Source organism: Lactuca serriola, chromosome 4, assembly GCF_051521515.1.
Source record: "Lactuca serriola cultivar US96UC23 chromosome 4, Lser_US96UC23_V15, whole genome shotgun sequence".
Taxonomy (NCBI): domain Eukaryota; kingdom Viridiplantae; phylum Streptophyta; class Magnoliopsida; order Asterales; family Asteraceae; genus Lactuca; species Lactuca serriola.
In genome coordinates, this window is record NC_136411.1 from 33,749,411 (window position 1) to 33,821,499 (window position 72,089).

Below are 72,089 nucleotides of genomic sequence, written 5' to 3' on the forward strand. Positions count from 1 at the left end.
ATAAAGTTTCCAAATTTATCCATAACAAGGTCACAAACTTTCAAGATCTAAAGTTTTTGAACTAAAGTGACAAAAAACTCATAACACCCAAAACTAGCTAGATCTAACAAATGCGTCATCAAGATTCAAGCTTTATACGTCTGGAAGAAAGATCAAAGGGAACAAGGTCAACATCTACAAGCTCCAATGCAACCAACACTTCACCAATGAGCTCCTTCTTCTCCAAGGTGCACCAAGAACACTTCAAAGCACTTAAAAACACCTTATTTTGCTCACAATGCACAAACTCTGGTTAGGGTTTCAAGGGAGGACGTTGGAGAGGTATAGGCTGAGAATGGAAAGGGTTTGGGGAATTTAAGGAGCTGAAAGAGGGCTCAAAACTCCGGAATTAGAGTTTGGGTATTCCTAACCTACTCTTGTTATGCCCAACGTACCAGGTTGAATCTCCACTACCATCCTTGCCTAGTACGCCCAACGTACTAAGCTAAATCCAACCATCATTGCCTCCTTCTTAAAGGTCTAAACATTACCTCCTTCAAGCCCAAATCCTTTACACAATCGACTTTCAGCCCACGGCCCTGAAGTAAGAAATGACAGGAACCAGGATGTTACATGTTCATTGCCCTGAATTGAGAAACGACTCAAAATAGGGCATTACTTTGATCTAGGTTTTTCTCGTGGCCTTTGGTTCGGTCTGGGCATCTTGAAGCAAAGTGACTATACTTGTCACACCGGTAACATTGATTATTTGAAAAATCTCTTTGTTGACGTTGTTTTCCCTTTTGCTTTTGATATTCATGTTTTTAGAGGATTCTGAGTAACCATGAGCTTGTATGTTACCCTGACCGCGTCCACCACTACGTCATCTACATCGATGAATTGAACCACAACCTCTCCCTCTCAATGATTCATCATTTCGATTTGAAGATTCTGTTTTGGCATAAAGTAATTCGTTTTTCATCCCGGTTACTTTAACTTCACCCTTGATTCTTACTTTGTCGAAACCTATTGTTTTATGATCCAAAAACTTGTTCAAGGGCTACAACTATATACAGAAATCCCCTAGTGAGGCTTGTAAGAAACTTCTTTGTAAGCTTCTATTCATACATGACCTCTCCTAGTGAAGCGGATTTCAAAACTATTCCGGTTAATTTTCTGAAAATTCGTATATGGTGCTTGTGTCACTCATCTTCAGATTTTCAAAATATGTCATTAGAGTTTGAAGTCTTGCTTCCTTCACTCTATTGGCTCCTAGATTTCATGTTTTTCTTGCATCCCACATCTCTTTAAAATTTTCAGATTAACAATTTGAATAATTAAGTCTTCCGGAATCGACTAAAACAACAATCCTTTCACGATGTTGTTCTTCTTGACGCCATCTAGTCTGAGATCGATCATATGTCAAACACCATGAATCCTGAGTGGCACCTCCATGTGCATCCTCCAAATCATGTAGTTCGCCAATGTCAAAGTCGGGCATTGGAATGTTAGAGACGTGTGTTCCTTAGCCGGTGGTTGTGATGATTCTCCCCCTTGCATCATAATTTGATTTTTGATCCTTCCTTAGCTGCAGTAGATTGATTCAAATTTTTGTAACCTACCACACCAAACCGGAATGAAACTGATTTGGTTATTTGCTTCAAACACAAGCAAAAATTTCTCACGTGAAATCAATAACTTCACAATTCCGAGTTTTAGTGATCAGGTTCATTTCTGATCAAATTTGGTTTTGCTTATTTCATGAATTCTTACAAAAAATAGAAAACTACTCACGATCACCGGCAAATGAAAATTAGACTAATCAAATCTGTCTTTTGCATACGATATCAGAATAAGAAAAAAGATATGGCAGGTCATCAGCCTTCACAAGGACAGAAAACCCAAGCAACAAAAAAAGTTGATAGTTCTTCAAACACAGCAAAAAAAAAGCAAAAAATCTGTTGTTGTGTAAAAAAAACCATAAATTCAGAAAAACAGGTTCGGCTTCTTAAGATAGCTTCTGATACATTGAAGAAGAACAGAAGAAAAAACATCTTCAGCTTAGATACCAATTAAAAAACAGAAAAAAAACAAGAAGAATGTGCAGTCATAACTCGATGGAACTTTTATTGGAGAAAAAATAACTCAAAACTTCAATCTAGAATGAATTACATTAGATGATCCTAACACATCTATATATATATATATATATATATATATATATATATATATATATATATATATATATATATATATATATATATATATATATTGATAAAATCAGAGTACAACTAGGAAACTTAACAACTAAAACATTCCTAATATAACATTCCTTATTGCTCATGATAAGATTAGGAATCCTTGGTCGATATTCCAAGTCTTGACGAACACTCCAAGCAATAATTTCTGGATGGAATTACACCTTGTAGACTCCTCCAAAGGGATTCAGCAACACTTATGCCTAAGACATTAACTAGTTTTTATATTATCCCACTAATTGTTTGTGATATATCCAAATATATGGTGAAATATAGATCAAAAAAGTGAACTAGACGATCAATCAGATATCCTTATCTTGATCATTACTACCGCCTTAGTTTACTCGTATGTTATGACATATCGTATGTCACTAGAAAATATCTTTTCAAAAAAGTTCAATAAAAATTCAATACATCTTATACAGTTGCTAACTGATTAGTCATGTGTTCAAAGCCTGATAACGGCATTCATCATTCTCCATACGTTGATTTGATGAAAATCCACAAAAAGTACTTATCACGGATTGAACTTGGTTAGGAGTAACAAGCATTCTTCATAATCATTTTCCTCATTGATGTGAGGAGATTCTATTTTCGTTCTAATGAAATCTTGATAATGCTCCATGTACCCATATGTGATTTGAAGAGGTTGTTGAATTGGCATGTAAGGATTCTGATTGCAGTGTTGAGCCATAGTCGAACTTTGATAAGGATACGATCAATATCATTCATTGGAAAACTGATCAGCAAAGTGGTTTGGGATTCGATTATGACGTGCAATCAAGTTTTGATTTGCCATGGTTGCTAAATTTCCCATGACATGTCCATGATTATCAAAGGGACTTCCTTGGGCTTTCTTGTTGACTTTAGGCTCATGTTGTTCAAGTTCAGCGTATAGATAAAACAAAGACATAATATCCAAGTTGATTGCAGTTTGTAGGATGATCATGTGCACTGTGTCCCATTTAGGAGATAGATTTTTCAAGAATTTTATATTGAAATCTTCTTGAGATCTTTCACCTTTGAGCTTTTTCACCCTATTGAAAACAATGTTGTACCAAGAATATGCATCAATGAGAGTTTCATTAGGTAACATTTTGAAGTTTTCCACATCTAACAAGGTAGCTTTCTTACTATTTTCAAGAATCTTGTCAGTTCTCTCGAACTGTTTCTTAAGTTCATTCCAGACATTGAAAGGTGTTCCCTTATCTTCATCAAGAAGTTGCTCATAGATGTCATGATGAATTCTAGATAAGAGCTCTTGCATTGCCTTACCCTTAAATTTCTTAATTTTCTTTCTCGAAGTTGAGCAGTAGGAGAAACAGATCCAAAAATGACTTTAGTGGTTTCAGGAGAAACATCGGCTTCAAGAACTTTGGTATATCTAATGAATTTTGCGGTATTTTTCCTAGCGAAAATGAAGGTCAAGATGTTAGAGTCCTGACCTTCCAGTAAGTACTTGATGCAATCTGCCCATGAAGAGTATTCACTTGGTACAAGAATAAGTGCACCATTTCGTGGGTCAAGACCGTTTGCAATTGAAACTGAATACATAATATTTTGGTTTTGATTCACACTTGTCATTGAGAAAAATTGATACTAGTTTGAAACTTAGAAAAAATATTTTTGTGAAAAATTTTCTGAGTCTCAAATTTGATCACATGAGCTCTGATACCAACTAAAGAAATGATGAAAAAAAGCACTAAACCTCAGACTTGAAGAGTCTAAGTGTTGAAAATACTAAAACAGAGTTTCAAAATCGTTAAGTGGCAAGTAATACGGAAAATAAAAAGTTTTGAATCAACTAAACTTATGATAAAAATGTTTTTATATTTTTAAGATCAATGATTCAAATGTGTCTCATATTCATAAAGATTCAATTACAAGTGTTTGAATAGTAAACACACTAAAACACTCAGATAGCTCTTTGAAATCTAGTCTAAACACCAAATGAGCAGAATGAGCAAGAAGAAGAAGGAAATGAGCAACTTTATAATAGAGCCCAATGGGTCTATTTATTGGCTTTGCAAAATCCCATGGCATGGCTTAACTAAACTGGTATTGACACATCATCATGAATTAGTCATCAGTTGACACATTGCTCTACAATGGACAATAGATGGAATATTCCAATTTCGTTAGTATTCGATTAGGGTTCCATCCTAGTTGTGAGTCTTCATTTCTCTTGAGCCTTCATGATCAACATTGAGAGTATGATTAGCATCATGAGCATCATGTTTCTCCATTGTCTTCTAAAATGTTATCAACTTCCAGAAGTGTCATTGATCAAGTTGGGTTGTTTCTTGAATGTTGGAACGTGTCTTGAACTTTAAGATGTACAACCATGTGTTGATGATGGACCATGGACGAACTGCATGTGCCATTGAGAATTTGGACGTGCCATCTTTGTACATGATGTGCCATGTGCAATCTTGTTGAGCCATCAACATGATCAAGTTGACCCATTGACTTGATATGTGCCATCAATGTGATCATGATGCTTCAATAACTTGAGATAAGCCACTAATATTCATGTTTAGCCATCAACGTCTTCGTGCACCACATATGATCTAGATGTTCTATCTGAGATCAGGATGGTCCAACTTGCTTTCAGTAGGTGCTCCATGTAAGCAGCAAATGCTACATGTCAACTATAAGTGCTCCATGTCAACTGCAAGTGATCCATGTCAACTTCAAGTGCTCTAACATATGATTCTTCAAACACTTGGTAAATCTTCAAGAGCTTTCCAACCTAAAACATTCTAATAATGTTTATTTGAATATGTAAATGAATACTCAAATTATTTCACGTGAAAATCACATAAAAATATTTCCAAAAGTTTCTCCCTATGTGATCGTTACTGAAACAAGGACTCTTGAAAATGTACGAACGGAAAAATGTTGATTTAACATTTCCCCCCTCTTCTTCAATGGAATTTTATGTTGAAGCAAATACAATTTAAAGAAACTTTAAATAATATTCGAGAAAATGTGTTCCTCAAAATTGAAACATTTTGTTAAAGAAAATTTTAACTATAAACATGAAATTTGAAAAAAATGATAGAAAAAAAAATTGGAATTGATTATTAAAATAAATGTTCGTAATTGTGCAGTCTAGAAAAAAAGTTTGTTTTGTCAAGTTAGGAAAGTAAAGTGACAGTAAGGGATAACATGCAAATTCTTTTTTAATTTACGCTAGAAGTTTGAAGAAATATCAAGTGTTGAATAATAGTGAAAAAACTTAATCTTTTTCACAGCATGCTAGGGGATTCTTTATGTTTCTAAATGTTACATTCAATTAAAATGAAGAACACAAATGAAAGAAAATATGTTACATCCGTTGTGGTGATGCTCTTTTGATGAATTGATGGTCACCCACAATGATGCTTATAAATCGATGATAACGAGTTTGATTCTTATTAGCTACTTGATGGTCGCACACAATGATCACACTAAAAAGAAAAACATGATGCTCCTAATGATGAAGATGGTGCACTAGATTTTCGTGATGCTCATATGATGATCAGAGATGGTGATTCTCTCACTGAGATAGCCGGTGATGAGCCAATAGTATCAATGAGATGTGCTAAGAGATACTCACAGTGGAGGTGGCACACTTGGGAATAATGTGGCACATTGGGTGTGTATAAGACGCACCTGGGGATCTGTGACGGCGATTGAATGCATACAAAGACGAGACGATGTACATTATAAGTGGGAGCGACATCCAAATGCATTGGTCTCTTGTTCTAAATAAACGAGTGTTGGCCCAAAAAAATCGTCTTGATCGTTGGTTCTTCAAATGTACATGCTTTGATTTCTTACTTGAGCTAAAGTGTTTTTGGGCCTAGGGAGTGCTCATGATGCTCATGGATGGCATAAAGTTCCAATGGTCAACTGTGATGGGCTATAGAACAATGTAGCAGATAATGCCTTCAAAACCTGCACATGAACATATAGCATCGAGAACTCAATTTCATTAGGTAGGCTTCCTTTGAATTTGAAATGAAACTCCATTCAAACTCAATTCCACCATATCATTAAAACCACAATAATCAAATTGAAACCATTCTTCACCCCATTATATCGAAAATTGTTTGGATTCATCAACCGAAAATAATGATCCATCAATCCAAAATAGCTTCTCCAATTTCAAGTATGTAGCAATAATCAATTGTGAGACAGATCTAAGACAAATACATTCTAAGATCTAATCAATCGTCAAGTGGCAAGTAATGCGGAAAATATAGAGTTATGAATCAACCAAGTTCAAAAGTGTCTAACATTCATAAAGATTCAATTACAAGTGTTTTAATAGTAAACAGAGTAAAACACTCAAATGCCTCTCTGAAAACTAGTCTAAATAGAAAATGAGCATAAATGAGCAGGACGAAGCAGGAAATGAGTAACTTTATAATGGAGCCCAAAGGACCTATTTATAGGCTTTGGAAAAGCCCATGACATGGCTTGACCAATCAGGTGTTGACACATCATCATGCCTTCTTCATCAGTTGACACCTTGCCCTACTTAACAGGAGAAATGAATGGAATATTCCAAGCATGTTGGGTCCAATCGGTCATCGGACTAGAATACCCATGGGTCCATAGCCATCAGGTTGGATTACCATTATCCCAAACAGTCATGGGACTGGAATGCCAATATACAACAGGTACACTCAGTCATCGGACTAGAATACCAATATACAATGGGCCCACTCAGTCATTGGACTGGAATACTCTCGGGTCCACTCAGTCATCGTACTGGAATACCCTCGGTATGTTGACTCACACACATAACATTAAAGTTTAAACCCAGCAACATATGTCGACATATAACAGATAACGAACATATTCAACAGACAGATAATCATGCAGACAGAAATCATAGGTAGTCCTACAGATCTACCGATCTATGCATATTAGTAGTTATCATATAGTCATGTATATCTACACCATACTTATCATATCATCAATCAAGGTATAACAGCATAACAATCTATCTGGGATGGCCTTGGTGCCTCCGACCCACAAGTACAGTGAGGAAAACTCACCTCACAGTCTGACAAAAATTTGAACGATAAACTGCTCCAAAATCGGCTCTACATGCCACCTATTCAACAGATAGAGACCTAGGCTCTACTATAGCTCAAAATACCCAAAATACCCTTAAGTCAAACTTGGTCAACCATGGTCAAAGTTAAAGTCAAAGTCAACAGCCAAGAAGTCAACTCAGACCGAGTACGCCTAGCATCTCGACACGTACACCTCGCGTACTTGCAATCCAGATTGAGGCTCCTCCGGCGTACGCCCAGTGTACAACCAGGATACGCCCAACATACGCGATGTCTGGCTAACCTCACTTTTAAGGACTTAATCCATTAAGCCACTTCGCCAAATTCTTAGTTCTAGTCCCAAATGGCACTCTAACCCATAAGGTTTCTAACTTTATGGTTCTACACGTCTAAATCAACCGCAACAACAAAACCCTAACTTTTATTAACCACTAAAGCTCTTAATAACTTGCATGGGGGAAACTAAAGTGCCAAGATCATACTTTCATAACTCTATTCATGGAAAAATGTCCAAAAGGGCTTCCCGTGCTTTCTATAGCATGCCATGCATAAGAAATCCATAGCATGGGGAACAAAAGCTCATAAAATCAACATATAACCAAGATCTAACAAATTAGTCATCAAGGTATGAACTTTATGATGGGTTTTGAGCACTATAACATCCCTATGGTGCACATACAACCCTAATTCTTTGGATCTAAGTTTTCTCTAGTTATACATGCAATTTTCATTTTCCAAAGCATGAAGCCTAACTAGCATACAACATTGATAATTGAAACATAAAAACTAGTAAGACGATTACCTCTTTGTTTTAGCTTGTAGAACTTGACCTTTCAAGAGCTTAGAACCTCAAATGTGATGCCTCTAATGGAATCACAAAACACCAAAAGAAAATGGAGGATAATGAGAAAGAGGGTAGGAGGCACCAAAATGGCTAGGGTTCATCTTGGAACTATTAGGAGAGCTTTTGGTGATGCTAGGGGTTGCATTTATATTGTGTAATTACTAGGGTTTCACTTGTAAAACCTAATTCACTTCCTTGGGCCTTTAGTGCAATAATCCATATGATAAGCCCTTTGGACTAACTCTTCATAGACTCTCACATAAAATTAGTACATCTTAATTAACATGCATCATCAGCCCAAACTATAAGTATTACTTATTTACTTAATCAACCCTCGTTAATTTAATCGGTCTCTTTTGATCACTAAATTAATTCCAAATTAATTCCTGATCAATACGAATTAAATAATATGATTTCTCAATTAATGTATTATTCTTATAATATATTAATAAATCACAAATAACCTCTTTCTCAAATATACATCCTATCAAATTGCTCTGGTGAACCTAAAAGGACCATGCTACTATTGGGTCAAGTACATACCAATTATAGTTATCGGCTTAGACACCTAATCCAACACTTTATACCTTCCAGAGACGGAGAATAGTGCAAGACTTCTAGATCCAAGCTTGCTTCTAGCTTCTAAGCTTCACCACCACCTTCTTCTTCCTTTAGAACACACAAAACCCCACACTCAAGCTTCAAATTGCAACAATGGGGCTAGGGTTTTCAAGACAAGACATCTCTATTGATGGAGGCTGGAAATAGGGTGTGGAAATGGGACTTAAGGACCAACATATAGGGTCTAAACCCTCAAGTTTAGGGTTTTCGCCCTGATAGAGTACGCCTAGTGTATGCATTGTACGTCCAGCGTACTCCCAAAATGACATCATTCCCTTAAATTCTCCTTATGCCCAATGTAACATGTTGTATGCCCAAATTTACAACAATGCTACTATGGGTCATGTAGGGTCCGTTGGGTGTTGCGTTTTGGGCTCGTTCGTAGTCCAATTTTGTTTCCGGATTGGGCCTCTCCATCCGTGAGTTATGTTCTAGGGTTTAGTATTTATTGATGCTTTCATGCATCTTAGTACGTAAGTTTTTTGGGAGTCGATCATTCATAGAGATTACGTTTTATCGTTTGTAACCCTAGCAGCCTCTACAGCGGAAGTTCTTTATCGAGCTCTGCTGAGGCTTGAATCTATTGAATCATTCGACATATTTTGATTCACTCTTGTGCTTGATATTTCTTTTTTACGTTTTAGTGATTAACCTGTTTAAAGATCTAAACGATCAAAGAGTTATTCAACTCATCAATTGGTATCAGAGCAGGAGACTGTGTAATTAATACACATCTCTTCTACGACAGAAGTGATTAGGGTTTATTCCGCATTCATTGATATTTATTGAGCCGTCACTCATAATTGATGTATCTCATTAATTATTCATCATTCCCTAATATTATGTATTACAAAGTCTAATCTTATAACAGGTTACACGATCAAGCATGGACGATTCTCAATCCAATCCCATCAACATCTCTAACAGCATCGGATCAACCACCAAGATTCCAATTCTCTATACATAAGACTATGAAGTATGGGCGCACCACTTTGAAGATTACGTTATTAGATCCGAAGATAACGGGTATGTAATATGGGAAGCTATCACTTCTGGTCCTTTGGCTCATTCAAGCACGTCAAGGATCATTAAAACTGAAAAGGAGTATAATGATCTATCAAAAGATGTGAAAGACGTCACTCAGGATGAAAAGGAGAAGTTCCAATGCAACATTAAGGCATTGAGACTGATTCGATTCGCTCTTCAGTCCGACACGTTTCGATTAGTCAGTTCTTGCAGTACAGCAAAAGAGATCTGGGATCGGCTGCGAGAGCTGTACTCCACAGATGAAGATCTAGAGCATTCGATTCAGACCCTACTTCTCTCTGAATTTGGAGAATTCTAGCAGATGCCGGATGAGGCTGTTACACAAACATTTGATCGGTTCAATCATCTTCTCAGCAAGATGATCAAGTATGACATTGAAAGAAAGCTTATCGAACAGAAGGTCACATTCTTAAATGGCCTAAGATCTGAATGGAGAGCTGTTGTGTCAACGGTTAAAGCACATGAGCAGTTCAAATCATATTCGTTGGCGAAACTGGTGGGGATTCTGAAATCCCAGGAAAAGACAGTGATACAAGAGAAAAGCGTGGTTTCAAATTTGGGGTCTTTGGCGCTTCTGTCCAAAGGTAAGAGTGCAGTAGAAGACGAAGAGGATTTAAATCTGGGAGACCACGATTTGACAGCTGAAGATTATGCTATGATGGTGTCAAATCCCATAAGGTTCATTAAGAAAAAGTTCCCTACCAACAAAAATCGAAATTGGCAGGGAAGCTACGGCTCTGAAAAAGTGAAAGAGAAGCCGAAGGTTGAAGAATCGAAGAAGGAAGCGAAGGGTGAAGCTGACTCTGGTTTCAGTTGCTTTTACTGTGGTGGGAAAATCACTACGCAAAAGATTGCGTGCTAAAGAAGATGGCAGAAAAAGATGAAGAGAAGGATGAAGAAGCAAGTATCCTAAAAAGACTGGAGGAGATTAAGAGGAAGAAAGATGTTACTAATCCCTCTATGAATGCTCTTATTATGCAGGGTTCGGTAGATGATGATGAGTTCGGTGGCGTGCAGGTGTGGTCGACTGACTCAGAAGATGATGAAGTAAGAAAGCCTTCACATGGAAAGGCTTATGTAGCAAAAGAGTGGTGAAGCTGATGGAAGATGTCTGATGGTGACAAATGTATCTCAGATGAGGGAATACAACACTGATGGTTGAAACGAAGAGGCTAAGGAGCGAGAGGACTTGTGCTTTACCGCGAAACCTCTCAGTGTGCAGATCAGTGAGCTGGATGAACTGATCAAGAAGGTACAATCTATTTTTATTTCATTTAAAATTCCACAAAAATCATATGAAAAGGAATTAAATAACTTGAATTCAAGAATTTCGAATCTAGATAGTTGTTTAACTCAAACACAGGTCACGAATTCTAATCTAACTGACCAAATAAGCAGGGTGTCATCCAAGAGTGAGGAGCGAAGGATATGGATAGAGCAGAAAGAGTTGGAGCTGGTTAAGTCGAGGGATGAGAACATTTATTTGCAAAGAGACAATCTCAAATTATTAAAACAGAGGAATGTTTTTTGTTTAATTGCCAAAAGGCTTTATGCTAACATTACTCAGCTGCATTTAAACTATGAAATAGGACAGAAGATACATTGCATGATTTTACCCTTCCTTGAGTTTAAGGAGGATGAAATTGATGCCGAAGCATACAACTGTGAAAGTGTTGTGTCTTCTGATGACGTCAATCCCACTTATATGTATGGTCTGGACAAAATTGAATCTTTTATAAAGTCCAAAGACCATAAGGACATGCTTAAAAATCTTTTGGATGAAAATGATAAGTTGAAACTCAAGGCCAAAACCATACAAAAATTTGACTCGTTGAGTACGAAATTGAGTTCAGAAAATAAAATTGATGTTGAAAATGCATATGAACTTAATGAGGACGATGACATGAGTGAAATTTCTGTGGAGGATGAAGTTGATTGTTCCGAGTTCGTTAGAAGCGAACCTAAACTGATTTCTGAAAATTCTGTGGAATTCGCTCGTTTATCCAAAACTAAGTCCCCAATCCTTAAAGAAAAGGCAGTTGTGTTTCAAAAGGTTAGAACTACTCCCAATCAGGTTTATAAGATCACAAGAGTAACCGAACATCAGACAACCGAACTCACTGCCATAGTGAATGAAGACAACATAGATGGCTGTGATGAGTTTTTCTAGTCTGCACCGATAGACAACGCAGATGAAACAGTCGGTTTGTTGGAGCGAACATCATGGAAGACCAAAGGAAGATATGTGCCCGAACCTCTAAATAAGCCTGCCAGCTTTGACATACCAAGTTCCAGTGGCACAAAAGAGATTCCAGTGGAAGAAGTCACCTCAACTAGCGAAACCTCTTCCATGAAGAGTGAAACTGTTGCTAAGAAGCCGAAACAAAAGGCAAATATCCACAGACAACCGAAACAGGTGAAAAATCAAAAGCAGCAGAGAAACTTGAGATACAAGAAAAATCTCTCAGAGCGAAAACAGTTTTGGCACTCCCAAAATCCTCACTACACTCTCTTTGACAAACATTCTAAGCCAAAAGGAGAGGAAAACAGGAGCAAAAGGAACTACGATTCACCGACTCAAAAGAACCAGAGGAAGACTTTTGGGCCACAGGAAGAACAAAACCGAAAGGATAGGTTCGGTCCCGAAAGCAACAACAACCGAAGAGTTGGTTTCGGTCCACCAAATAACAACAGGCAAAGACCAGATTTCAGCTCGTCAAGCTTTTACAATAAAAGACCCAGTTTCGGACCCCAACCTACAACACCCAACAATCCAGCTTCGGTTCATCATCAAACAGCAACCGAAAGTCCAGGTTCGGTCCCTCAAATGACCACAACCGAAAGGGTCATTTCGAACCTCAAGTCAGGAAAGATTCTCATTCCAATTTCTTTTCCTCTAATTCTTCTCGTTCTCAATCTTCTTCTAAGCCTAGTTCTGGTCCTACATGAAATTCAAGATCATCAAAGGATTTGAAAGGACAGAGGAAGATTTCCTCAGCTAATGAAGACCGAAAGCAGCCTAAAGTCCAAACACCCGAACCTAAATCCAAAACACCTACATCTAATTCTAATAAAATCAAAGTGTTTACGATTAAAAGAAAACATGAAACAACCTTAATAAAACGAACATATCTCGGTGATGTTTCTCTTACTATTCATGTTTCTATAAAAGGCTCACGTGGACCCAAGAAACTTTGGGTTCCTAAATCTGCCTAATTTTTGCAGGTTATTAGTGACGAGCAGTTTCACGACGAATGGTACGTAGATAATGAATGCTCACGTCACATGACAGGAAGGAAGGAAGAGCTAAGGGAGTTTCAGTCTCTTCAAAATGGTGGCAATGTCAAGTTCGGTAACAACTCTTTTGGAAAGATAAAGGGTTATGGGATGATAACAAATGGAGATTTTACAATCAGAAAGGTGGCGTATGTAGAGGGGTTGCATCATAATCTCATCAGTGTGTCTCAACTGGTGGGAGGAACCGGTCTCAAAGTCTCGTTCGATGACGAAGGTTCAGAAATTATAGAGAAGAAATGTAACAAAGTCATTCTCAAATCAGATCGAAAAGGTGAAATGTTTCCTGTGAATCTCAGACCAATCAAAGGGAATCCAGCAATTTGTTTTTTATCCAAAGCTCACTCAGACGAAAGTTGGTTGTGGCACCGAAGGCTCTCACATCTCAACTTCAAAGACATTAACAAGCTTGTCACCGGCGGTCATGTTCGGGGTCTTCCATTGCTTAAGTTCGATCGAGAACACTTATGTGCTACATGTGAAATGGGAAAACAAAGTCGTCAAAGTCATCCAACCATCATAAACACCAAAGTTGTTGAACCACTTGAGTTGCTTCACATCGACTTATATGGTCCATCATCAATCGAGAGCATTGGCGGTAACAAGTACATTCTTGTTATTGTTGATGAATTCTCACATTTTACTTGGGTATTCTTTCTAAAGCACAAATGTGAGGCGACTCCCAAGCTGAAGATCTTTATCAAGCAAGTCGAAGTACAATTGAGGAAAGTCGTTCGAAACATCAGGGACGACAATGGACTGGAATTCAAGAACAAAGAATTTGAAGATTTCTTAACTGAAAAAGGCACCAGTCATAATTTCTCAGACCCCTATACACCTCAACAGAACGGAATTGTCAAAAGACGAAACTGGTCCCTGTGCGAGGCGGCCCGAACCATGCTAAGTTTTGCTTCTCTTCCCTTATATTTATGGGCTGACGCTATTGCTGCAGCATGTTTTACTCATAATATGTCTTATCTCAACAAGCGTTTCACTCTCACTCCTTATGAGATTATTAACAACAGGAAGCCGAATGTCAAGTTCTTTCATGTGTTCGGTTCCAGGTGCTTCATCTTCAACTCCAAAGAACATTGTAACAAGTTTGATGTCAAAGCTGATGAAGGAATCTTTCAGGGATATTCTCTTACTTCAAAGGCATACAGGGTTTTGAATAAGCGTTTTAAAGAATAGAAGAAACCTATTATGTGACGTTCGATGACAATTACGTCAAGAAGCTAAAGTCTACCGCAGAAGCAATTGGAGAGATTTTCTCTCAAACAGTTCAAGTCACAGCCTCAATCGCCAATTTATCTAACCAGTTCATAAACTTATTTGATGAACCTGAGAAAGCCACTCTTTCGGAAGCCAAGGCAGCAGACAACAAAATCGATCAGCTTAAGCAGATTATCGAAGATGCAGCCAAACAAATGGGAGAAGGAGAACCAGTTCGAAACGAACCTCCCTAGAGCGGTACTTTGGTCGAGGGGGAGAATCAACTCTCTTCAAAACAACAGGGCTCACATATTCAGGGGGGGAATCTAATCTTTGACGGACCTGAAAGACCAGTAGCACCAGACAGCCCATATACACCTGGAAGTCCAGTAACACCCGAAAGTCCATTGACAACCGAAAGTCCGGATCAGCCTGAAAGTCCAGATGAAAAAAGAAATCTTGGGTCAACTCCAAATGATTCATCATCTGTCGAGGGGGAGAATTATGATATGTTCTATGACGATGATACTCAATCAGAATTAGAAGAAATGGTGAACGTGTGACTCAAATTATCCTCCTCTCGCCAAATGGACCAGAGATCATCCTGTATCTCAAATAGTAGGTGACGCATCAGAGAAAGTTCTAACTCGTTCACAATTGAAGGCGAAACAAACTGCTTTATTCTCCAAAGTAGAGTTCTGCATGTTTAATTTTTTCGTGTCCAAAATTGAGCCGAAGACCATTAATATTGCCCTTGATCATTCTGATTGGGTCCAGGCAATGCAAGACGAACTCAATGATTTTGACAGAAGTAAAGTCTGGAGACTTATTCCAACACCAAAGGATGCCTCGGTTGTCGGTCTCAAGTGGGTGTTCAGGAACAAAATGGACAAGGAGGGGAATGTAATCTAGAATAAGGCTCGACTAGTGGTAAAAGGATACTACCAGGAAGAAGGAATTGATTACGAAGAGACATTTTCTCCGGTAGCAAGGCTGGAATCTATTCGAATATTTCTTGCCTATGTTGCACACAAGAATTTCGAGGTCTATCAAATGGATGTGAAGTGCGATTTTCTGAATGGGGAACTTGAAGAGACAGTGTACGTGGAGCAACCTCCTGGTTTCATGAATGAAAAGTATCCAAATCATCGCTACATCTTAGATAAGGCAGTTTACGGTCTCAAACAAGCACCTAGGGCCTGGTATGAAACACTAACTAAGTTTTTAAAGATGCCTAAATTCAAACAAGGTTCGGTTGACCCAACCTTCTTTCGCAAAAAGGAAGGTAACCACCTTATGATAGTTCAGATCTATGTTGATGATATCATCTTTGGCTCAACGAATCCTAGCCTAACAGCTGAATTCAGAAAGTTGATGGAGAAAAATTTGAAATGAGCTCAATGGGTCCGATTAACTTTTTCCTTGGTTTAAATATTAGACAGGGACCTGAAGGCATCTTTATAAACCAGGAAACATATACCAAGACTCTTCTTGCTAAATTCAGCATGATGGGAGATTCAAAGGTCAAAGCCCCTATGGCGTTCGGTACCAAGATCACACCATCTTTGGAAAAACTGGCAGTTGACATAACGCTATATCACCAAATGATTGGTTCCCTGATGTACCTCACAACTAGCAGGCCTGATACAATGTTTTCGGTGTGCTATTGTGCCAGGTTTCAAGCAAATCCTTGTGAACCACACATGCTGGCAGTAAAGAATATACTTTGGTATTTGAAGCGAACCACCTCTCTCGGTCTCTAGTATCCCTCAAACTCAGGTTTCTTTGTTCAAGCCTACTCAGATGTAGACCTTGGAGGATGTGGTTTAGACAGGAAAAGCACGACAGGAGGCTGTCAATTCCTCGACGGGAAATTGGTGAGCTGGCAATCTAAGAAACAAACATGTGTTTCTCTGTCTACAGCCGAAGCAGAGTACATTACAGCTGCCTCCTGCACATCTCAAGTGATTTGGATCCAAAGCCAACTCCGGGACTATGGACTTAATATGAAAAAGATCCCTCTATATTGCGACTCAGAAAGTGCAATCAGGATTTGTCATAACCCGGTGCAACACTCCAAGACCAAACATACTGCATTGCGGTATCACTTTATTAAGAATCATGTGGAAGACGGAAACGTAGAGATTCACTTTGTTCGAACCACTGATCAACTGGCTGACATCTTCACCAAAGCCCTTCCTGACGCAAGTTTTAATAAAATTCTACAAGGACTAGGTATGATGGAATCGGAGTCGGTACCAAAAACACCTTCTCAAAACTAAAAGTTGGAAGCGAAATGAACCGAACGCTCGGTCTATTTCGGGTTCGGTTCACATGGGAACCGAAATGAACCGAACGTTCGGTTTATTTCGAGTTCGGTCCCATTGCACTTGTTTTCGCTTATCTCAAAAAGGTGGTTTATTTGGTTGTAAACTTTTGTACAATTGTTTTCCAAAAAAAAATTTATTCCAATTTTTTTTAAACGAAATGAACCAAGCGTTCGGTCTATTTCGGGTTCGGTTCCAAAAATTTTTTGTTTGGTTTGTTTTGTTTATGTTTTTCTCTTTACAAAATTATCAAAAACTCCAAAAATATTTTCGTTTTCTTTTTGTCTCTTCTTTTGTTTATATTAACAGTTTACAGATTAACGATGGGGCAGGTATCATTCTCATACCTTCTACTAGTTAAGTGTCCCTAGAAGCATGCTGATGCATGTTGTCCAAAGCCTCAACTGATTCTAAATAAAGCCTTCCTGACCTCGTATATACAAACCTTGTCTTCCCAATTAGGCTGATACATTTATTCTAATCATGATCTACCTTACTCTTTTCTCATATGAGTTAAGAGTTTTCTGCTTGGTCACTATTTTTATAGCAGAGGTACTTTGGTTTCTTTATACCACCTCAAATATTTTTCTCCATCATATTCGCTTCATACAAGTAACCCTTGAGACTCTCAGAAATTACCACTGAGGTTTATGGTTACATAATCTCTGTGTTTGTGATCTTAGCTTCGTGTCACTACGTGCTAAGTGAAACCCACAATTCAATACCTACTATGCATTGACGGTGAACAATTAAATTTGCTCTAGTTTTCACTTATGAATTAACGAATACACCCAAGTGGTTGTACCATGAAATTTCTAATTTTCTCTTTGTGTTATTCTTATGAAATTGTTAAATACCATAACATTTCTTCCCTTAGAATCCAGTTTTTAATTTTTTGGAGATTTCACCCCTAGTATTTCCAACTAGTCACTATCACATTATCCAAACCTACTTGTTCAATAGACCAAATTGGTCTCACAAGTTCTTCAGTCGATTTCTGTCTTATGTCAAGATCAGGAATTCTGAACTGAAGCGAAAGCCTCCCAAATAAGCCTTATTAAAAGATGCCTTTCAACACTTCTTAACTAGTGATTGATCGTAATTTAACGGGAAACCACACAAACACTTTAAGGTCTCTCTTGACTTTGAAGGAAGAGATTCGTGCCCGGGATCCACAGTTTTGTGTCTCAATTGACATCACATATCCCCACATATATGTTGCTTTATTTCTTTATCTTTGACACTCTATGCACGAAAATCTTTTTTGATTTTCCAAAAATCTGGTTTCGTTCATTACAAGCTATTTTTTTTTGGCGTCGGGATTTAATGCCATATAATAACGGGATGTTGTTGTTATTGCTACACGTGTTCACTTTTATCTATGAAGACAACTCATTTTAAAAGGATAACTTGCTGACTCAGCCGAAAGTCTAAACGTTTTGGTATTCAAAACGCGCTTGATAGGAAGGCGTGCAAAACGGAAGAGTTTTTCTCTCTCATGCATCATCATAGGGGTTACTAATCTGTCACGCATCAATCAACTCAAGAAACGCTTCGATTTTCAAGAAGATTTGGGGGCGGATTCTTCTCTCTCCTCTAACCCACGGTATAAAGGGTAAACCCTAAAGTCTTTTACCTCTTTACTGCACCCAAAATTTAGAGAGCAAGAAACGATTATTTTCTCCCACTGTTCATATTCTTTCCAAAACACTCTTCAATGGCGGATTCTTCTTCTGTCCACGCCACCTCCCCCATTCTACCTATCTGACCTCAGCAAAGCCTGATCATTGATCTCACCCCACATGTCTACGACGCATTCATGTTCCCAATTGTGGAGTGTCTCAAACACTCTCCACTAGTTCCAGCACTAACCAAGGTTGAACTCGTTCCAATGGAGTGTTTGTCGCAGATCTTCTCAACTGCCCACTATGACAAGTCTGTCGATCGCATTTTCTTCGACATTCTTGATACCAAAACCTCCATCTCCAAACAGCGATTTTGTTCGCTTCTAGGGTTCGAACCTGATGAGTCAAGGGTTAACCCTAAGTCTATTACGGTGGGACAGTTGTTTTCCATGTTTTACAACATGGGATACACTGAGATTCTAACTACAGCCACAAAATTCAAGAAATCCTGTCTTCCTCCGCAGTGGAATGGCTTCTTCACGGTGCTCTTCAGGGGTTTGTCAGAAAGAAGCGCAGGTTCTGACGGGGCTAGCCGTCTGTTTATGACGATTCTCTACGGGTTATATCATGGCCTTAATCTTGACTATGGCTCTGTGTTATGGCAGCAATTGATCCAAAGTCTTGCCTCCACTTCTCGCCATTCTGAGATTTCTTATGCTAGATTCTGGACTCTGGTCACAAAGTGGGCAATGGACAAGTATCATGTCCCTGTCGTTGCTGATTCTCCACTATCCTCGATCGATATTTTCCACACAATGAAGATCATCGTGACTGATTCCTCCAAGTTTCAGTTCGTTGGCTCAACCCCCGAGTTAATGTATGCGTGTGTTCCAAGGGACAGTCGCATCATCAAGACTTACAAAGAGTTTCTTCGTTCAGGCCCTAAAGAGCTCACTCCAGAAATGATTCAATCCATCCACGACGCTGACAAGCCTGCTCCCAGGGGCAAGAAACCAAAAAAGGGGAAAGACAAGAAAGTTGTCAAAGGAGCGAAAGGTCCTTCTCCAAAGAAGCGAAAACCTTCGAAGGCAGCTCAATCACCTCCACCATAGAAGAGGAAAACCCAACCCAAGCGCAAACTAATTCTTGCCTCTTCCTCCAGTGAATCAGAGGATGACAGTTCAGACTCAGAGGAGTCGCTAAGAGGTAACACTCCTCCCCGTTCGCCTTCACCTGAGGTACCCGTTTCATCTAAACCTGTCTCTCCTCCCCCAATCTCCATCTCTATTTCCATTTCCCCCCATAACCCCCACTACTCATATACCACCCACCTCTATACCTGTACCACCTCCTATTTTCTCAGAAGCTACGAGAACCACCACTGGAGTTCGAACCAACGTATCTGATACGGGGGCTCATACTTCAGCACCCAAACACACACCCGCCGCTGAACATACTTCTACACCCGAACCTACTCACACAACAGAACCTCCACCTTCGCCTTCATCTCCCAATCACTCAGCAGATGACGAGACTTTTCTTGGAGGAGAAGACATGACTTTTGACTCGGTCTACTATAGTCTGTACCAGGTTCAAAGTGATGATGACGATGATGCTCCTGTCACTAAAAAGCATCTCAAGGAACTTCATGAGAAAATCGACAGTCTCTTCGCTTCCTCCTCTTCCTCTCGGTCCACTATCTCAGAGGATGTCATTCAGGGGCTAGTTGATTCTTTCACCAAGGCACAAGAAGCCTCAATCAACTCCGCCACTGCTGCTATCGATGCATCTACCAAGGCGTGTGCTGCTGCGACCGAAAAAGTCGAAAAACTATTTCTTGATGCTAACAATCTTTTCCAGTCTTTACAGGGGGTTGCTGCATCCAATGCAACGAAGATCGATTCTGTTGTCGAGAAGCTGGCCACTTCATTCGCATCCGAACTGCAGTCCTTTGCCAGTCTTTTTCAGTCTCTCGACGATGACAATAAAACCTTCCTGGCGACTGTTGAGGAGCGCTTAACAAAGTTGCAAGAAGATATCACTTCATAAAACTCCGTGATGGATGCTCTAGCTCGCAAAACCACTGCTCTAATGGTCAAGAGTCTTCAACTTTTCCAATCAGAAAAGGAGGTTGCATCTCTCCGATCTGAGCGAGCGGTCATTTCCACGTGTGTTTTGGATGTCCACGCCGCCCTCTCCAACATTATTGAAGCGCATGATCCCATTCTGAACTATTCTGTGAGGCACACTCTAGCTGAGAAGCTTGCTCCCGCCCTTGACCTACTCAGCAAAATTGAAGGGCTTCCTGAGTTCGTGGCCCATCCAAAACAAGGGGGAGAAGATGTGTCTCAACCGCCTCCCACTTCTACATCAACTAAAGCAACTGAACCTCCTCAAACGGGTCAACCTTCAGGTTCGGGTGCTAAAGATAAAGGGAAGATGATAAAGAGACCATCGCTGATCTCTTAAAGAAACAAGGCTGGGAAAAGGATGAAGACATGAGTGCTCGTGTTGCCAGAGAGGCCGAGGCGAACGAAAGAAAAATGATGGAGGCTCATGATCTCCTTGAGAGTCGCAAAACTCTATTTCCTCAGTGGACTCTCGAGAAGCTTATCAAAGAAGCCATTGATACTCCCAGCATCTTATGGCTCGAACCAGTGATTTCCTTGGATAGGGTCAATTCTGTCGACTCTCAGTTTGACATGCCCTTGACCCGAAAGGCCTTCATTTTTCATGCCTTCTCTCATATTGTTGATGTCCCTCATCCTCACCCGAAGGTTGATAGGGAGCTCGTTGAATTCTATCTGAGGTCTGCTCAGCCTCAGTATCAGACATGGAGTGCTCAGAAGATCATTAACGTTCGGCTCCTCAAACCCTTTCGGGAGGGGAACTTCACAAACGTTCGGTTCAAAGTGCTGAGGGGGTCTGCCAAAACAGAACATGTTATTTCACTTGCCGATCTTCCCAACCTGAATCCACATGATTGGATCATTCTGCACAACATCCTCCTCACCAACGAAGCTGAGTATGGGCCAATCATAGATCATCTCAAAAGGATGCTGGTTTGCTACATCATGGAGGTTGCCAAGATGGATCAGGAGATCACAAGTATTTTCAAGAAAAAGCCCACCATCTCTCCTGTTGGTTCTGCAAGTGATTTAAATATGATGCAGATGGGAAGAATTGACCCGAAGCGGAACTCTGTCATGTTCACAAGGAACGAAGGCCAAAATGCATGTTCGCCTTGGCAGACAAGCATTTATACACCACTGCATGCTTGGAACATGTTCTGGGAATCATCAATCGATGCAAGCAGAACTCTGCAGATGACAATAAGTATTTTGATGACATGATCCAGTGGTACATTCAGTTCAGACAAACCATCCGTGCCCTTATTCCTCGTCTGTTCGAAACCACAAAGAAAGTTCCTGTAGCTGGACCTAGCAAGACAAAGTAGAGTCTCGCTCCAATTGACGCAAAGGGGAGATTGTAGGGTCCGTTGGTTGTTGCGTCTTGGGCTCGTTATTAGTCCAATTTTGTTTCCGGATTGGGCCTGTCCATCCGTGAGTTATGTTCTAGGGTTTAGTATTTATTGATGCTTGCATGCATCTTAGTACGTAAGTTTTTTGGGAGTTGATCATTCATAGAGATTATGTTTTATTGTTTGTAACCCTAGTAGCCTCTACATCGGAAGTTCTTTATCGAGCTCTGCTGAGGCTTGAATCTATTGAATCATTCGACATATTTTGATTCACTCTTGTGCTTGATATTTCTGTTTTATGTTTTAGTGATTAACCTGTTTAAAGATCTAAACAATCAAAGAGTTATTCAACTCATCAGGCCATTTTGTACTCTTTCTTATATTTAGGGACGAAAATGCAATATTTAATCATACAAAGGGTTACAATTAAAAATACCTTAACCTCAGGCTGTTACAGTCACAAAAATCCAAGGTAACATTTTCATTTTTAAAAAATTATTCTTATAACATATTGCTCTCAAAACCATTCAATATGAAAATAGTATTTAAACATCCGAGTAAAAATTATTAATGTAGAATAAACTCTAGGGATGTTATTCAGTCATGTTGGCCCCTTCCCTTTCGAACCAGAAGTAGTTCAAACCATAAATATGAAACTGTAAGCACAAAGCTTAGTGATTTCCCCAAAATACCACATACCATACATAATATAGTGAATGCTATGGGCCGAATTATAGTCTTACTGTCACTTTGTACCATAGTTCAAATCATGGTCTTTCCTTGCAATGCCAAGGGGTAAATCTCAGTCTTACATACAAATTGCCAAGGGCCATATCTTGGTCTTTCATATATATGACAGGGACCAGATTGTGGTCTTTCATGCAAGTATCACAAAGACAACTAGCATGCTAAATAAAATATCCTAGTGGGCTGCCATTGGGGCCTTCGACCTACGGGGTACAGTGAGGAGACTCACTTAACTCGAAGAACTCTGAAACATTGCAATAATTGCTTTTTGCACTGCTTGCTCCCACGAATCCGCGAATTATCACAACTAGGAAAAACCTTAATCAACAGTCCAAAATCCTCAATTTTGACCCAAAAAGTCAACAGCCAACGGAAGCCAACAAAAGTCATTGTCCAAGGTTGTTGAATACGCCCAACTTATGTGACCTATCGTCACTCCTCCATTAAGCACTTTATCCATTAAGGCCTTTTCTCCAAAGCTCGGATCTAGACTCAGAACATTGACTTAAATCATAAAGCTTCCACCTTTATGACATTCCATGGCTAGAAAAGGTCCAAAAGCTAAAACCCTAACTTATTAATCCATTAAGACATCATAACTCTTGCATGGAAGGGATAGAAGGACCAAGATCACATTTGTATGGTTCCTAATAGCTACATAATGGATAAAGTTTCCAACTTTGTACATTAGAATGGTCCAAACAACCAAGATCTAGTCTTTAAGTCTCGAAGGGACAAAAAGTTCATCTCACTCAACTTAATCCATTAAGTCCAAGTCTCCAACTTTCATATCTGAATGGATATGATGTTTAGATGGATAAAGTTTCCAAATTTGTCTATAACAAGGTCACAAACTTTCAAGATCTAAAGTTTTTGAACTAAAGTGACAAAAAACTCATAACACCCAAAACTAGCTAGATCTAACAAATGCATCATCAAGATGCAAGCTTTATACGTCCAGAAGAAAGATAAAAGGGAACAAGGTCTGGATATACAAGCTCCAATGCAACCAACACTTCTCCAATGAGCTCCTTCTTCTCCAAGGTGCACCAAGAACACTTCAAAGCACTTAAAAACACCTTATTTTGCTCACAATGCACAAACTATGGTTAGGGTTTCAAGGGAGGACGTTGGAGAGGTGGAGGCTGAGAATGGAAAGGGTTTGGGGAATTTAAGGAGCTTAAATAGGGCTCAAAACTCCGGAATTAGGGTTTGGGTATGTCTAACCTACTCTTGTTACGCCCAGCGTACCAGGTTGAATCTCCGCGATCATCCTTGCCTAGTACGCCCAACGTACTAAGCTAAATCCAACCATCATTGCCTCCTTCTTAAAGGTCTAAACATTACCTCCTTCAAGCCCAAATCCTTTACACAACCGACTTCCGGCCCACGGCCCTGAAGTAAGAAATGACAGGAACCAGGATGTTACATGTTCATTCCCCGAATTGAGAAACGACTCAAAATAGGGCATTACTTTGATCTAGGTTTTTCTCGTGGCCTTTGGTTCGGTCTGGGCATCTTGAAGCAAAGTGACTATACTTGTCACACCGGTAACATTGATTATTTGAAAAGTCTCTTTGTTGACGTTGTTTTCCTTTTTGGTTTTGATATTCACGTTTTTAGAGGATTCTGAGTAACCATTGGCTTGTGTGTTACCCTGACCGCGTCCACCACTACGTCATCTACATCGATGAATTGAACCACAACCTCTCCCTCTCAATGATTCATCATTTTGATTTGAAGATTTTGTTTTGGCATCAAGTAATTTGTTTTGCCTCTCGGTTACCTTGTCTTCACTCTTGATTCTTACTTTGTCGAAACCTATTGTTTTATGATCCAAAAACTTGTTCAAGGGCTACAACTATGTAGAGAAATCGCCTAGTGAGGCTTGTAAGAAACTTCTTCGCAAGCTTCTATTCAGACATGACCTCTCCTAGTGAAGCGGATTTCGAAACTATTCCGGATAATTTTCTGAAAATTCGTATATGGTGCTTGTGTCACTCATCTTCAGATTTTCAAAATATGTGATTAGAGTTTGAAGTCTTGCTTCCTTCACTCTATTGGCTCCTAGATTTCGTGTTTTTTCTTGCATCCCACCTCTCTTTCCAATTTTCAGATTACCAATTTGAAGAATTAAGTCTTCCGGAATCAACTGAAACAACAATCCTTTCACGATGTTGTTCTTCTTGACGCCATCTAGTCTGAGATCGATCATATCTCAAACACCATGAATCCTGAGTAGCACCTCCATGCACATCCTCCAAATCATCTAGTTCCCCAATGTCAAAGTCGGGCATTGGAATGTTAGAGACGTGTGTTCCTTTGCCGGTGGTTGTGACGATTCTCCCTCTTACATCATAATTTGATTTTTGATCCTTCCTTAGCTGCATTGATCCAAATCTTTGTAACCCACCACACGAAACCGGAAAGAAACTGATTTGGTTATTTACTACAAACACAAGCAAAAATTTCTCCACGTGAAATCAATAACTTGACAATTCCAAGTTTTAGTGATCATGTTCATTTCTGATCAAATTTGGTTTTGCTTATTTCATGAATTCTTACAAAAAATAGAAAACTGCTCACGATCACCGCCAAATGAAAATTAGACTAATCAAATCTATCTTTTGCATACGATCTCAGAACAAGAAAAAAGATATGGGATGTCATCAGTCTTCACAAGGACAGAAAACCCATGCAACAAAAAAAGTTGACAGTTCTTCAAACACAGCAAAAACAGAAAGCAAAAAATCTGTTGTTGGGTCAAAAAACCATAAATTCAGAAAAAACAGGTTCGGCTTCTTAAGACAGCTTCTGATACACTGAAGAAGAACAGAAGAAAAACACGTTCAGCTCAGATACCAATTAAAAAAAAAAAAAAAAAAAAAAAAAAAAAAAAAAAAAAAAAAAAAAAAACAAAACAAAACAAGAAGATATGCAGTCGTAACTCGATGGAACTTTTATTGAAGAAAAAATAACTCAAAACTTCAATCTAGAGTGAATTACATTAGATGATCCTAACACATCTATATATACTGATAAAATGAGAGTACAACTAGGAAACTTAACAACTAAAACATTCCTAATGTAACATTCCTTATTGCTCATGATAAGATTAGGAATCCTTAGTTGATATTCCAAGTCTTGACGAACATTCCAAGCAATAACTTCTGGATTGAATCACACCTTCTAGACACCTCCAAAGGGATTCAGCAACTCTTATGCCTAAGACATTAACTGGTTTTTTATATTATCCCACTAATTATTTGTGATATATCCAAATATATGGTGAAATATAGATCAAAAAAGTGAACTAGACGATCAATCAGATATCCTTATCTTGATCATTACTACCGCCTTAGTTTATTCATATGTTATGACATATCGTATGTCACTAGAAAATATCTTATCAAAAAAGTTCAATAAAAATTCAATACATCTTATACAGTTGCTAACTGATTAGTCATGTGTTCAAAGCCTTGATAATGGCATTCATCATTCTACATACGTTGATTTGATGAAAATCCACAAAAACTACTTATCACGGATCTTTTGTGCACCACTAGTTAATATGTTGAAATTTGTCTAATGTTATGTGTCAATCTGAAAATTCAATCACTACAAAATGCATTGCGTCTTCCCAATAACTAGTGTTTACATGTTACTTTGGAATGATAGGATGTATATGCTTTCGTAGTAGCAAGCATCACTTCAAGCAACATTTTAAAATAAAGTTATTCTAACTTCTTGTCAATGTTAAGTTTCACAAACAAATTGCATATAACTAGACGTTTTAGCTCCATCGTGCAAGACAAACATGATCTCTAAGAAATTCGCCAACTTTTCAATCGCTAATCAATTTTGTGGGCTACTTGCTCAAAAATGAGGTGTTTTATCTTTATGCAAATCCACACAACACTCTTAAATATGGTTTGCTAGAAAGGTCACCTAATCATAATTTATTCTAAATTATAAATTTTCAATTTGACCAAAATGATATGTTTAAGCTTTTTATAGTGACACGTGTCACTGTAAATATGGTTTTCAACAAAAGTCATCTTCAAATTTAATATTATTATATATTTTTTATCGACAAATTTGTTTTATTTTAAATTACTTTTAAATTTGTTTATGTCCCAAACAACACTTGAACATTCCACAAAAAGAAAAAAGCAACATCAAATATCACTAGACTAGAAGTCTTTTGGGATTAATATATTATTTTTACAAACCAAATTAATTACAATAAAACATTTAAACTCTCTATAGCGACACGTCCCATTTTGATTTTTTTTTTGTCAAAACCCTTCAATCCTTTCTAATAAATGAAAATAACTTTGTAATTTGTCATCTTCTTATGCATTATGCGACATGTCAATTTTTAGTAAATTTAAATTAAATTATATTCATATGTCATTTTGTGGTTTTTTTTATTTTATTAAATTTTATTTATATAATACTTAAATATAATAATAAATGTATTTCCAACTAATTAATGTAATTTTTCTTATAAGTTACAAATTTCTAAATTAGATCTAATTATTTTAATTGTTTATTTATTTAAATTATTAGTTTAAATTTAAAAGATAAATAAGCACTTCACTTTTAATAATTTAAGAACATCTCTTACAAATTTAAATTTTGTAAATTATTAGATTTTCATATTTGTTTATTTTTTTCAATAAATTTATATAACATATAGGTCTCACAACTAGTTTAAAATAAACAAAAATAACCTAATATTTTCACTTTCGAAAGATTTTAAGTAGGTCTCACAAATAGTTTAAAAATAAACAAATAACCTAATAATTTCACTTTCGAACTATTTTAAGTACGTCCCACCATTGGATGAAAGTCTTACGTACACTAACTTGTACCACATGTCACACCTCCAAACCGAAACGACGGAAATGTTCAGGGGCGGATGACGTCATGTTCAGTATCACAACAATTGCATAATAGTAACCAAAGTACAACAACCATTACATTGACAAAATATAGTTTTACATTTGTTTTAAAATCAATTCATATTGACATCAAAATGTATAGAAAAAACTAAAGGACGTGACTCAATGAAGCTCAGTCTCCTCAAAACCTGTGGTACTTGTTTACTGATTTCCTGAGAATACAAGTAGTTTTGAAAAGAGTGTTCACAATTAAGTTGGTGAGTTCAAGCATGTTTGTAAATAAAATTTGTCATTTGTTCCTTGAAAATGTAAGTATCTTCTCCAAGAAAATCCTATATTTTCCGTTTTAAATGTGTAAATGTTACTATACTCTGAAATAGTATGATATAGTTTTAATTCACTTAAAACCATAAAATGTATGTTTTCTCTATGCTGGAATAGTGTTATGTATTTGTACTTGTATGAAAACTCTGTAAATGTAAGTGCATGGGTTCACCAGTTGTATTATAAAATAATGTATTGTAGTTTTATTATTTAATAAAACTAAGTAAAGTTGTTTACTTATTCGTACACTAATCGTATATTTCAATACCAAATTATGAGTTATCATTGTAACACTTGGTTCCTGGTACGTATTTAAATTCAAGTATTGTTGTAATTTATTCTAGGACTCGGTGAGTTGGAGGCCCAACTCGTCGAGAAGACTCGACATTATGCGGGGGTTTTAATGATCTACTCGACGAGTCGGGAGACCAACTCAGCGAGTAGGAGCTGTCTGGACAAAACCCTAATGTTTAGGGTTTGCACCCTATTTAAACACTTTATCTCGTCCCAAACCAGCCTCCATCACCCTTCCAACTCAGAGAAACCCTAGATTGAAACCCTAAACACTTATTGAGTGTTCTTTAGCCTTTTGGTGCTTTTTTGTGTGTTTGAAGTTGGATAAGAAGAAGGAAGCTTGGAAGTTCAAGTAGAAGCAAGGAGATCCAAAAGTTTTACTTCATTTTCAGCTCATTCAAGGTAAAAAGTTGGAACCTTGACCATCTATCTCTTAGATTTTGATTTGGGGCTATTTCTACCCTTTTTATGAGTATAAAGAAGTAAAAATCGGATATTGTGGGTGTGCTTAGAGTTGCACTTCGGATCTAGGGCTATTGGGGGTTCTTTATGGCATAAAGGTGCCAACTTTGTTGCCATAAACACCTCATGCATCTTGTAGACCTCCTTTTATGGCTTTTTGAGCCAAAGGCCCCATGCATGTACATCAAGTCTGTAGCTTTACGTATAAAATGGACCCTAGGAGGCCAGATCTATTGTTTTAATGCGTTAAGACCCATTATAATCGACTGTATAGTTTTGGACAAAGAGGGACTCGGCGAGGTGGTGTGCGCTCTGCAAAACATCATCGGTAGAAACCAAATAAAATAAATGTGTCAAACAACATATCAATCAGAGTGAACCATAAACAACAGAACGAGGTGGTGTGTGCTCTGCAATCATCCCGAGACCTTCCCTTTGGGACTTAAACTACCTAAAACATAAATTGAAAACCGTAAGTACAAAGCATACTGAGTTCCCCAAGATACCGCATACCAAATCATATAACACATAACGGGCCCCACCCAAAGAGTGTAATGGGCCCTGCCTTAACTCGCATAATGGGCCCCGCCCTAACTCGCATAATGCCCCCCCCTAATAAGTATAACGGGCCCCGCCCTAGCTCGAATAATGGGCCCCGCTCACATACAATTCATACTACATAACAAGTAATAGCATACAGAATAATCATCGTGCCCCACCCATTAAGCATACGTACTAGTATCATACAGACAACGAGTATTCTAGCATAACAAAGCGTGGGTCGGTATTGGTACCTTCAACCTGCTACACATGGTGAGGAAACTCACCTCAGACTACCGTATCACACTGATAATCCCCGGCTACTGGTCTAACAAATCCCTGAGCTATCAATATCAAATAACACCCAATTAACAATTAGAGTCAAATCTATATCTTGCAATCCATACATAAGGTAAAAAGAATATTTTACCCCTTACCTAGCTTGGTCCAAGACTAAGGCCCAAACTTTCAATCTAAAAGGCCTAAAAACCAATTATCCACCCAAGGCCCACATATGGCCCAATTTTCCAAATTAGGTCCAAATCCCTACATGGGCCTTACCCTAAGGACCAACAATGTTTCCTAGTCCAAATACCTTCATTCAGGTGGCCCAAAAATTCCCCAAGCATCTAAGCCCAAAAGATAGCCCAGACCCGAAGCCCAAACATGCGCAGTCCACCAGACATAGTACGCAAGGCGCACCGCACCTAGCATGTACGTGCAACATATTTGCTTAAGGGCTTGTCCAGTAAATGTACCTTCTTGTATGCCCATCCTACTCACCCATTCAGCCAAAACTCGATTTTAGTCCTTAATCCCTTAAGACATAGCCCCGAAACATAGATCTGACTTCCTTCAGCTGGAATATCACATAAAGTAGGTAACTTTACGTTCATGCATGTGACCAAAAATACCATAAAGCTTGCACCTTTATGCTTAAGGATTCCATAACAAGCCCAGATCTATCAACCCAAAAAAGGACCAAAAGCATAACAAAGCAACCATGAAGAGATCTAAATATTTAAAAGCCAAGATTTAAACTTGATACCTCGGAAAGCTTGCACAAAAGATGATGATTCTGGATCCAAAACCTTCTCACCAAGCAAGGAAACTTCAAGCTTCTCCACTTCCTTCACAAAGGAAAAAATGGGCACCGAAGTCTTCTTAATAGCCCAAGAACACGACAAAGAACCTTAACGGTCGATTTAGGCATTTTATGGCAATGGAGGCGGGTAAAGAGGCCAGCCATGCGGACTTAAGGTCTTTATATGGCACAACACCCTAAATTAGGGTTTCAACATATTTCGCGTACGCCCCGTGTACATAAATGTGCGCCCATCATACGTGTCCGGAGTCTTGTCTCAACTTCACATCAATACGCTAAGCATACTAAGTCGTACCCCCCACGTACTCGCTTTACAGCTTGTACGCTAAGCGTACCATGTGGTATGCCCCACGTACTGCCCGAGGACCAAAATGTAACTTTTATATTAACAAGGGAAATAAAGAAACATACCAGGATTTAAGTGTTACAATTCTCCCCCACTTGATTCAAACTTCGTCCTGAATATTCGTTGCCCCGAATAACCCGGGATAGTGCTCCCTCATCTTATCCTCAGGCTCCTAAGTCCATTCTGAACCCTTGTTGTGTTGCCATTGTACCTTCACCAACTTGACAACCTTCCTCCTTAAGGTTTTCGTCTTCCGATCCAGAATCTCTATCGGTCTCTGAAATATAATTTAGGCAGTCATCCACCTGAATATCCTCCAAAGGTACCACTGCGGAATCGTCCACTAAGCATTTCTGCAGCTGAGAGACGTGGAACGTGCTATGAATCTGACTGAGCTCGACTAGAAGATCTAAATGATACGCGACCTGGGCCACCCATACCAAAAATTTGAAATGACTAATATACCTGTGGCCCAGCTTGCCCCACTTCCTGAACCGGATGATACCTTTCCAAGGTGACACCTTCATGAGAACCATATCTCCCACCTAAAAGTCTAAGTCTCACCGGCGTCTGTCACTATAACTCTTCGGCCAACTCTGAGCTGTCTAGAGCCTACTCCGAACCTGCTGAATCAGCTCAGTGGTCTTGAGTACCAGCTCGGTACTCCCTACATATATATATATATATATATATATATATATATATATATATATATATATATTTTGGTTACTTTGTTTTTATTAACTATTGGGTGCCAAAATGCACAGATCAGGACTGATAGATGAAATTAATCAATGCACATGATTTGAGAGTGTATGATATTACAATGGGATAACATTACCATAAAAAATTTAGCATAAGGGTATTTTGGACAATTAACTAAATTTATAAAAGGAAATTTTCGGATTTTTAGGGATAATTAATTCTCCTTATTTTAAAAAACTGAATTTTTTTAATTAATCATTTTTAATTCTAACGTAATTTGTAAACATAACCGATTTTATTTAATCATAATATTTTTCTCCTAGAATGCTACACTTTGAGAATTTTATTCTATTAGAATATTATTGAAGAATAACAAAATTTTTGAATCCGAGGTTGAAAAATAACAACATTCTAATATATTCTTATATACATCCGGACATAAATACAAATTCATACATATTCTTACAGACTAAAAGTCTTATACATTTTAATAAAAATATATTCATATTCTAAAAGAATATCAACAAAAATGAATAAAATTCTTAAAAAATAACAACATTCTTAAATTATGAGTATGATGAAACTTTATTCATTCTTCAAGTTAGTCCTATTAGGTCTTCAACGCATTCTTCCAGCCATTCCTATCACAAATACAACAAAAACTAATAATGGTTAAAAACATGTTACTTGCAATTAACTACCACTTTATATATTCTAGTAGAATACATAGAATATGACAGAATACATAAAATACATTCTGGCAGAATACATAGATTTTATTCTGTCAGAATACATTCTGACATAATACATCGAACACATTCAAAAGTATTGTATTTACTGCTAATATAATTTTAGATTCCCAATATACAATAATGAGGGACAATAGAAATTCTAATTCAAAACCACAAGTTGAGCCAAAATAATACACAGACAAATTAATTACTTTTTTAAACAATTACATAAAACATTTGTTGCAAGTAATTCGGACATAATGTATACCACAAGGTTAAATTCTTTAGATTCTCTTTCAAGCATTTCAACAAACACTTGTTAGGCATTATCATCAAACAAGCCAAAATCATATGAAAGGCTTAGTGTGATCGGAAGCAAAATAAAAAAAAATCTTTAGAGAACATCAAACTATAATTTTTTCAATACCAAATAAAAACAAAGAACATGAGCCTGATTGAGATTGGTAATACCATAAAAAGAATTAAGGGAAGCATCAATATTTATGAATCTTGGCCAAAGGAATCATAAAATTAAAAGGCATCACAGATTGATCAATAGGTCCAGACCCCACTTCATGATTATCAAGAAAATATCCAAATAAAATCACGTCTATCAAACGAGCCCTACAAGGTCAATTCTCGATTCTTATTTCTATTTCCGATGTCCTTCCCTCCGGTGCTCCTGTCATCTTTGACCGTGGGTGGTTTAGGATCGATCGCATAGCACAAAGAGTCGGCAATGGAGATGATGATGGTGGTGGTCGGTAGCCATGATGATGATGATTGTGGACGATGGTTTTAGATAAATACGGGGAAAGAGTGGTGGTGTTATGGGGTATGGGGTTGTAAAACTGATAACCTAATTGAAAGGGGATATCATTTGATTTTATGAATTTACCATAATTAATTATAGTATAGATTACTATTATACCCTTATATTTATTATTAACGATTTATTTTTTCTTAAATTTTCATTGGTTTATACATGCACACAATAGTTGTTAGAAACACACACATACACACACATATATACATATATATATATATATATATATATATATATATATATATATATATATATATATATGTCCAATGTTGTAGGCGAAAGTTATGGAAAGTGTGTCTTGTGACTTAGTCAACATTCTCTCAACATAGGAGTTGGATTCAGCTCATTTCCTTAGATTATTTTTCCATGTTCTTGTGGTTATACCATTTGGATTCGATTTCGTATTAATCAATAAATATTTTCTAACATCTTAAAACAAAATTACTATCTCGAATGACGATAATGTTTTGTCAAAAACAAAGGGTCTTATTTTTATAGCATATATATTTGACCTAGTAACTTCCAAATTCTAGAAAACTTTTTTTTTGAAACGGCAAACTTTATTAAACCACGGCTAAGAAAAAACCTCAGTCGGGAAACAAAAACAACAAAAAGGTTACATAATGTTAAATGGACAACAACACCAATCAATCCAATTACAATTATGGAACCACCCTCGATATTTTACCCAACTAAAAACTAAAGAAATCACCTCACCCACCACCTTATCTGGATAGGATCACTTATTGTTGAAGAATTTGTCGTTTCACGCCTTCCAGATGCACCAAAACAGTTCGTATAAGATGGTGATGAAGATTTTTCATTTTTTTGGACAATTGCCCCAATCTGCTGCAAATGAAATAATCTTGTAGATGGACTCAAAGACTTGAAATGGAATATGAAACCACCTTAAAATTTGAGATAGAACCTCTTGAGCAAATGCACAACCTGCAAAAATATGCTTCGAATCTTTCGACCTCATATCGCACCACGAGCAGCCCATATTCTGAATGCTCACTCCTCTTCGAACAAGAGCCACATCAGTGGGTATCCTGTCGATGCAGGCTCTCCAGATGAAACCGATGACCTTCAAAGGAACAATCTACAACCAAATTGTGACGTTCAACATTGATTTAGACACGAGAAAATCAATAAGCGACCTCAAATCACGCACATAAAAATTCCCATCGTGGGATAGAATAGACATCCACCTGTAAGACTTAGCGCCGAGAGATAAGCTAGAGACAGCAAGTTGTAAGCCACCATCTCATCATAATCCACTGAAGAATTTGGATACCGCTTCCAAGTCTATCCCCCAAGACCCAGAGACAAACGCTCACTAATGAAGCAAGATTTTCTTTTCTCCAACTCAAAAACATGGGAAACCTGTCAGCAAGGACCCCATCACCCTTCCAGTTGTCCAGCCAAAACAGCATGGACTCTCGTAATCCCACATGAAACTCGAACACAGAAGAAAGAGGAATTCCAATAACATTTGATTTATAAGAACCTTATTAATGTTATACCAGGTGCCCGGAATAGATTTCTTGGCAAGAGCAGACACCAGTTTCCTGCAAGAGTTATGTATCCCACATATTGTGGGAAATATAATTATGATTTGGTCCTTGTGTTGACCTTGTCTAATGGAATAAGAGGAGTAGTTGCCACCTATTTAGGAGGTCACGTTTTTTTTTTTTTTTTCAGTTTTTAGCTTAGCAGTTTCTGTCTATTGTTTAGTATTTAAAGCTTTGTAAGTCTTTGTTTTTATTAGCCGAAATTGAATAAGAAGAAAACTGGGAATCTTTCCCTGCAACTCCGTGGTTTGCTTTATTTGGGTATAAGCTTAAAAAGTGATAAGAACAGGGGCCTATACCAACACTTGGTATCAGAGCCTTCCATTTTATGCCCAAGTATATTAGATATAGTAACATGACGAGTTCTAGCCATCAGGTCACAAAAGATAACGGTGGGGTGTCGTTCCAGTGTCCATTGCTGACTTCAACAAACTATACCACATGGGCAATCAAGATGGAGGCCATTATGGATGCTCAAGGTGTTTGGGAATCCATAGAATCATCTGCCGGAGTGACTGTGGATGAGAGGAAGAAGAAGATGGCATGGGCCTACATTTTGCAAGCAATACCAGAGGATATTCTCATGCAGGTAGCCAAGAAGAAAACTGCAAAAGAAGTGTGGGAATCTTTGAAAATTCGGTACCTGGGTGCGGATCGAGTGCAAAAGGCAAGATTGCACTCACTCAAGAGTGAGTTTGATGCACTGAGGATGAAAGAAGGAGAGTCAATAGATGAGTTTGCAGGAAAGTTGAGTGGGATTAACTCAAAATACATTAGCCTCGATGCAACAATAGAAGACAACACTTTGGTGAGGAAGTTGGTTGAGTCTTTCCCAGAAAAGTATCTACAACTTGTAGCCTCCATTGAGCAATATTCAGATTTGGATACCATGCCATTTGAAGAAGATTTTGGAAGACTCAAAGCTTATGAGGATCGGTTAAGAAGTCGTACCGAAACCACTAATGTTGAAGCTAGTCTGCTGCTCACCCGATCAGAGGGGAAAATGGGTCAAAAGTCAAACAAAAACTCCACCAACTCAGCAGGAAGAGGCCGTGGCTCATCTCACAGCGAGAGGGGAGGTCAAGGAGGCCATCGTGGAGGAAGAGGAGGATCAAGGGGTAGAGGTGGTCGAGGTAATCACCAACAATCTCGAGACAATGGTAAGGAAAGGGAAGAGACAAGAGTCACATAAAGTGCTTCAACTGTGATGTGTTTGGACACTATGCATTAGAATGCCCCAATCCTAAGAGGAAGGAGGCTGATGTCAATCTCACACAGGTACATGAAGAAGAACACGCTCTTTTATTAACTGTCTGAAGATACATATAACTGGGTATTGCTTAATGAAGACAAAGTGTTCCCAGAAACAAAAGAAAATGAGAAGGATACATGGTACTTGGATAATGGGGCCAGTAACCACATGACAGGGGTGCGTTAGTACTTTGCAGAACTTGATGAAAGAGTAACAAGGAAGGTGCGTTTTGGGGACGGGTCTAAAGTTTAGATCAAAGGAAGGGGTACAATTCTCTTGGAATGCAAAAATGGAGAGCGACAAGTCATCTCTGAGGTATATTACATCCCAGCTTTACAAAGTAATATACTTAGCCTAGGACAGATGACAGAAGTGGGATACAAGATCGAGATGCTTCATGAATTCTTAAGGGTTCATGATGCTAGCAACAGGTTGAAAATGAAGGTACAACGTTCAAAGAACAAGTTGTACAAGATTGTCTTGCATACAACACAACCTGTATACCTTAGTGCGAGCATAGATGATACGGCATGACTGTGGCATGCAAGATTGGGTCACGTAAACTTCCGTGTGATCAAGTCTATGGTGGTAAAGGACATGGTACGGGGAGTGCCAAGAAATCACCATCCCACACAGATCTGTGAGGGATGTTTAGTTGCCAAATAGACCCGATATCCGTTCCTGAAAGAAGCAGAGTGGCGTGCAAGCTCTCCACTTGAATTGATTCATGCAGATTTGTGACGTCCTATAACTCCCCAAACACTAGCTGGAAATCGATACTTTCTCCTCATTGTGGATGACTACAGCAGGTACATGTGGGTGTCGATGCTTAAATCCAAAAGTAAAACTCTCCCTGCCTTCAAGAGGTTCAAGAATCGAGTAGAAGGTGAAGGGAAATACAAGCTAAAAATGTTGCGTACTGATCGTGGTGGTGAATTCGCGTCAAATGAATTCGCTGAGTTCTGCAATCAGGAAGGAATCAAGAGGCAACTAACTGCACCCTACTCCCCTCAACAGAATCGGGTTGTAGAACGCATGAATCGCACAATCCTTGAGGTCACCAGGTCTTTGTTGAAAGCAATGGACGTTCTAGAAGTACTTCGGGGGGAATCCGTTCGCCACGCTATGCAGATTCTAAATCGAGTCCCGACAAGAGGAGTGAAAGATGTGACTCCATATGAAGGCATACAGGGGAAGAAACCCACACTTGAACACTTTAGAGTGTTTGGCTATGTCGCTCACGCAAAGGTGCCATCAAACAAGCTCACAAAATTGAGCGATAGGAGTGAGAAACTGGTGTATTTGGGAAATGAGGAAGGAAGCAAGGTATTCCATTTATATTTCCCTGAAAGAAACAAAATATGTGTTTCTAGAGACATCGTATTCGAAGAGAAGAGAATGTGGGAATGGGCTAAGGTCCAAGAAGAAGGCCTAATTTTAAGCAACAATTGGGTTAGATTTCCCAGTAAAGGAGTAGCCCAAGAGAATGTGGGAGAATTCGATCCAACCCAAGTTGAGTTTGGAAGCCCTAATCCACAGTCAAACGAAAGTCATTCACAATCGACATCACATGGTCAATTACAAGCTGGAAATGAATCACCAAGCTTAATTGCGGATACCTTATCTCCATCACCAGATGAAGTTCACAGGGAAACATACGACGACACGCCAATTCGTGGCTTTCGATCCCTGACCGATATATATGAAGAAACGCAAGTGCTGCAAGAAGATTCAGAAGTCTTGATGTATGCAGGTGAAGAACCCACCACATAGGAAGAAGCTTCAGGTGACAAAGAATGGACAACTGCAATGAAACAGGAGCTGGAATCTGTTGAAAAGAACGAAACTTGGAGACTAACCCACCTCCCCAATGGGCATAAGGCAATAGGGCTAAAGTGGGTGTTTAAATTGAAGAAGGATGCGGAAGGAAACGTAACCAAATACAAGGCAAGAATCGTGGAAAAGGGATATGTACAACAAAAGGGTGTCGATTTCGATGAAGCTTTCTCTCCAGTGGCACGTTTGGAAACAATTCGGACATTGTTGGCTTTGGCTGCAAGTGAAGGATGGAAGGTTCATCATTTGAATGTGAAATCGGCCTTCTTAAATGGGATTCTGCAAGAAGAAGTGTACGTCACACAACCAACCGACTTTGTTATCGCAGGAAAGGAGAACATGGTGTACAGGTTGAACAAGGCTCTCTATGGCCTACGTCAGGCTCCAAGGGCGTGGAATGATAGGCTTGATAAAACATTGAAAGAAATGGATGTCAACAGGAATATCCTATGTATAAACTCCAAAAGTCAAACAGGTCTTTGATTGTCGGGGTCTATGTGGACGACCTGATTGTGACGGGTTCAAGTGAAGTACTAGTTGCTGAATTTAAGAGAACGATGTTGAAGTCTTTTGATATGAGTGACTTGGGAACCATATCCTACTACCTGGGGATAGAGGTTCACCAAGACAAGGATGGCATTACAATTAGTCAAGCAGGATATGCTAAAACGATTTTTCAAATAGTAGGCATGGGAGAGTGCAACCCATCTCAATATCCAATGGAACCTCGACTGGGTTTGACAAAAGATGAAGATGGAGTACCAGTCAATGCTACCGAGTATCGATGCCTCACTGGAAGTCTTCGCTATCTCATCCACTCAAGACCTGATTTGAGCTACTCAGTTGGAGTAGTGAGTAGATACATGGAATCACCAAAGCAGAGCCCTCTCAAAGTAGTCAAACACATTTTGAGATACATAAAGGGGACAACCAACTTTGGTCTAATGTACAAGAAAGGTGGTGATAAACGGCTTATTGGATTCAGTAATAGTAGCCATGGAATGGATATCAATGGTAGAAAGGGTACAACAGGAATGATTTTCTATCTATCAGGTAATCCAATCACATGGTCGTCCCAGAAACAACAAACTGTGGCCCTATCTTCCTGTGAAGCAGAGTTTATGGCAGCAACTGCAACAGCATGCCAAGCACTTTGGCTAAGGAGTCTCCTTAAAGAATTGACCGGTTGGAAGGAAGAATGTGTCAGGATGTATGTAGACAACAAGTCAGCCATAGCTCTTATGTAGAATCCTGTTTTCCGTGGGAGGAGTAAGCACATTGACACCAAGTTCCACTTCATACGAGGTTGTATTGAAAGGAAGCAAATTAAGGTGAAACATATCAGTGGTGAGGAACAAAGAGCAGATCCATTGACAAAAGCTTTGCCTAGACTCAAGTTCTTGGAGATGAAAGACTTGTTGGGAGTTATAAGGCTTAAGGACAAAGCTCAGAATTAAGGGGAAGTATGTGGGAAATATAATTCTGATTTAGTCCTTGTGTTGACTTTGTCTAATGGAATAAGTGGAGTAGTTGCCACCTATTTAGGAGGTCACATTTTTTTTTAGTTTTTAGCTTAGCAGTTTTTGTCTATTATTTAGTATTTAAAGCTTTGTAAGACTTATTTTTTTTATTATCCGAAATTGATTAAGAAGAAAACTGGGAATCTTTCCCTGCAACTCTGTGGTTTGCTTTATTTGGGTATAAGCTTAAAAGTGATAAGAACAGGGGCCTATACCAACACAAATGATCTTCCGCCACAGATCATGCAGATGTGATTTGAAACGCCATATCCATTTGGTGATCATAGCCCAATTTAGAGAGACCAGAGAACCAATGCTAAGCCCGTCCTTTTCTTTTGGACTTAAAACTTACTTCCTAGAAACCTAATTGATTTTGTTTTTCACATCATTGCCTCCCCATAAGAACCTCCTTCGAAGTTTCTATAAATACTCGATAATGGATTTTGGAGCCAAAAAGAGAGACAAATAGTAGAGAGGTAAGCTACCAAGTACGAATTTAACAAGGTTGGCCAGACCCCCAAACGAAAAGGCACCTGCTTTCCAAGAAGAGAGCTTGTTTTGGATCTGATCAATCACCGACTGCCAATTCCTTTTGATATTCATGTTGGCTCTCACCGAAACTCCAACAAACTTGAAAGGCAACGAGTCCATCCCGCACCCAAGAACACGGGCACAATTTTTAACCTCTCCCTCCGCCACCCCGACCCCATAAACATTACACTTATGGAAATTGACCTTTAAACTGGAAGCAGTGTGAAAACAACGGAGAATACGAGAAATATTTGAGAAGTTGAGATACTCCCAAGAACGAACAAAAATAACGTCAACGGCATAAAAGAGATGAGATAGCACAAGGCCATCATTTGGGATCTTGATTCCATGATAGAAAGATTTTTGACATGCCGACTTCATAGTAACATTGATCCCCTCCATGGCAATAATAAAAAGAAAAGGGGAGAGAGGATCCCTTTGGCGACCCCTCTGGTAATTGGAAATTCTTTAGATGCTGAGTCATTAGTCAAAACCGAAGCCTTGCTGAAGAAAGGCACCCATTAATCCACAACCTCCACTTTTCACCAAATCCCATTTGCGACACCATAGAGTCCAAATACTTCCAGTTTATAGAGTCGAACGCTTTATCGAAGTCCACCTTGAACAGAAAAGTCTTCGTTTTGGATATCTTAGCCCACACGCATATTTCGTTGATAACCATTAGACCATCAAGTATGTTTGTGTTTTCGATAAAAGCAGTCTGAACTACATCGATAATAGATCTAATTACTCTTTTAAGCCTGGATGCAAGAACTTTAGCCAATATTTTGTAGACACACCCAATAAGGCTTATGGGCCGATATTCATTAAGGGATAGAGGATCATTTACTTTAGGCAGCAGAGTAATGAACGAGGAGTTGCATCCTTTAGAGATGCTACCATATTTTTCGAAGTGTTTAATAAATCTCATGACCTCATCTTGAATTATCTCCCAGAATTCTTTGAGGAACTTAAAAGAGAATCCGTCCGAACCTAGCGCTTTTTCATTCCCACAGTTCCAAATTGCATTTTTAATTTCATCAAGCTCGAAGGGAGCCTAGAGAAAATAGACTCAGAAAGAGACGTAAAGTTGGGATTAGAAAATGAAGGTCTAATCTGACAATGCTCCTAGAATTTGTCACAAAATTCTAGAAAACTCAAAAAAATAATTGTCTAGTGTGTTAGGTTTCTACATAAAAATGAATCGCTTAATGCGAGTAGTATATGAAATTTATATGATTTCCTTTGGAAAAAGTATCACTAATACCAAAAACGAACCATATCTTTTTAGATATTATATTTTCACCTATTATAGTTCCACATTTGTAATTATTATGAATTTAAAAAATAATCTCGAGGATATGGCCTAACTAATACTTAACAATATGTTAGTAGATGTATAAAATAAATTTATAATAAGTTACTAATAAATATGTTTATTGATTATCATAACTTATTGAAATAGTATTTCTTTTAGTTGGATCATGTGTTATGGAAAACAGATAAAGCGAACGTTTGTATCAAAAAATGAAGTATTGAAGAATTTAATAAGGATATTATGAGTTTTATATTTAGATATGTTTTTGGTATGCCAAAGACTGGTATGTTATACTTGTTTGTCTTGAATATGTGATATGATCTCATCCATAATATTATAATATATCGTGTCGTGTATTAAGTGAAGTAATTGATATCAAGTGTCCGGAATATATTAGAGTCGACTTGCTTCCTTATCCGGTAGGTTTAGTGTTTTGAGTTTGTACTCGACCGTAGACCCTATCTCATATGATTTTGTTGCCTCAGGGGTCCATTCTTAGCCGTTACAAGACCACGTCTTGCGTGGTAACAATATATGTGGTATGAATTCTGATTATAATTATGTTTTGACATCTCTTCGTAACACGCTTCCAAGCATTGACTTTAGTAGTTTCACTAATAATGACACCCCCTGCCCCCTAAAGCCCAACATACACTAGCAAATACTTTTTTTAGTAAAATTGTCTAAGACATAGAAGTGCATTTTGACATCACGGTTCGGCATAAAACAGTTTTCTAGTGTTTACATGCACTACATGCTAAAGATTTTCTTCTAGTCATCTATATAAATGGGTTTCGTTAACATATGTCTCATGTGGAGTATCATACTACCCTTAAACATCGGCTCATGATCTCAATGTTTCCGGCTAACGAGATTTGTCCGATGTGTCGCGAAACATGTTTGGACTCTTTTGTAGAGCAGGCGGTTCATTATAAAGAACCCTCCGGGTTCAAATACTAACATGATATGGTTAGAGATGTTTTGTTTGACATATTTAAGCATGTCGGGGTTTCCGTCAAGAAAGAGACGCGGTAGAAGGAATGTCAAACCCCTTTGAACCGACTGATGTTTTGGTTTTTGGATGAGTTGAAGAGAAACATGTTTGTGTTGACCTTATAGGGGTATCCCCTTTGGTACGCTTGAGGGTTGGGGATTTTAAGGCAGGGTAGACTGCTTGAAAAGTTGATACATGCAAAGTCACAAAACATTAGAAACTATGCATGAAAAATCAACATTTGTTCATACTATTCGCGTTTGATACGTTTGGTTTATTTGCGTCGGATGTGATGAAACTTCTTAATAGAAGACAACGGATCATGCATAACAATGTTATGTCCCTAAATCTATGGATGTAATCTTCAAAAGAATTGGTTTTATCATACAAAATGGTTTACCGACGCAACTTGTTGTCCGTTTACATTCTCACTCAATCTATTGTAATCACAAATTATGAATTTATTACTATTGCATGCTTGTATATCAAAATATATGATCGAGATTCACAACGAAACATGGACACAAGTTTGCAAAAATATGGGTAACTCACCTTGGAGAGTGTAGCCAAAAAGAATTATACGCTTACTATCGTAGTCGGAAGAGGGGTTACAATTAGTTCGACTATATACTCATTGTGTAACAATGTTAAGGATAATGAAATTCACATACTTTAGGCATGTTTTTTTTAATAAAGTTTTGGAGCTAAATACAATATGAACAAAGTTAACCTCTGGTGTGCAATAAAAATATCACATTTTTATAGAACTCTGCAACAGGGGGATAACTCCTATAGGGTTATCATTCTCTCCTCGTTATGGTGTCGACGGAAAGCCAAACTTATTCAATTTTAGCATTTTTTGTCCAACTTCTGTCACTGCACTTGTAGTAAAAAAAAATCCGTTTAAGGTTTCGAGGTGCCCGAAGACACGCTCGAGTTATAATGTTTGTGAATAAACTACACCATCGTGTGTGTGATCCATGACTCATGACATGTATGTCCACCTAAATATTGTTCTCATCTGATAAGTGATAATCATGAATAATTACATTTATCCAAAATATGTAACAACACTAAAATTACAGACATATATTATCATAGTTATTGAATAACAATTTAACATCATGTGATTTCAACCACTCTAACATATTAATAAATTTGGAAGTTCCTTTTCTTAATCCCTCTTTTATTTCAAGATAATTAGACGATGTCATCAAACTAAAATATTTTAATAATTTATTAATTTCAACAAAATCTTTTTCACGATAAGTGATTGATAAACATAGTCATACTTTGATAAACTATAACAAATAAAAGCTTGGAAAAAGCTTTTTCTAACCTTTTAGAACCACAAACAATTCCCCAAAAGCAGCCAATTAATTATTTATTATAGAAGTAACCTAATCTGTTCTTACGGGTGGCGTAATGTTCTCAAATTTATACCACTCTATCTATATCTATTTTATGATTTTATTATTAACTTAACTACACAATTTAATACCAAAGATTCTGACCCACTGATATCTTGTATTGTCCTTTAAAATAGAATGTTCAAGACCCTTTAGTCGTTAGAGACATAGATGGTTCAGAAATATTTATGAGTAGCTTAGATTGGCTCGTTCAAAAAAGCCACATGGACCTATTTAAGTGATTAAGTTGAAGTTAAATAAAAAATAAAAATTATTGTAAAATAATGACAAATTTGCAAAATTGGTTTGTGTTATTAAAAAAAACTTTGGATAAGGTCAAAAAAGTTTCTAACTTGCATGATGGTCCAAAATAAAGGTTTTCCTTTGGTTTTGGTCCTAAAATTAAAAAACTTTTGTAGTTTTGGTCCATAGAGCACTTGAATTGACTGTTTTGCCATTATTTTTTTTTTTTGTATTTTTTTACATATTCTATTTTGTAAATATTAATAGAAAAGCTCCACCCAAAGTTTATCATTTTGATTTTGAGAACATCGATTGTTTCCAAATAATTTGAAAGTCAATTGTTTCTAGTTCATTTTAGATATTGATAAATAAATCGGAAGCCATAATTAATTTGACTGGATAAGAGACAAAGATGAGGGAGGTTGTCTCCACTGGTAGATGAAGGTGGTTCATAGTGGACTTCTCGGATGATGATAGTTATCTGGATGAAGAAGAATTGATGTGTTCCAAATTAAGGGTACATGAAGATAGAAGGTTATAGATCTGCATACCCAAATAAGGGAGACAAAGTCTTGTTTGGGTTTGATTTCTCAGCTCTTCCAAATCGAGAGGTACAATGACCGCCGACTACATGTCATCCATCATATTTCCTCCATATTTAGCATCAACCGGTATCCTCTTCCTCCTGTATTCATCGGAAAATCTCACCGAAGACGAACCCCCCGCTCAACTCTCTATTTTAGGAAAAATTAAGGGAAGTAAAGAAGAAAGATGCAGATGCAGTCGACATTACCATTGATGTGAAGAAATTGTTTGTGTTGTGAGTTTTAGGATATATATTTTGTATGGTGGACTTATAAGCGGAGATTGAGGGATGAATACGTGTCGTTGAATTGAAACTTAAAATGAGGGAACACCACTACCTTCAATTGCAATAATAGGGAAGAGGGAAAACTAATCTAGGGATTGGGAGAAACACATAAGAGAGAGAGAGAGAGAGGGAGAGATTCAAAAATGGGGTGTTTATGTTTGATCACTGAAGAATAAGAGTTGGTTCTTGAAGGTAGGAAAAAGAAATTGAAGAACCATGTTTTTTGGGGGTGAAGAAGAAGAAGAAGAAGAAGAAGAAGAAGAAGAAGAAGAAGAAGAAGAAGAAGAAGAAGAGAGAGAGGGGGGGAGGGAGAAGGAGGTATGGTGGGTGGCGTCGTGGAGAGGGGTAGGTTGATATTTTTTATTTTTTATTTTTTTATAATTTTTTAAATACTGAACTAAATAAAAAATGGAAAAAAGAAATAATAAGGGTAAAATAGACATTTCGACATTTTCAGGACCAAAACCAAAATAAATTCCTAAATTTGGACCTTCAATACAAGTCGAAAACTTTTTGGACTATATCCATAGTTTTTATGAAACCATAGGGACTAATTTTGCAATTTTGACTAACATAAATAAAATTGACTTTAGTTATTCATCTTGCATCTTTATAATTTCTCACTATTTTGTGTAAAATGATTAAAAAAATATTATATTTGTTTTTTTCTTTTTTGATTAGGGCATTGCAACACCACACTTAGCGATGATTGTTTTTAAAAAGTAGAAAGTCTCCGGTAGGTGGACCACATCTATAGAAGAACATGTAGAAAATTACATTTGTAGTGTGTAAGAAAAATATTGGTTGTTTTTAAAGTTTAAATACTCCTATAAAATATTGAAATTTAAATAAATTTATTTTTTTAATTTAATATTTTTTATAATTTTAGTTTTACAACATTAAATATAATCCGTACATTCACCATAATAAGCTTTTTAAAAACATTATTTCCATATTTTACATTAACTACTCAAAAATTTCATCTTGTAAATGAACCACATATTTTCAGTCTCCAGCACTACCATATGCTTTAACATCGTCTTCATAATCATCAACACACATTATTATTTCAAAGTGACAAGTTAAGTTGATCGTTATTCTTTTAATTACTATTATTTATTAACAATTATATTAGTATTAGGAAATATATTTTTATGATTAGCAACAATAATAATTAATTTATTTAACTATAATAATAATAATAATAATAATAATAATAATACAATTATTATTATGTTTATGTATGTATGCTAGTGACTTTAATAACAATGAAATACTATACTATTTGTAACTATTGAATTATTATTATTATTATTATTATTATTATTATTATTATTATTATTATTATATTTTGAATGACACTACTAATTATTATTATTATTCCGATTTGATCATTTATGTTTTTTTTTACAATAGACCATTTAAGTTTTACTGTAGTTGTCAATTAAACCATTATGACTGATTTTAGAAGGTTTTTCGGTTGAAAATCTTACATGAATTTTATTTTAAGATGAAATTGTTAATGTGGTGTATAATTTATCCACGTCATTTTAAATGATATATTAACTCAACTCTCACTTAATTTGTCTCATTTTACCTCAAGTCTTATTTGACAGCGCAATGTAACATCAATAAAAATCATGTCAAGTTTAAACTTTTTAAAACATTTTCAAAACCAAGATTATTACAAAACATGTTTCCAAACTAGTATAATGACAGAGTATCCCAGAATCAAATCATAAAAACATGAAATATGAGGAGTTGTACGATCACGCCTTCGCCTTCCTGCGATCATCAGAAGTACCTGAAACAATAATCGATAAATGTAAGCTCGAAGGTTTAGTGAGTTATCCCCAAAATACTAACACCATACAGATATAACAATATCATATAAACATATAAGCAAACAACATGCATAATGAGCCATCAGTCTGACTGGACCGACTCCGGGTCCTCAGTCTATCTGGACCACTCTCCGAGACCTCGACACATCTGGACTGACCTCCATGGGGCCTTCAGCCAATCCGGACCGCTCACTGGGCCTTCGGCCTGACTAGTTTTGCCCGGCCCGGGCCTACAGTTTACCCAGTCTGCCTAGGGTATCCTGGCCTACTACACACAACAGGATCTGCCTCAACCCTTTCTCCAATCCAACAAGCATGTCCACATACATATAAACATGTAAACATGCAGATATAACAGATCACTAATCATGGCGACCATCCTATAACCAGGATACCAATCTAACCGATCACTAAAATAGCAACCATCCTATAACCAAGATACTGATCTAACCAATCTCTAACATAGCAACCATCCTACAACCATGATATTGATCTAACCAATCTCTAACATAGCAACCATCCTATAACCAGGATATATATATATATATATATATATATATATATATATATATATATATATATATATATATATATATATATCATAAAGCATAACGTGTAATAAACCCGGATACAAATCTGAAAAGGGCCGACATTGATGCCTTAGACCCTGTTGATATAGTGAGGAGAAGTCACCTCTCAATTATAGAATCGAAGTTACACTCTCAAACTCTCGAACCACGGACACGTACTCCACCACCAATATTTACCATAGGACCATTTCCATAAATTTCCAATTTACTAAAATACCCCAGAAATTGACTAGTTAACCCTTGGTCAAAGTCCAAGTCAAAGGTCAAGGTCAATAGTCCATGTTGACCCAACTCGTCGAGTGCAGTTCACCGACTCGTCAAGTCCTTCCTGAACTCGAGAAGTCATGAAATCCCCCGTTGACTCGTCGAGTTTCCCTCCAACTTGCCGAGTTCATGCATGTTCAAAAGTTAGGAAAATCCTAGCTAACTCGCCGACTCTTCCTACTGACTCAACGAGTCCATGAAAAAAATCCTTGCACGAAAATCTTCATCGGACTCACCGAGTTGGCCATGCAACTCGCCGATTCCCTTCAATACTTTCTCTATCCAGACGATTTTTAAGCCACTTTAAAGCACCATAATGCAGATCCAAGCTCCTAAGGCATAATTCTTACGTAAAGTTGCAAACTTTACGTACATGCAAGGTGATAATGGCCCAAATCAACCTAAAGAAAGGTTCTAAGGGATGAAGAAGGTATTAACTCACTAAAGGCTGAAACTTTATGATCTTGCAGACCAAGATAAGCCTAGATCTGATGTTGCAACTTCAGATCACACCTAATACCAAAAATAACATATCAACATGGCCAAAGTGGCCTGAACTCATACATGCATAGATATAGTTAGAAAAAGGTCAAGATAACAACTTGTTACCTCAAAAACGATGCTATGATGACAAAGAACTCGGATCTACAGTCTTCCTCTTGTTCCAAGCTTGAGTACTTCAAGATCTTCCTTGCACAATCCACCATAAGGCTTAGTATCACACAAAAAGAGAGAAAAATGGCGATTTAGGGTTTTTGGACTCACAAGGGGCTATAAGGGGAGGCTAAGGAGGCAAAGGATCCTATAAATAGGGTGCAAAACCCTAGAAATTAGGGTTTTATCCTCTAGCTCCAACTCATTGAGTCACGCCTCTGACTTGGTGAGTCAGTCACTTTGACACGGGCCAAAAACGTTTCTACTCGACGAGTTAGGGCGTCCAACTCGTCGATTGGACCTTTCAATATGAAAATAAAGCTGTAAAATTAATCCCTGAGAGTCGGGGCATTACAATTATCCCCCACTTGAACTAGACTTTGTCCTCAAAGTCCGATGCGATGAACAACTCCAGATAGTTCTCCCGCATCATAGCCTCCGGCTTCCATGTCCACTCAGACCCTCTTTAGTGCTCCTAATGTACCTTTACCAAAGGTATCTCCTAGTTTTGCAGAACCTTCACCTTCCTCTCCAGAATGGCCACGGGCCTCTCCACATAATTCGGGCACTCATCAACATGAATGTCATTCAATGATACTACTACCTCCTCATCCAAAATGCACTTTCGCTTGTGGATCTGATTGAGCTCCTCAGGAATATCTAGTCTGTAAGCTACCTCGCCAACCCTGGCAATGACCTTGAACATATCGATGTATCGGGGACCCAATTTCCCCTTCTTCCTGAAGCTGATCACACCTTCCAGGGCGAGACCTTGAGGAGTACCATGTCACTGACCTGGAACTCTAACTCTAATTGGCATCAGTCGGCGTAGCTTTTCTATCTATTTTTTGTAGTCTGCAACCACTGTCTAATCTGCTGAATCTTCTCAATATTTTGTAAAACTACCTTTGTCCGCCCCATCACTCTGTGGCCAACCTCACCCCAACAGACTGGGGTGTGACATCTCCGCCCATACAACAACTCAAAAGGTGGGGAACCAATACTAGAATGATAGATGTTGTTGTAGGAAAACTCTACAAGGGGTAGGTGGGAATCCTAACTCCCACCGAAGCCGATGACACAAGCCCTCAAGATGTCCTTGTGGGTCTGTATAGTCCGCTCGCTCTGGCCGTTGGTCTGCGGATGATAAGTTGTGCTAAAATGAAGCCGCGTGACCAGCTCCTCGTAGAACTTCTGCCAGAAGCGGGAGGTGAATCTAACATCTCGACCAGAAAAAATAGAGACTGGAACTCCGTGGTGAGAAATGATCTCACGAACGTACACGTCGGCCAACTTCTCAGCCAACGAACTCTCCCGTATGGCCAGGAAATGGGCACTCTTGGTCAATCGATCCACGATGACCCATATAGCATCAAATCCCTTCGCCGTACTTGGTAACTTGGTAATGAAGTCCATCGTGATCTATTCCAATTTCCACATCGGAATCTCTAGAGGTTGCAGCTTGCCATACGGCCTCTAATGCTCGGCCTTGACAATCCTGCAGATCAAGCACATCTCGACGTACCAAGTGATTTCTCACTTCATGCACGGCCAGCAGTAGCTCAAACTCAAATCCCAGTACATCTTGGTGGCTCTCGGGTGAATAGAGAAGTGATACATATGAGCCTCCTCCATAACCGTCTGTCTGACTCCTTCAGACATCAGAACCCATACCCGACTGCATTGAGTCGACAATCCGCAGTTATCATGTACAAATCGGGCATTCTCGCCCCTGATCCTTTCCAGCTTCTAGTTCTCTGGTCGCATGCCCTCAGCCTGAGCCTCTCTAATTAAACTCACGAGTGGAGAATCCTCCGATATCCTCACACATATCGCTGGTGTGGAAGATCCAGCTGACTTTCAGCTAAGAGCATTCGCCACCACATTCGCTTTACCTAGATGGTAAGGATCTTACAGTCATAGTCCTCGATAACATCTATCCACTTGTGCTGCCTCATGTTCAGGTTCGGCTGTTCCATGACGTGTCTCAGGCTCTTGTGATCTATTTATATGGTGCAGCGGACCCCATAGAGATAATGTCTCCAAATCTTGAGAGAAAATACCACCGCTCCCAACTCCATATCATGAGTAGGGTATCTCGGCTCATGCGGCTTCAGCTACCGAGATGCGTAAGCTATCACCCGTCCTCTCTGCATGAGGACCTCCCTCAATCCTATGATGGATGCATCACAGAACACTACAAAATCCTCAACTCCCTCCAGGAGAGTCATGACTGGAGCCTGGCATAGTCGCTGTCGGAGGGTCTCAAATGCCCTCTGCTACTCGGGGCCCCACCGGAAATCCACCCCCTTCCTCGTCAGACGAGTGAGGGGTACTGCAATCTTGGAGAAATCCTGTATGAATCTCCGGTAGTACCCTGCCAATCCCAGAAAGATACTAATGTCCGAAGGAGATTTCGGAACCTCCCATTGCATAACCGCCTTAATTTTGGCCAGATCGACCAAAATCCTCTCCTGGTTAACGAGGTGTCTAAGGAACTGAACCTCTCGTAACCAAAACTTGCATTTTGAGAAATTGGCATAAATCCATTCCCGCCTTAAAAATCCTAATAACTTCTGAAGGTGCTCCTCATGCTGCTTTCGGGTCTTGGAGTATACCAAGATATCGTCTATGAAAATGATGACCGAGCGATCGAGCATCAATCTGCAGACCCGATTCATCAGGTCCATGAATATTGTTGGGGCATTGGTGAGCCCAAACGGCATCACCACGAACTTGTAATGTTCATAATGAGTCTGTAACATTGTCTTCTCCATGTCCTCCTCTCTAACCCTGACCTGATGGTACCCGGACCTCAGGTCTATCTTGGAGAACCAAGATGCTCCATGCAACTGATCAAAGAGATCATCTTTCATCGGGAGTGGATAACGGTTTTTCACCGTCAACTTGTTTAACTCCCGGTAATCAATGCATATCCGGTGCGAACCATCCTTCTTCCTGACAAAGAGTATCAGCGCTCCCCACGGGGAACTGCTCGGATGAATGAACTGCATGCCCAATAGTTCCTGCAGCTATGATGACAGCTCGTACATCTCAGGTAGTGCCAACCAGTACGGCGCCTTGGCGATAGTGGCCGCACCTGACACTAGGTCGATCCTAAAATCGACCTGCCTCTCCGGAGGCACTCCGGGCAACTCCTCCAGAAATATGTCAGCAAACTCCCTGACCAATGGGACCTCTGATACTGAAACCTGATCTCTGACCCGCGTATCCACCACATACGATAGATAACCCGCACACCTATGTTGAATGTACTGCCGAGACCTGGCAGCTGAACAAAACCCTGATCCCAGTCTGGTACCCTTGACATAGGAAATCAGTTCTCCCCCACTTGGGGTTCAAACCAGCATCACTGACCCTCGCAGTCGATCATGGCACCGAAGCGACTAATCCAATCCATACCCACGATCACACACACACATCCCTCATGTGAATCAGAATCAAGTCTATCGGGAAAGACACCCCAAAGATATCCAACACACATCCCTGATAAACTGAAGAAGCAGAAACTCTATGTTCGTTGGCGATAGAGACTCACAATAGACACACTAGCTATCCCACTGGTAACCCGAAATCCCTACTAAAAGTCTGAGAGACAAATAACCGACTCGCCCCCGAGTGAAATAGTACCAAAGTACGTAAGGAGTTCACTAAAAATGTACCTAATCACAGGTACAAACATATAAGTATTAAACAGATATAATCATTAATATAAGGGATAGAAACATACCAGCAACCACATTTGGTGTTGGTCTGGCCTCCTTGGCTGTAAGCTGGAAGGCGCATCCCTGAGCCCTCGGGGGCTCCACTCTGCCTTGCCTCCCGTCAGTAATCCTCAATGTAGCCAGAATTGGAGCCTGCAACGGCCTGGCAGCGAGCTGTAGATAGTTGGTCTTCATGTGACCAACCTGATGACTGTGGTAGCAGATCCTCATATCCTCAACCGGGACCATCTGGTGACAATCACTCACAAAATGCCCCTCCTGGTCACATTTGCGGCATCTGCTACCCGATCTACAAACCCCTGAATGACCCTTCCCGCACTTGCCACAAGTGCGGCTCTGCTGCCCCCTGCTCTGGAATCAGCGGTCTTAGACCGGTTCGACGCCGACTGGGACTGTACCGGGGCCTGCCGCTGCTCCCTTAATTGCAGCTCAATATCTAACTCACGCCACCTATCTGCCTCCTATAGCTCTAGCAGGGTATCACACCATTGAGTAGCAAAAAATTGACGGATGTCAGTCTTAAGCATGCTCAGATAACGTGTCATCTAATCCTTCTCTGAGGAAAACTCCAGGAACATCGCTCTCTCCGTGAACATGCGGGTGATCTTCGTCACCGTCTCACTGTCCTGTCTCAACTCTAGACACTCCTAAGCTAGCCGCTCCCACTCGACCCGTGGAATGTAGCGAGTGCGGGACATATCCCGGAACTGCTTCCAAGTAACTGTGGCTCTCTAATCGTCTGAATAAGATGCAATCATCAATCTCCACTGGTCCTTTGCCCCAGACCTTAGCAGGTTTAGGGCAAATTTGACCTTCTAGTTAGTAGGACATGAACACATGAAGAAACACCCCTCCACGTCAGACAACCACCTCATCAAAATTAGGGGGCTTCGTGTTGTCGTAGTCTCAATACTAGAAAGCCTGACTGGCTCCTCCTCCTGTCGCTGTTATAGCCGTTATGGCTGCTACGGCAGCCACCTTAGGGAGGGCTGCATAGCGATCATCGAAATACTCCACCATGGCGGTCTTGATAGACCCGAACATCTTCGGTAACTAAGCCCGGAACAATGCAACAACCTCATCATGTAAGATCACCTGGATCATAGCGTCCATCTCATCTGGCCGATAATATCGGGCACCGGGGGTGCCTCCTGTTCGCCGTCTCCTGATCCTGACCCAGATCCAGTTACAAATCGTCGAGTAACCACCATGCTGAAAAACATACCAGGAATATATCAGATATTCCATATAAAAATCTGGGAACCTGTGACAACCCGTAAAATGTTCCGTCGCTGTAAACCCTTTTCCCGTCAGTAAAACCCGTTTGTCCTTCAATTTTCCCGTTAATATTTTGAATTAGGTCATTTGAATTAATACTTTTATTATGATCCCGTAAGCACCCAAATGCGTTAGAAACACATGAAAACATCCCAAATTATTATTTAGAAAATTTATAGTTTCGACCACGTCGGGTTACAACAACTTAATAGGGTTCGACTAAAAGCCTCGTTTAAAGTCAGTATCGGGTAGAATTCCACCGTGTCCCAAACTTAAACCATATATAAAGTTGAAATCACTTCATTTTGAAGCTTTTCAACCTCCCTCTACTCTCTCTCTTCAATTCCAAGCTTTTGATCCAAAATCACCTCAATTCAAGCTCCAAATCGATAAGGTAACTACCCTAACTCATAGATTAGCAATCTTAGCATTCAAATTCGTGTTCAAATCATGGAATAGGACCAACATCATGTGTTTACGGCCCTACAACAGTCTTGGGCCGCAAACACAGATATAAGGGGTTTTTGAGCCCCAAAACCCTCCTAAATCACTTATGGAGCCTGGAAATGACTTAAGGACTTATTGGAATGGACTAGGAACACCAAAAACTCAAAATTTAGGGGGTAAATATGAGTTTACGGCCCAAGATCATGCTCTGACCATAAACACCCTTTCATGGGCAGTAAACTCCTTTTTAGGTGTTAAGATGCCCCTTAAGCACCTCCTAAGCCTTGGAATAAAGTCTAGAAGCAACCACAAACGAGTTAGGGGCCTTAAACTTGATAAAAAACCACTCTCTTAGGAGTTCATGGCTGTAAACCCCCCAAGGATACGTTCCCGGGCCGTAAACTCCTAAAACATGGTCAAATGATGCCCTAAATTCCATCTAAGGCTTGTAAAATGAGTTAGAATCACATGTGATTAACCTAGGACCATCAAAACACATAAGGATTGAGTAGGTGAGAGTTTACGGCCGTAAAATCCTAGTTTACTACCGTAAACTCATCAAATGGTCCATATGATTGATCAAATCCCTTTCCAATGCCCTAGAACCAAACCTAACATCATCCCTCAAATGTTATAAGGCCAATTAGCACCCAAGAGCACCACCCATGAGTTTACGTCCGTAAACTCATGGGGATGTGGTGTTTAGGGCCGAAAATTCCTCTAAGATTTTACTCTTGAAGAGTAAACTCCATATCTATGCCATACACCCCCTTGGATGCCACCCGGGTTAGTCCAAACACTTGAATTGAAGTGTTTTCGAGTCTAGAAGTGTTTATTCTCATTTAATTAATAAATCAAGGTATAATTAGATACAAATTATGCATCTCTTCATATTACATAGGAACCTCGCGTGTTTTCAAGCTCGAACTAACAATTAGCATCCAATCGGCACATCTCTCGTCTGGTGAGTTCATACCCCTACGCCTTTTTCCATGTTTTTCAATGTTTTCACGGGGGGGGGGGGGGGGGGGGTATACAAGCAAATTATAAATGTTTTTGAAACTTAAAACTGATGTAATTCTATAAATATCTGGCTAACTTTTAGATATCTTTACCCCTTATGTATTATGCGGAGCATAAGGGATGTTTTATTGAATATAACTACATGGATTTCAATTACAATAAAGGAAACAATCAAACCAATCAAATTATTATGGGAATAATTTGGGATCTTCAATTCTCGTTTTATGAATTCGGATTTTTATGCAATGTCAATGGATAAACTATGACTGATTCAGTTTATCTCTGTTTAAAGTAGAGTATTATGCCAGATAGTTTCTTTGTATTCAATTGTTTATACTTTGTTACGTTTCAAAACGATTATGATATTCGATAACGACCGAGTACACCGTGAATAATTTAATACTAGCTTGTGAGATTAGTCTTCAATATACCCTTCGGGTTATCAGTAAATCCTCCCTGAAAGTATAACCAGAGTCTCCTGGAGGGAGAGCGTGGAATTTGTGAATAGATCTATTCGGGACTGACAATCCCACACCTTAACTGCTAGCTACAGTTAGGCGGGCACGCCTGGGGTGAAAAATTCTGGATATCGTCTGATGCCTGAAGAACGTCAAGGAGGTCTTGGGTCTCATTAGCATGGTTATACGACTCACAATACGTATTAAAATATAGTTTATTCACGGATTTTATATCTATCTTTGATCTATCGTTTTTATATCTACTGTGGTACGGGATGGTATTCCCATGGTTTTCAATCTATAGTTTTTTGTATTAAAACTACCTACTATGATACGGGATGGTATTCCCATGGTTTTAAATCTATATTTTTATGTATTAAAAATATCAACTGTTGTACTGGATGGTATTCCTAGTGGTTTTCAATCTATAGTTTTACGTATTAAACTATCTACTGTTGTACCGAACAGAATTCAGAAGTTTTAACTAAACTGTCTTTATAATAAAATATGGGATTTTCTTTGATAACAACTTTTCAGAAAACCAAAGGAAAACATCATCTTTTTATATAAAGAAATAGCTTATGAACTCACCAGCTTTATGCTGATTTTTTTAAACTGCTTGTATTCTCAAGTTCTCCTTAGACAGGTATCTCGAGTTCTTTTGCAGAAGACGGAGCGTATGGAAGTCTCGTCTTATTTTTGATCAAACAAATGTAATGTAATGTTTTGTGTTTACTATGCTTACTGTGTACATTGGTTACGATACTTCATGACGTCCTCCGCCCCGAAACGTTTCCGCCTTCGGTTTCGGGGTGTGACAGATTGGTATCAGAGCCCTTGTTTATAGTGAACTACTTACCAAACCTTACATGGTATAAGACTATAAACACTAAGGGGCCTAAGTGCTCTGAACTAAAAGTATACTAAAAAAGTAAAAGTATTTTCAAAAGTATACAAGTATACCTAACCGCCGGAATCCGTAACCTCGAGTAGAACAAAACATAAGTAAATGGATGTTGTACACTGCGGTTAAACCTGGGTAGTTATGTAGTCGTGTCTAGGGTCAATATAGCCTGATCAACTATATTCATTCGAGACACGACCAACATGTGCTTGGGAGTGACTGTGGTGTGCAGCAGGCCTAAAACTTTCCAATACACAAACAACGAGTCGTTGTCACGACGAAACAAAAAAATACTATGGGAGTATTTTAGCCAAAGCCGAGTACGTTGTAGAAATTCATTCCGAGTATTGCTACTCGTTCCTTCTTTAGCGATAGTTTATCTTCTTTGATAACTCTTTCCTTCTTATCGCTTATGAAACCCTATATCTGTCATAATGAGATATCCCTTGTTTCATATCTCTTGATTCAATTCAGAGGACTTACCATCCTCTTTTTCCTAATCATTTTAGATCATCATGCCTTCAAAGAAAGGACCCAGCTCTAGGAACAGCAACTCTCCGCCACCATATTCTCCTCCGTTCGACCATCTCTTATTTCAGGCAGCTGTTACTGCTGCAGTGACGGCTGCAATGGCGCTTTTGAACCCTAGCCAGTCCAGTGGACCAGGAAGTAATATCTACCCCCAAAACCATGAAAATGATCAGGAGCATCGGAATGAGCGTAATGAGAGTAAAAAGGTTATCTAGAAAAAGTGAAAGGGTCAGAGTTCACAAGGATTCTCCAAGAAGCACAAAGCAGTAGCAGTTCAAGCCGTTACTACTCCTATCACTGTTCCTATAGTTCAAGCACCTACCACTAGGTATGCTGGTAACCGCCCTTGGTGCAATAAGTGTAGTTACCATCATCTCACTTCCAGCCCATGCCGTGAGGTGTTTTACTACAACTGTGGTAAGAAAGGTCACCTTACGTGAAATTGCAAAACACCAACTCAAGCAAACAATCAAGCTTCCGGATCGAGTACCGATCAGGTCTGCTATGGATGTGGAGAAGTCGGGCATTTCAAGCGAAACTGCCCCAAGACAGCAACAATTAGCAATGCTAGGATAGCTCTGGCTATAAAGCAGGTGGAGGCAGTCGCCGACCCCACCGTCATCGCGGGTACGTTCCCTCTCGACAATTCTTATACTCACATTCTTTTCGAATCTAGTGCCAAAGAAGTTTTATTAATCATTCATTCAAGCGTCTTCTTAAACATAGTCCTCGTCTAGTAACCGAAACATTTACCATCGAGATGGCTAACTGTGAGAAAGAGCACATCAATGATAGATTCATAGGTTGAACCCTTATCCTGAACGATCATTCCTTTCCCATCGACCTAATGCCAGTTTCCATAGAGAGCTTTGATGTTATCATTGACATAGATTGGGTGAGTTCCAATCATGCATATATCCTTGTTATGAAAAATCCATCCGTTTTAGTCTTCCCTCTGGTCAGACTCTCATAAATCTATGACGATAAACTTAGTTCCAATCTTCACATCATTTCTTGCATCAAAACTCAAAAGCTTCTGCAAAAGGAGTGTCACGCTTTCCTAGCTCATGTAATCAATGAGGAACTGGAAGTTAAAGACCTCGAGAGCATCCCCGAAATCTTTAACTTTCCTGGTGTCTTGTCCTAAAGAGCTTCCAGGCATTCCTCCCGAACGTCGAGTCGAGTTTCACATCGACCTAGTTCTTGGAGCTACCCTCGTAGTCAAGCCCCCATATCGATTAGTGCCAACAGAAATGTAGGATTTATTCAGTCAGTTTAATGAGCTAAATCAGCAAAGGATTCATCAGACCGAGTTCCTCACCCTGGAGAGCCTCGGTGTTGTTGTGAATAAGAAAGATGGATCCTTTCGGATGTGTATAGACTACCACGAGTTGAACAAGTTGACCGTCAAAAACCGATATCCTCTTCCTAGAATAGATGACCTTTTCGACCAATTTCAGGGAGCTAGTTATTTCTCGAAGGTAGACCCTAGATCAGGGTACCATCAACTTCGAGTACACGAGAATGATGTTTCCAAGACAGCATTCAGGACTTGATATGGACACTACGAGTTCGTAGTGATACCCTTCGGCGTAACCACTTTCCTTGGTCACATGGTAAACGAGGAAGGCATACACATGGACCCGTCCAAAATCCAGGAGATAGAGAATTGGTCAGCACCGAAGACACCCACAGAAATCTGTCAATTCTTGGGTCTCGCTAACTACTATTGCAGATTCATCCAAAATTTTTCCAGAACCGCCAAACCCCTAACCACTCTGACACAGAAAGACTTAAACATGAGGCAACGGCAATGGGTGGAGATGCTCAGTGTTTATGAGTGTGAAATCCACTACCATTCCGGTAAAGCCAATGTGGTAGCAGATGCCCTGAGTCAAAAGGAGAGTTCAAGTTGCAAGGCGAAGATATTAACGATGACCATCCATTCCCACTTATCCGTACAGATCCGAGAAGCCCAATTTAGGAACCCTCGGGTCTGCTCCAGCAGCCCGAGATACCTGAATGCAAATGAGAGATGATTATTATGAATTTCATCACCAAGTTACCCAAATCTTCGAGTAGGTACAATACCATTTAAGTAAGTGTCGATCGTTTGAAAAAATCCACTCACTTCATTTTGATCAATGAATCATTCAAGATGGAAAGACTCACACGAACCTACATCCAAGAGATAGTCCGACTGCACGGTGTACCTGCATTCATTATCTTCGAACGAGATAGCAGGTTTACCTCAAGTTTTGGCAGTCTCTTCAGAAAGCTCTCAGAACTAAGTTGGACTTGAGAACGGCATATCATTCTTATACAGATGGACAGAGTGAGAGAACTAATCATTCCTTAGGTGGTATGCAGAGAGCATGTGTTATTAATTTCGGGGAGTTAGGGGACACGCAGCTAGTCAAGAGTCAAATTCCCGACAGTACTCCCCCTAGTATTGAAATCATCAACGAAATCACCGAAAAGATCATCCACATCCGAGGTACATAGGACCTTTCGAGGTCCTTGTTAGGATTGATTCCGTAGCCTACAAACTCCGACTACCTTCAGAACTTAGCAACATCCATCTTGTATTCCACGTCTCTATTCTTAAGAAATGCCTACCCGATGAAACCCTAGTAATCCCTTTGATGAAACCGAGATCAACGAAAACCTGAACTTCATGGAAGAACCAATTGAGGTCATGGATCGAGAGATCAAATGTACGAAACAAAGCCGTATCCCGATAGTGAAGGTTCGCTGGAATGCCAAGCAGGAACCCGAGTTCACTTGGGAGCACGAAGACTCGATAAGATAAATATCCGCATCTTTTCGATTATATGATTTGTATCTTAAGTTCTGAATTTCAGGACGAAATTCCATCTAACGGGAGGATAATGTGACAACCCGTAAAAAGTTCCGTCGCTGTAAACCCTTTTCCCCGTCAATAAAGCCCGTTTGTCCTTCAATTTCCCCGTTAACATTTTGAATTAGTTCATTTGAATTAAGACTTTTCTTATGATCCCGTGAGCATCCAAACGCGTTAGAAACACATGAAAACATCCCAAATTATTATTTAGAAAATTTATACTTTCGACCACGTCGGGTTACAACAACTTAATCGGGTGCGACCAAAAGCCTCGTTTAAAGTCAGTATCGGGTAGAATTACACCGTGTACTAAACTTAAACCATATATAAAGTTGAAATCACTTCATTTTGAAGCTTTTCAACCTCTCTCTACTCTCTCTCTTCAATTCCAAGCTTTTGATCCAAAATCACCTCAATTCAAGCGCCAAATCGATAAGGTAACTACCCTAACTCATAGATTAGCATCCTTAGCATTCAAATTCGTGTTCATATCATGGAATAGGACCAACATCATGTGTTTACGGCCCTAGAACAGTCTTGAGCCGCAAACACACATATAAGGGGTTTTTGAGCCCCAAAACGCTCCCAAATCACTTATAGAGCCTGGAAATGACTTAAGGACTTATTAGAATGGATTAGGAACAACAAAAACTCAACATTTAGGGGGTAAACATGAGTTTACGGCGCAAGATCATGATTGGACTGTAAACACACTTTCATGGGCAGTAAACTCCTTTTTAGGTGTTAAAATGCCCCTTAAACACCTCCTAAGCCTTGGAATAAAGTCTAGAAGCAACCACAAACGAGTTAGGGGCCTTAAACTTGATAAAAACCACTCCCTTAGTAGTTCAAGGCTGTAAACCCCCAAAGGATAGGTTCCTGGGCCGTAAACTCCTAAAACATGGTTAAATGATGCCCTAAATTCCATCCAAGGCTTGTAAAATGAGTTAGAATCACATGTGATTAACCTAGGACCATCAAAACACATAAGGATTGAGTAGGTGAGAGTTCACGACCGTAAACTCCTATTTTACTGTCGTAAACTCATCAAATGGTCCATATGATTGATCAAATCCCTTTCCAATGCCCTAGAACCAAACCTAGCATCATCCCTCAAATGTTATAAGGCCAATTAGCACCCAAGAGCACCACCCATGAGTTTACGGCCGTAAAATCATGGGGATGTTGTGTTTAGGGCTGAAAACTCCTCTAAGAATTTACTCTTGAAGAGTAAACTCCATACCTAAGCCATACACCCCCTTAGATGCCACTCGGGTCAGTCGAAACACTTGAATTGAAGTGTTTTCACGTCTAGATGTGTTTATTCTCATTTAATTAATAAATCAAGGTCTAATTAGATACAAATTATGTATCTCTTCTTATTACATAGGAACCTCGTGTGTTTCCAAGCCCGAACTGATAATTAGCATCCAACCGGCACATCTCTCGTCTGGTGAGTTCATACCCCTACGCCTTTTTTTGTGTTTTTCAATGTTTTCAGGGGGGAATACAAACAAATTATAAATGTTTTTGAAACTTAAAACTGATGTAATTCTATAAATATCTTGCTAACTTTTAGATATCTTTACCCGTTATGTATTATGCGGAGCATAAGGGATGTTTTATTGAATATAACTACATGGATTTCAATTACAGTAAAGGAAACAATAAAACCAATCAAATTAGTATGGGAATAATTTGGGATCTTCAATTCTCGTTTTATGAATTCGGATTTTTATGCAATGTCAATAGATAAACTATGTCTGATTCAGTTTATCTCTGTTTAGAGTAGAGTATTATGCCAGATAGTTTCTTTGTATTCAATTGTTTATACTTTGTTATGTTTCAAAACGATTATGATATTTGATAACGACCGAGTACACCGTGAATAATTTAATACTAGCTTGTGAGATTAGTCTTCAATATACCCTTCGGGTTATCAGTAAATCCTCCCCGGAAGTATAACCAGAGTCTCTTGGAGGGAGAGCGTGGAATTTGTTAATAGATCTATTCAGGACTGACAATCCCACACCTTAACTGCTAGCTACAATTAGGCGAGCACGCCTGGGGTGACAAATTCGGGATATTGTCTGACGCTTGAAGAACGTCAAGGAGGTCTCGGGTCTCGTTAGCATGTTTATACGACTCACAATACGTATTAAAATATAGTTTATTCACGGATTTTATATCTATCTTTGATCTATAGTTTTTATATCTATTGTGGTACGGGATGGTATTCCCATGGTTTTCAAACTATGGTTTTGTGTATTAAAACTACCTACTGTGATACGGGATGGTTTTCCCATGGTTTTCAATCTGTATTTTTATGTATTAAAAATATCTACTGTTGTACTGGATGGTATTCCCAGTGGTTTTCAATATATAGTTTTACGTATTAAACTATCTACTGTTGTACCGAACGGAATTCAGAAGTTTTAACTAAACTGTCTTTATAAGAAAATATGAGATTTTCTTGGATAAAAACTTTTCAGAAAACCAAAGGAAAACATGATCTTTTTATATAAACAAACAGCTTATGAACTCATCAGCTTTATTGTAACAGCCCGGAATTCTAGGTATCGTTATTTTCAGCTTTATTGTAACAGCCCGGAGCGTGAGATGCGGGAGCAGCATCCAGAGTTATTTTCAGAGTGAGACTTCGAGGGCGAAGTCTAGTCCTAGTGGGGGAGAGTTGTAACAGCCCGGAATTCCAGGTATCGTTATATTTATGATTTTGGGTGTTTTAAGAGGGGACTCGGCGAGTTGGAGCTCAGACTCGCCGAGTAGGATCGCGGATCTGGTCGCGGGTTCGCGACTGGACTCGACGAGTCCGGATATGGACTCGGCGAGTCCGCGCTGTTTAGCGAAACCCTAACCGTCCAAGTTTGGGATGTATATAAGGGGCCTTATGGCCGTCATTGTTCACCCTAGTCCTCTGAGAGAAACCCTAATTCAATTGTGAGCATCTGGAGCAAGGTAGAAGGCCATTATTGATTTTGGAAGTATTATTTTGCAAGGAGGAGGAGGCTTGGTTAAGGGAACAACAAGAGAAGCCACATTCTGAGGATTTGGGGACACAGAGCACGTTATTCAGGTAAGATTTCGAGTTGTATTCTTCTATGTTGATGTGTATATGGATTTAGGGTTTATTGAACCCTTTTGTGGCTAGATTGAGTGTTACCTTAGTCCCCCAAGCGATTGGAACCCCGTATTGGGACCCTTGGAAGTCCAGAATGTCCCATGCCTGAGCTTTTCGGGAATCAATGGAGGTTTTGGATTGGAATCCTTATGCCTTAGGTTAAAATGTAAATTATGAGTCATGGGGTGTATTATGAGCACCGAAATGAGGACTTTACGTGATGAACCAGTCTAGGAAGGCCAGACCTATGAATGGTCGGAGCAGATCTGACCTTAGAAAGCAGTTTGAGCGGTTGCATGGCATGGACTCGCCGAGTCCGATGAATAGACTCGGCGAGTAGCTTGAAGATTTACTGGGACTCGCCGAGTTGTTCTTTAGACTCGGCGAGTTGAGTCGGGGTGGCCCCGCGATTCTTCCAGGAGGAACTCGTCGAGTCAAGGGGGATACTCGACGTGTAGAAAGGGAATCTTAGAGGATTGATGAGAACGTGTAGACTCGCCGAGTCGCCCTAGCGCTCGCCGAGTCCGGTCAAAGTTGACCGTTGACCGTTGACCAGAGTGGGCCTGTGTTGACTTCTTGGGGATAGTCAACATTAGAGATATAAAGTGTTAACTAGGGACATATGATGTTATAGGAGGATTGTAGCTCGGCGGATCGAGCACGAGAGACTTTGGGATTTGCTAGCTTTCGATATTCACAAGGTGAGTCTTCTCACTATACTGTACCCGGAAGGGTTTGACTGTGTGACCAGAAGGTCGGATATGATATGAGATATTTGTGCTATATGTGATAAGTTGATTGTTATATGTGCTATGTATGTTATGTGGGCCGGAAGGCATTATGTTAAGGGCCGGAAGGCGATTATGTTGTGGGCCGGAAGGCGTTGTGTTGTGAACCGTAAGGTTGGCGTGGGTAGGATCGGAAGGTTTACCCAGCAGGGACGGAAGTCCCCTGAGACACGTGGACCGGAAGGTCAGGGCCTGGAAAGGCGTATGTGCGTAAGTTGTATCTTGGGGAACTCACTAAGCATTTATGCTTACAGTTGTTGTGTATGTGTTTCAGGTACTAGCGAGGACCGTGGGAAGGCGCCGACATGATCTGTACACACTGATAGATGTTTGGTGATCTTGGCATTCATATGATTTGTATTTTGACATGACACTTGAAATGTTTATGCCTTGTTTTGAATGAAAGTACTTTATTTTTAAATGAAAAATTTGTTTGAAAATTTACGTCGTTACATTTATGCTGATTTTTTTAAACTGCTTCTATTCTAAGGTTCTCCTTAGACAGGTATCCCGTGTTCTTTTGCAGAATATGAAGCGTATGGAAGTCTCATCTTATTTTTGATCAAACAAATGTAATGAATCTATGTAATGTAATGTTTTGTGTTTACTATGCTTATTATGTACATTGGTTACGATACTTCATGACGTCCTCCGCCCCGAAACGTTTCCGCCTTCAGTTTCAGGGTGTGACAACCAACCCCCAACAAAACCCTAGGGGTTGTGACTTCCTTGCTACGCGTATCGGTCTTATGCTTTCAGTAGTACGAACCCATACTACATTCCACACCTACCCATATTTGTCTCAAGTATCATCACAACGCCCTAAAACTATACGTAAGCATGGTATGCACTCAATCCTCACTCCTAGAGGAAGGCTGAATATCTCATAACTGGTTGACTCTTTCCAACAACCCATCCATGAAACTTCCACCATCCCTGCAGCACTCGTGTATGCTAGCCATACATAACGTTAGACCCTATATACATTCGAATACCCGGTCCTACTCTAAGCCAACAACCAAACAAGGAACATGAAATAAAGCTAAACCAAATATTCTTAGGCTTTAAGATCTCAATTATGTATAGTCGTGATGCATACACTAAGAAACTACAGTAATGATGTCCATCTCATATAAGGAAAACCCTAGGCTACCAGGCATCATATAATCAGGAAATTCTATCATGCAATTCCTGAAGATCCCTAGCCTAGTACTAGCATGTTGTTCTAACATATCACATAATCAAATAATTCGTAAGGTATTTTGGGGTCTGTCCACGAGCTCCGGCTAATCGTATACTTACATCCTTCTTTATTATCTTGAAAACATTTTAAGAAAATCATTTTAAAATCTCGTCCTCAGTTTGAGACTGGAGACATGCGAGTTTTCCTCCAGTTCACTCAAACCAAGGCTCTGATACCAATTTGTAACATCCATAAAAATATGCCAAATTTAAACTTTTTAAAACATTTTCAAAACCAATATTATTACAAAACATGTTTCAAAAATAGTATAATTGTAAGTCTTCAAATATGCTTGTGTATCAATCAGATCCGTTTGATGGTGTGGAATCCCAATCAAATGGATGATGCCAGATCAAAATAGAAGAGAAGAAGAGAAGAATAACTTGAATCTTCAATATATTGAATAGATTGGAATGACGCTCCTTTACATGAGATTCGCACACATGCACACACATAAGCTCCTTTCTCTCTCTACTATTTTCACTCCACTCCTCACCCCTTACACCAATCTTTATAGGGAACATGGGCCGAACACAAGTTCATGGCCGTGAACGGGTTTACGACCGTAAACCCGTTTACAGCCGTAAACACCCACCTAGCCGTAAACACATAAAATATTACATAAAAATACAATTGCTCAGAAAAAGCAAAGTATAAACCATATTTTTGACCCAACAATCTCCCCCTTGGTTTATAGCTTTCTTTTCTTATATGACCCAACAAGCTCCCCCTAAAAAGTAGCTGTCTTTTCTTGTCAATCTTCATCGTAAGCTTGGCTTCAGCATTTATCTTCAAATTCTTCACAACTTCAAGATGAACTTGATGAATCTTCAATGAATGACTTCATCTTGAGCAGTTGGGCTTTTCTTCAGAGTTTGACATTGAACGCAAATTGGGTGAGGAGGCTTTTTGTACTGATTCTTGAAAGATAACACTTTCAGCTTGAGAATCTTCAGCGAGAATATCAGAGAGAACTAATCTACTAGATAACTTCAGCAGGTTTAAGATAGCAACAGACTGATTGAGGAGACTTCAATGCAATCTGTCACATAATCTTCATGAACAGCTTCACCTTGCTTCTGGTGTTGAAGGATTGAATGTTTAAAGAATAACCTTCATTTCTTGCTCCTTCGAATGAAAATTCTTCGATGCTCACGGATGAAGCTTCGGCTCAGAAATGTCGATACAGACTCCATGAGCCTCATCTACATCTGAATTTATTTTTCAAGACAAAATACAAGTAAAAGAAAACTTTAGCATACAATATTTTTGGGGATTTCATATTTTCTAAAAAAAAAATAAAACATAAATAAAAATATTTTTTGGACTTTTGATTTTCTTGAACAAGAAATAAAACAGAAATACTACTAATTTTTTTATTTTTAATTATTTTTAATTTTTTTAGTTCTCCCCCTAAATCTGTGTATAGAGGAAAACTATGAACAAATTTAACAAAAAGAAGAATATTTGGGATCAAAGTTGTGAGATAGTATGAACTTGTTTATCAGTACCTTCACCTTCATGAATAGATCTGGTCAATTGCCGATATTGTTGTCCACATAAACACAAAGGATATTGACAAACTTTTCAAAATATACCATTTAGCTGACGACGACCATGGGTATTGTTGTCCACTTAAATTAAGCAGTGAGATCTAAATACAAACTCTAAATGGTTCAATTTTAGTTGCACTAGAACGTGTTTCCCACTTCCTGATATACCCTGGTTATCAAGAACTTCCTAAGGACTCCTTACTTTAGGTGAGTAAACAATTACTAAGGAGGAAGTTATATTTAGAAATAGGTGCATATGTTGTGTCCCAGGTCGGATATATTTCAAGAACGCAGAGGGGACAACATATGGCTAACTAGGATAGAGGGATTGAGAGGTAGAATGTTGCATATGTTGTGTCCCAGGTCGGATCTTCCGATCACGCAGAGGGGACATCATATGGCTAACAAATAGAAATAGTTTCATAGATAAGAAGGTGCGTAGAAATAGAGTTGCATATGTTGGATTCCAAGTCGGATCTTCTGATCACGCTGAGGAAGCAACATATGACTGACAAATAGAAAGCAAGAAAATAATGTCCTACAGACCTACTTTATCATAATTCCCTAGTCGCCCTATCAGAACCAGAATTAAGGACATAAGTCCGTACATCAAGGAAAAGTTAAGCCACAGTTCTAGATGCGTATTAATTTAGTGTATCCTGTAGGTTCCCGTATTTATCTCACTGCTCAATCTACCGACCGTCATATGGTCAGTCCAAACAATTCTATCTAAATCCATACTGTCAAATCCTTCATGCCCACCAACACATTGAACACAGAGTCTAGACAATTCAGATTCAGTCCCTTACACATGTTTTAGACTGCCCGTTATCACTTTATCTTTATATCACTTCCCAACAGACACCTACTAAATAAAAACTATAAAAAATTATCTTTAAAACAAATCAAATTAAGATAAACTCAGGAGTATAGAGAAGAAAACGCAAACCGTAATTCACCGATTGAATTTTCATCTAGAAGGTCTGAGAACAGCACGCATAATCTCAGAACAGATCCGAAAATTCTTCATGTCATTAAGCACTAACCCCATTTGTGATCTCTTCCTTTCCTCATGTCCTGCAAAAGGACACATACTCTCAAACAAAGGTCTGAATGTTGTACAGTTGAGAGATGTCCCGTATCATGTGCCTGGAACAGCCACTATCAACAAACCGAAGTATGATGATATGCCTCCATAGCTGCTCCAGCACATAGTGGGATCTATTGGTCTTTGGAACCCAATCCATTTTGAAACTGGGTCGACCTTTGTCATCATTGCAGGGCACTCTCTCCCATGACATGTCCTGCTTATCACAAACAGAAGATGTAGAAATATTAGAATCATTGGAAGATTTGGGAGATTGAACCTTTGGTACCCATCTGTAGTCGAGTTTAACCCGTTTCTTTTTCGAGCGGATGGGTGCCTTATCGCTTGCTTTTGAACTTGAAATCGGCTGTCGAGATGGATTTTTCCTAACCAGTCTTGGCTTTATTGGAGCATCTCTTGGATTTGGGTTCTTGGCTGGCATTCCTTTCTTGTTTTGGGAGTTGGAATCTTGGCCTTTTGCGCATTCCAATCACCATGGTCATAATGTGACCTTGAGGGGTTTCTTTTGAAGTATCTCCCTCTTGGCACGTTCTGCCAGCCTTGTGCATAGTAAGGAACGTATGCGCGATTAGGGCAATTTCTGGCAATGTGTCCAGGTGTTTCACAGTGAAAACATGTCGTTTTCTTCACTATGAAGTTTTTCTTCCTACCCCCTGTGGGATATCCTTGCCTTGTCTCTTATTGTTCCCACAAGCACAATTACAACAGGCACTCTGTTACACTGGAATTAGGGGCCTCTATTTCTCAACAACAGGTTGATCAGAAGCAGCTGAGTTTGAAGCAACAGATTCAAAGTTCAAGGAGACATTGGTTTGTTCAATGGTGTTCTCCTTGTTCTCATCCTCTGCTACTTTACCTGCACATGAAGTAGAAGCATTAGTATTTTCAACCTGAATACCTCCTTACACAAATCCAGCTGGTTTGCCATATTGAAGATGTGCCTCCCTATCAATTTCTTCATGTATCGTAGGGATGGATGTGTAGTTATGATTGAAAGGCGGAGGAACACTATCATACCCTAGACCTTTTTGTTGGTTATTTTTAAATTGCAAACAATGGTCTATCATGTTCGCAACTACTTCGTTTGACACATCAAATTTTTTAAAATCAAAATCTGCAGTTTTAAATTTGCTTTTTAATGTGTCAAGCTCAGCAGTTAATTCAGCAAGTTGTCTCTTAACATAGTCATAATTTTCACATTTGTTGCTATAGTCTTCCTAAATCCTCCTAAAGACTTTGGTTTTTGCTTCTAATTCAGCCTTTAGGGGTTTCTGTCCTTTCTTGAGTTGATATCCTTCGTATTTTAGGTCCTCAACTTCCCTTTTTAGCAAATCATTATGTTCACGAAGAAGTTTAATCGTAGCTTCACATGATTGAGAGCATGAAACTTCATTGACCGGGATGTTTGCAGAACTCATTGTTTTTCCACACTTTAAAGCATCAAGTACTTCAAAAATTGCAGCAAGACTAAGACGATTAAGATCTTTTGTCTTCTTGATGACAGCTACGTTCATATCCCACGATTTCGGAAGTGAATTTAGTAGCCTTTTGTTTATCTCAGCTTTAGTCAAGAAGATCCCAACTATATTCATCTCAGTAGTAAGTGTAGTAAATCGCTGTAACTGAGCTTCCAGGGTTTCTCCAGGGATATAATTGAACATGTTGAAATTTTGTCTTAACATATCCTGACGACTCTCTTTCATATCTTGAATTCCCTCGTAGACCTCAAAAACCCATTAAAAACACAACTAAAAGCCAAAATCAAACTTAAAAGTCAAACCCTTTGACTATAAACCTCAAAAGTCAACCTTAAAAGTCAAACTTAAAATTCAAGCCGAAAATCTAAATTTGAAAATTTAAAAGTTAAATGAGAAAGCCAAAGTTTAAAGTCCAAGATCAAAGTTTAAAACTCAAAGTCAAAAATAAAAGTCAAAATTTAAAAACTGAAATTTTTAGTTGAAAATGGAATATTAAAATAAAAGATTTTGAATTTTCGGCTAAAAGTGTAAAAAATGCGAAATAAGGAACCGAACAGGAGTGCTTTTAAATTAGATTTCAAAGGATTGAAGCAAGTGGCTGGTCGGTTCAACTGGTAAGGCGTTGAAGGAGGAAAGAATGAGAGACCCGGGTTCGATCCCCGGCACCCCCAAATCCACTCCTTATTTTGTTGATGTGAGGGCGAGGCTGCTGCTTGTGAGGACGGGGTGCGAGATGCGAAGCGAGGACGAAGCGAAGATAGTGGATCGTACACGAGACCGAGGTGCGAATCGGAAACGCTGAGTCGTACACGTGCGCGCTGGCCGCAAACCAAGGACCGTAAACTTTGACCGTACACATGCGCGCCGTAAACTGTTTCCGGCCGTAAACTTTGGCCGCAAACTCACCGGCCGTAAACCCTTCAAAGGCCGTAAACTCTTCGCAGATTACATGAAAAATATAGTTTTTCACCCCTTTTTTCTCCATAACTGGATCAAAAACTCGTTTTTATCAAAAACGCGAAGAACAAACCCCCCTTATTTTGTCACGATCTATCCAAAAATGCAAAAATCCTTCCAAAATAAGATCAAATAAGCTCTAGATATGGCAAAATTGACTGATACAATCCAAGCTCTTATACCAATTGTAAAATCCCCAAATATGCTTGTGTATCAATCAGATCCATTTGATGGTGTGGAATCCCAATCAAACGGATGATGCCAGATCAAAATAGAAGAGAAGAAGAGAAGAATAACTTGAATCTTCAATATATTGAATAGATTGTAATGATGCTCCTTTACATGAGATTTGCGCACACACACTGTCACACCCCGAAAACCGAAGGCGGAAACATTTCCGGGGTTGACTCCCCATTGAGTATCAAATCCAATGTACATAGTAAGTAAAGTAGAACAACCATTACATTACATATAAAAGTTTTATAATTGTTTCAAAAGTAAAGCTGTACAGTTGTATTATGTAACAACCCGATATTTCAACTCTTTGTAATGACCTAAAAAGTCAAGTATTGTAACCACCTTGGAATTAATAAAATTAACTTTGATAATAAAATGACCAAAAAGTATCTATTTAAATTCCTGCTATGTTTAATATCATTAAACCGGGATCGCACGTAAAAAGAATGCCCAAATCCGGCTTCGTATATTGAAGTTAAGATTTTTCCAAGTTCGGCTTAGCAGCAGACAGCTAAAAACTCGAATCGGAGATCGAGTGAATTTTGGCCGGAATGACCTAAACGAGAATCGAAGGTCTCGACAATGGTATTTCAGCGGTAAAAAGTCTGGCAAAAACCGACGTCAGATAAAGAAGTTATGAATCTTTAAAGAAATTCCTTAATCACGATATTTTATAAATAAATAATAAAAATAATTTCATAATTTGCCAACGGAGTCTAAACGAAAGTTATAGAGCATAGTCTCACCTACGCGTGGATATAATGACCATTGAAAACGGAGTTCGTATGAAGAAGATATGATTTTTTGAAGTTTATTAAATAAATTATATATAAATTTAATTAAAAAAATTAGTAATATTCGAAGGAGGAGTCAGCATCCTCATCCGAGTTACGCGCTGCGTAGCCTCGTACGCTCCGCGTACGTGAAGGCCTTGGTCTCGGTCCGTCCACGTCGCCCCTATGCGAGTCTACGAGATCAGTCCCATCCGAAGCGAAGCAGTCGAGGACTCGGTCACGGGTGACGCACGAGTACGCCTCGCGTACCGAGGCTTCCCAGACCACTATAAATAGAGACGCGAGGGTTCCAGAAATTTCACCCCATTTCTCTCATTTCTCTCACGATATTGCCTCGATTTCCGTGCCCTCACTACCCTGAAGCCCTGATCATTTTTCTCGAGTCCTGAAGATCGATTTTACTCCCGAGATTCCCGAGAATCCCGAGAAAAATCTGTTTCCCGAGACGAAACTCTGCCCGGTTTTCCATCTCGCTATCTTCAAACTTTCAAGTGAGTTCATACCCCCTTCAAACACACTTTAAATACATTTTAAATGCTTTTATACTCTTTTAGGGGAGGAATACAAGTAAACATACGATTATTATCGTGTATTTCATAAAATTTCACTTTACTCGTTTTTATCAAATGAATCACTTGTGATTTAGTACTACTATGTGAAAACTCTTGTCATACTTTGCATGCACTAGATTTATACAAAGTATTTAGTAATTCCAAAGTATCCTTCGTTGCTAAACTATTTTATACATTCTAAGAACTTATGATTTATGCTTTGTCAAACATTGTGAAAAAGGATAAACTTTGCACACAAAACTATTACTTTAATACAGACTTACTTGAGAATCCATGAGACGTGTACATCTTCAAATACTGCCTTTTTATTAGAAGGTATCGCTACAAGTCCTGTCTATAACCAGAGTCTCCCGTTCGGAGAACGTGTCAAATGTGTATAGATCTATACGGGAAGTCATGATCCCGCGCCCTGACTGTTAGCTACAGTCCTTCCTTTGGGGTGACAGTTTGTCATAACGCTACGACGCCTGAAGAACGTCGCTACAGGCATATTATGTTTAGTATGGTTATAAAACTCATCGAATACACAACTATTATAGTACTTCTGATTGATGAATGAGTAGTTATTAAAACTATTTTTCATCTAACAAACTGAAATCTTCTGATAGGTTTATTATATAAATCTATGTCTAAGATCCTCTAAAGCATGTGGTTTGCTTCCAATTTTTAGTCTTGGACATTAAACAAACAACTATTAGGAAAATAAGGGATTTTCTTGGTTCAACTATCTACATTCTTCAACACAAATACTCTCATACACTACATACTATAATAAGAAAATAAGGGATTTTCTTGGAAAATATACACTCATTTTGGAATGGCATTCAATGTTTCTAAATCACTTATGAACTCACCAACTTAATTGTTGACACTTTTTCTTTGAAGTAACTTGTATTCTCAGGGAACCGTTAAGCAGGTTTGGAAATCAACTTTTGGGGATTAACGCGTTGGCGTTAATTACTTCTTTTGAAAGATGTTTATGCATTTATCTTTTGAGCATGTAATGAATACAATGATGTAAACATTTTTAAAACCTTTATATATGTATGGTGGTGTGTACTTTCCTTTCTATGAACTGTTATGATACTGAATATGACGTCCTCCGCCCCCGAACGTTTCCGCCGTTCTGGTTTGGAGGTGTGACAGATTGGTATCAAAGCTTTGTTTATAGGGAATTAAGTATATCAAAACCATTTCTTTTTGGTATACAACTATAAACTCAACTGGGCAAAAACACTCTGAGAAGAGTCATACTTTTGAAATTAAATTTAATTAGTTTTTAAAGTAGGCATGCACTCATTTCATACTAATAACAGTTTCATA

The 72,089-nt window shown here is 38.8% G+C and overlaps 1 pseudogene; it reads left to right on the top strand.

The window, feature by feature from the left end:
- The first annotated feature begins 37,966 nt into the window (after positions 1 to 37,966).
- Positions 37,967 to 38,656, top strand: LOC145098207 (secreted RxLR effector protein 161 pseudogene; annotated as a pseudogene).
- Positions 38,657 to 72,089: the final 33,433 nt, after the last annotated feature.